This window comes from Papilio machaon, chromosome Z, assembly GCF_912999745.1.
Source record: "Papilio machaon chromosome Z, ilPapMach1.1, whole genome shotgun sequence".
Classification (NCBI taxonomy): domain Eukaryota; kingdom Metazoa; phylum Arthropoda; class Insecta; order Lepidoptera; family Papilionidae; genus Papilio; species Papilio machaon.
The window spans coordinates 10,412,773-10,484,861 of record NC_060016.1 but is presented as its reverse complement, the minus strand read 5'-3'; the positions used below and the strand labels follow the sequence as shown (position 1 = coordinate 10,484,861).

The 72,089-nt window shown below is 35.1% G+C and overlaps 3 protein-coding genes across 15 annotated transcripts in view; 2 read left to right on the top strand and 1 right to left on the bottom strand.

Annotated features, from left to right (window-relative positions):
• Positions 1–11,966: 11,966 nt before the first annotated feature.
• On the bottom strand, positions 11,967–65,821 carry LOC106717261 (tetratricopeptide repeat protein 39B). Of its 13 annotated transcripts, none has more exons than XM_014511042.2 (15): positions 65,677–65,821; positions 55,417–55,476; positions 22,292–22,465; positions 21,274–21,311; positions 21,012–21,113; positions 19,908–20,091; positions 17,957–18,114; positions 17,351–17,537; positions 16,894–17,055; positions 16,646–16,809; positions 14,358–14,519; positions 13,852–14,041; positions 13,398–13,558; positions 13,115–13,234; positions 11,967–12,849 (listed from the first exon to the last, which is right to left on the bottom strand). In XM_014511042.2, the coding sequence occupies exons 3-15, from the start codon at positions 22,376–22,378 to the stop codon at positions 12,693–12,695; spliced, it is 1,872 nt and encodes a 623-aa protein (XP_014366528.2). In that variant the 5' UTR covers positions 22,379–22,465; positions 55,417–55,476; positions 65,677–65,821; the 3' UTR covers positions 11,967–12,692. The 13 variants fall into 13 exon arrangements, with proteins under 13 accessions (XP_014366528.2, XP_045542221.1, XP_045542220.1 ...); XM_045686265.1 differs by having other exon boundaries at positions 17,351–17,516; XM_045686264.1 differs by having other exon boundaries at positions 19,908–20,085.
• LOC106717028 lies at positions 58,057–58,848 on the top strand. The gene has a single exon (XM_014510714.2). The coding sequence runs from the start codon at positions 58,057–58,059 to the stop codon at positions 58,846–58,848; it is 792 nt and encodes a 263-aa protein (XP_014366200.2).
• Positions 65,822–69,547: 3,726 nt separating the features above from the next.
• The window catches only part of LOC106717027 (zinc finger protein 271), a 7,769-nt gene continuing 5,227 nt past the window's right edge, over positions 69,548–72,089 (top strand). Inside the window, exons 1-5 of the mRNA XM_045686155.1 lie at positions 69,548–69,586; positions 69,982–70,072; positions 70,613–70,714; positions 70,788–70,933; positions 71,429–71,558. Coding sequence (XP_045542111.1) covers positions 69,548–69,586; positions 69,982–70,072; positions 70,613–70,714; positions 70,788–70,933; positions 71,429–71,558 — 508 coding nt within the window. The remainder of the gene's footprint in view (positions 69,587–69,981; positions 70,073–70,612; positions 70,715–70,787; positions 70,934–71,428; positions 71,559–72,089) is intronic.

Below are 72,089 nucleotides of genomic sequence, written 5' to 3'. Positions count from 1 at the left end.
GCATGCGTCAGATAACGATCAATGCAGCTGCGCACTCCCGGGGATTGGAAAAACAAATGGCGACTAAACAACATTGTATTGCGAAAAGTCACCGACATCATTCCTAATTATTAATTAATAAGAGTGAATATTAAAAAATAACCTAAATTAATATTTGTGTCATAGCTTCTGCCCGTCAGGGTCCTGCTACATGTTCTGGCCGTCGCTCTGTGTGCATGTAATTCAGTTGTCTATCCGCTGCCGTCTTTATCCCCTTTCGTCGTTACTTCCCTCCGCCCCTTTGTGACTATCAAGCATTGGACGTGGCACGCATATCTATTTCTAACGAGAAAGATATGGATTTTGACCATTAAAGCAACGATTGACAGAAAGACAGATACCTAAGAAAGAATTGACTTACATATGCAACGCCCCACAACCACTTTGAGCAGGTTTAAACTTATTCCATGCTCGATATTTACGACACATGCTCGTTGTCCGACGCCACAACTAGCACTGATTGCACCACCCGACCGATTCACATGCGCCACAGCATCCCCCCCACTACCTCCCCCAACCCCTTTTACCCCACTCCTCCCCCTCCCGTACACTCCCGTATCCCTGCTAGTGTCCCGGGCAAAGTTAGTGCAAGCCAGGGCCGTTGCACATGCGCTACAGCGTCATCCCACCCTATCAGTGATCCAGACAGAGCTCTAAGCGCAGTCCCCCCACCCCTACCCTTAATCTAGGTGTGGCAGCGTCTAGGTCCAAGTATTGATTTGATGGCCCGAGCACCCTAACCTATACATTTATTATCTACCAATCCCAACCCTAAAGTAATGCATTTGCGTTTTTTAACCGATTAATAAACCTATAAATTTACGGTTATGTTCTATATTGCGTTAGTTTGCATTTACATACTTATTCATTATAAAGTAAATGAACACCGCTTGTATAATGCTCGTTCACAGGAGGGTAGAATAGTGAGACAGAAAATCCGACAGTGCAGTACTGCAATTGTCTGAACGAACGTATTGATTTAAGGGAAGGGAAGGGAAAATATTCTCTTTATATGCGTCTCCTACTCCGTTGATGAAAGGAAAACAACGTATCTGCGGTTGCGGATGTTTATGGGCCGCGGTCGCGAGCCATTTCGGCGATTTCAGGACAAAATTTCAATATAAAAAAATCTTGTATTTGTTTCGGGACTAAGTCCGCGAATACCGGATTAGACGAAACTATGTGTACTGTTTTGATAACCTCCTTCTTTTTGAAGTCGGCTAAAAACTAAGTTCGCTTTAAAACGAAAGCAGCTCTGCATTGTCATACTGCTCTGCGTCACTGTTCTGCCCTCACACTCCATACTTCCCCACCTTCCCTCGCCGCCCACATTTAATATTGTGCAATACTGCGCATGCGTCAGATGGCGATCAATACATCTGCGCACTCCCGTGCAAATGGCGACTGAAGCTTACGAAAATATACCGTCATTATTTTTTTCTAAATATTTTTCTAGTATTCATTAATTAACTAATTAAGTGAAATGTAGCGACGCTACTTCAAAAAAAAAAACACACGAACGGCATGTTAAATCACTAATTTACGTATCGTCAAAAAATTAACATGAATTAACCTTTACAGTGCTGGCTGTCCAGGTAAGTCAGGTCTCCAGCGACTAACTACACTACAGCGACCAAAACTTGCTCACATCCCGATGGCGCAACTAGTACTGATTATTACTATTACCTCGCAGCGCATACGCCCACCACCTCTCCCCCTCTTTCCCGGGCAGAGCTCTGGGCGTAACTCTTAGTGAGACAAAGCAAACCCCACTCTCTCCCCTGCCCACTGCCCTCACTAAGACTCGGCCCGAGCTCAGAGCATTCTCTTATTCACAAAAAATGGAGAATACCATAGAGAATCGTAAAAATGTAACATTAAAATTTTAAATTTTTATAGCTGCAAAGAGAAAACTTAAAAAACTACTTTTCAGTGTATGACTAATAATTTTGAACCAAATATTAATAAAAATTCCCTTTGGAACAAAGAACTACTTGCCTCCTTCCCCTTTATCATCGACTGGTGACGCCCTTTAGCAGATTTTAGAAAAGACCCGAAAATCTTAAACTTACTTTCACCGATTTACTTCTAGTGGAGATTTACCGCAAAATTAATGAAACATTAAAGCATCGATTGACATAACTACATATAATAAGAATAAACTTACGTAAACTGTGCCACACAACCACTTTGAGCAGGTTTTAATTTATTCCATGCTCCGATAAACCACGACACATGCTCGCTGCCCGCCGGCGCAACTAGCACTGACTGATTCCTCCGAGTGCTGCAGATATACTTCAGCATCCCCCCCCTACGACACCCGTCCCCTAGCTACACCCCGCTACCGCTACACCCCTTCACCCACTACACCACTCCACCCACTAGGCCCCTCCTCACACTACACCCCCTCCCACACTACATTTCCCACCTGCCCTTCCCCACCCAACCCCTCCCATACTCCATCCCAACCGTACCCGTGCTAAGGTCCCGGCCGCAGCTCCAGGCAGCTTTAGCTGCGGCGTAGGTCTCAGTACAAGCCAGGGCCGTTGCACATGCGCCATAGCGTCCCCCACCCTGTCGGTAACCCGGCCAGAGCGTTAACGTAGTTTCCCCAACTCCCTTGATCTAGGTGTGGCAGCGTCTAGGTATCCTATATTTTTACCTCCTTCCAATCGCCTCCCTACAGTATTGCACTTGCGTACTTTGACCGATCAATTTAACGGTACGGGCGGTACTGCAATGCGGTACTTGAATTGCACATGCGCCGACCTACGCTGGGACCAAGCCCAGCCACACCCTAGGCGTGGCCAAGTCTAGATAGAATATTCGTTAGAGTATCGAGCCAAATCTATAGCTACATGATGAGTCAGTCGTAGGAGCGCCATCTTTTGTCATCTTACCTACTCGTATTATTGCCAACAGCGGGCTGTTACCTCGAAATTTCGTTAGATGGCGTTCTAAAATTTTAAACCGAAGAATAATACACTAATACAACAATATATTTATAAGGTACGGATTTCATTACACCTACTGAACGTCTTTAAAAATTCATGGTGATTATATTTATATGATGATTAACTAGATGTTTCCCGCGGCTGCGTCCGCATGGAGTTTTAAAGTATAAAAGAAGCTATCGCCCTTCATTTTCATTGACTCTATATAAACTTTGATCACGCACTTTAGACTTTTAGGTGATGAATTTAGTAAAATCTTTTGGAAAAATTGCAAAAAGCGAGCAAACATCGAATATAAAATGTGGTGTGATCATTTTGAATACGACGCATTTGGCAGCGCGATACATAAATTTTCCATCGTAACGACGTAGAAAGAGCCTTTTTTTTAAGGTTACGTTTAAAAAACGGATTAATATTTAACAGTCCTTTGACAAAAATAACAACGAATCGGGACATCGATGTCGGCAGATTATGAATATAAACCAATGTTTACGTGACGATATCGATTCTAAATTCATATATGCCTCATTATTCTTGTTTCATGCAGACAGAGATTGACAGCGGACCGCATAATCCAAGGTCGTCGCGAAATAATCAAACGTTTAGTACTTTGTCACCGATGTTTTCAATCTACCTGTAAGTCGCAAAGTGTACTGCGTAATAAGATTATTTCTAGCTGATATCTGATTAGATTTAAATATTAAAAATAAAATATAAGTTGAGATTCAATTGCTATATGGTCGTACCGTATGTACACATGTATGTACACATTCGTATTATTTACTCTAATCTTTGCGAATTTTGTCACCCACTCTATGCGACTGCGCCGGTAGACATCGCTCGTGTTAATGAGGTGAAAAACTAACTTTTGCTAACTATAGATGTCAGTATGATCGAGAGTGACAGTGGCATTAAATATACCACAGATTATATAAAGTACAAAAGACTCTGTGGACTGTAGTTAATAAAAATCCTACCATTCTTCATGTCCTTCATCGATTTTTTTTTAATATCATTATCATAATTTTATTAAACAAATGAATTCGTTAAGCGTAAAGTATAACATTAACATGAAAATTAACTAACGACGTATTCATTACCTAAATAAATTATTACAATATTTTTTTAATAAGAGAAGTGGGCAAACGAGCAGCGGGAACACCAAGGTGTTCATCGACGCCCATGGACATCTGCAATACCAGAGGAATCGCAGATGCGTTGCCGGCCTTTGAGATGGTGATACGATCGCTTCTTGTAGGACCCTAAGTGGACAGACCATTCCACAACTCGGCGGTACAATTGGAGACGTTTATAAAAAAAAAAGTTTTAAAATGATACGAAGTCCTCCCTTACCAACACTAACAATATTTTTGCAACATATTGTATTAGAATATTATGTTTTAAATCCATCTAAAGTAGTTAATGTACATTTTTACAGTTAAGAAGTCAATAAAATTATAATTTAATTTTGCATTTTATCGTTTTGTAATACAACTTTTTTACATAGTTAACTTAAATTCGCGTCATTATCTAATAATGTGGTATTTTAAATAAAAATCTTTTTAATTTAATATGACGCCATAGCACAGCAAAAAATCAAATGCAACAGCAACAAAAAAACGCTTTTAGCTCCTTTTTATAGCAAAAATTCAGCTATTAGACAAAATGAAATTTAGAAAAGGTAAAGGAAATTGAATTAATTTTTTTCATTTAAAAAATAAAACAGAAGTTAATAAAAACAGTATGAAATAAAATCATCGCACAGCAAGTCGCGTTAGGTAGTTTAAAAAATGAACTTAATCAAACAACACTAAATACATAATAGAAGAGAGAACAAAGTAATTTTTTTAAATAGACGCTACAGATTACAGCAAAGAAAAACATTCGCAAAATCACGCGCAAATAGTATATAATGGGACAAACTTAACTGGCTCGTGGGCAAAAGTGGAATTAAGGCTGTTGCCTCGTTAAACCTTTACTTGTATGACATTTTTTATTAATCTATTTTGTAACAGAACTTAATTTCATAATACTAATGTTTACATCATGTGATACTAGATAACAAAAATAAATATGATACGAAACAATCAGTTGCATACAAAGTAATGAATCCACATTTATTTATAATCGACACCACATTTATTGACTAGCGTTCGCTTTCTTTCACTTCGAGTTCGCTTTCGCATATATGTTATAAATCTAATTTGCTAGTGCAATATCGCTTTGCTTTATATCTCTAGAATAGCAGGTATATTAACATTCAAACTTTATAACCGCTCACAAGTTCGCACGACATGCACACAACATAACTTATATTTGGGCGGAACTTCCGCGAGCAATAATTTCTATATTCTGTACAGGCTACAAGCCGTGGTATTTAATTTTCCCAATTTTGGGTAATGAAATTAGTTATTGATACTCTTTCTTGGCTAATGACAATTTTTCACTATCGCTCAGCTATATACTCTTTAAATATTTTTTATTTAATTATAGAACAGTATGCATATTGCAAAAATATATAATTTATATTATTAAATATATATTTATATTTATATTGCAAAGATGTCATTTTTGACAGCACATCATATTAATTATAATTCGTTAATTCGCATGTAAATATTGAAAATAACATAAAAAACAATGAATTCTTTATTAGATTGTACGATAATTATTTGTTACAGAGTGTTTTGGTTTGATTTCTTTGTACATAAAGTTAATGGACAAAAAAAATTCCAATTGTATGTTAGATTAATTAAGCCCGCTGCACACGTTCAGTTTTAAATGAAGAATTGAACTGTACAAGTAATACTTACATGGGTAGGCAAAACTGAGAACTGCGAGGTTCAACTGACAGTTAAAAATATACACCAAAGTTATACCAAGTTGTAAGTCAACATGTGTAGCGGACTTTAGGTAAGTTTATAAGGTGACAATTAAAAAAAAATGTCAATCATTCTTTAAAATCAAATGTATTAAAAAAATTGCATACATTCGATTTTTTATTACAATTTTATTGCTTATTACAAAACGATGTATTGGTACTGATTAAAAAAAATCATCGTCACCATTTTTATGTTTATTTTTATTTGTGAAAGAACTACTTAGCTACCGTTAAATATGTTGCAAAAATTATTGACAGTGTTAGTAACTTATTCTCCTAACCGTAGGTTTCTAAGACCGAAATCCCTGTTTAAAACAGAAATTTTCTCATGTGTTAAAAATGACAGGCATGACGATACACATGTTTGAAATATATATTTTGGTCTTAATAAAATTGGAGTGTCTGTAGGTAATTTCAAAAAATGTATATATTTCGTACATGTCATATATTTGCGTAACTGACAAAGAAAAACGATTTTTTTAAATTTTTGTCTGTTAGTCTGTATGTCTTTCCACAAGGCCGTGTTTGTTCCAGATAATCTCCGGGGCAACTGGACTGATTTTGACGAAACTTTGACGGGAAGATAGCTGATACACCCGGGCATATTATAGGCTACTCTTTTTTTACGCTGAGGACTTACTACCGCTAGTATCCAAATAAATTGAATATCACAAAAGGGGACTGATCTAATATTTAAAAAAATGTTAATTAATTAAATATTAATTATTAATTTAAAAACGGCATCAGCTATTAATCGTATATAATTATAGTATAGATATAAAGGTTTTCAAATCAATTTGTTGATTTAATCTTGGTGGAACTTCGGACAGCTTTAGGTGTGGCACGGGGTAAAGGGATGGGGGCGGAGGCGTACTGCGTCGCGCGCAGTTGACTTTGAGACGACAAAGACAAGGCCTATTTCCTCACACGTTATAGTAATTGTTTTAATTAAACATCTTGTTAATATTGGGAAGTAGTTTTTTTTTAATTTTGCTTTGTGCAAACGTATAAAGAAGGCGCATCATATTCGATCTTTTAATATTTAATAAATGTAAAAACAATTTTTTTTTTTATATATTACCAATTTGCTTCCACAATGGTCAAGCAATTTGGTAACTTATGTAAAAGTATCCCTTCGATATAAAAGTCCTAACAAAGAAAAACGAACAAAGAGTTCCGATACGACGTAACCTTTTCTCGAATGTTGATACGGTATTTAAAATTGTGATTTAATCTGTACAATCTTAATATTATCACTAACCTGGTTGTAGATTTTCAAGCACCAACCGCTGCGAGGCCCCCTTGTCTCGAATCTGGTCAGAGTCCCGCATCGCACCATCCGCCTCTTTCGCCGCCGAAATCGAAGTGGACGAGGCGTAGTCACAAACGCAGAATCCCCAGATCACATCTCACATAGCGCATGCGTCAATTTATTGAATCCGTCTCGAAACCTAGGCAACGCCTAAATATATCTAGATATGACTACGACCTAGGGCGTGGCTCAAGCTCCTAGAAAGCTCTGGAATTCCACAGATTATGAACAGTATACGGCAAAAGTTGCCAGTAAAATTTATAGTCTATCCACGATAGCAATACTAAAAAATTGCGTCGTATTTAAAGTGGTTTTTAATTGTCACATCTCAAAAGCGACTCCTATACGATGTTTAAGTCTGTGTAAAAAATCTTGATAAATTACAATATGTTCTAGCACTGGTATTAAAATTGCCATGTGCAAATTTTAATTACTCCTATCAGTAATCCATCATCATGATCCTGGTATTTCCCCCAAGGTGTGTCTCCGCAGTATATCTATCGGCCCGTAGTCAAACCATTACTGTTCTCGTGTTTCGTATATATGTGGCGCTCCAAGATGTTTTAAGAATGACGACAGAATAAGTGGTCTCCAGCTTATTCATATTAATTTTCAAAAGAAATACGATTTCAGATACTTTAAGCTTATTAATTTCTTAAATGACACCTGTATTTCGAGAGTTAAGTAGATAAGCGTTATGTCTTACATTAGAAGAACGTCTATTAGAAGAATTTCTATACTCAATAAGAACACAAAGCGAGTTAATAGTTGTCTGCCATTTATAATTTTTTTTTTTTATAGAAAAAGGAGGGCAAACGAGCAGAGGGAACACCAAGATGATCATCTACGACCATAGACATCCGCAACACTAGATGAACTGCAATTACAAATTTCCTGTCAATTGTGGCTTGAATAGTAATTTCATAAACGTTTGTATCACTTGAATTCTCGCTCTCGTTCAATTGAATATTTGTTGTGAATAATGTTCTAATAATGGATATTGTTAGTTGTACCGAAGTCTGAACTGCAGACACAGAAACAGAGAAATTTCTCTAAGCTTTCTAAATACCTTAGAATGTTTTGTTGACCACAATTTTAATGCGCGGATACTGCAATAACTCGTCGTCGTAGCAGACTACGATTGCTACGAAATAGTGCTACGATTCTAGTTATATTCGTCATATAATTTTATTTAATGTTATAAATGCGAAAGTTTAGATGGATGGATGTTTGTTTGAATGTATCTCCAGAATGACTAAACAGATCTTGATGAAATTTGACACAGATATAGAACATAGTCTGGATGAACACATAGACTATTTGTTACTTTTTTTATCAATTCCACTCGGACGGAGTGGCGTGATACAGCTAGTGTTTATAATAACAGTTCATTGGACAATGTATTTTATTATATTGAGTTGAAATCATATTGAGGTAAACTAATGATATTGGTATAAATAAAACATCTTTCATATTTTTTTCCACGTACATTTATTACACAAAATACCCAGTAGTCGAAACTTTAGATACAGAATCAATAGTATTGTAGGACGAGTTTCAAAACGTTTACAACAGTGGTCTGAAAATAAATCATAAATAAATATGTTTTTTTTTTAAATCTTTTTCTTCTCTTTTTCAGTAATTCTCATAGAATGACGAAAGAAAAGAAAGTAAAGCACCAGAAAGAAAGCTCGTTGACTAATGGGTATACATACATTTATCACATTAATATAGTGATTAAATAGTCGGCCATCCTTCACGACTCATCAAAATATCACTGCCACGCTTTCAAGCGACCCCAAGGGTTGCGACCAGTCTTCCAAAGTTACCCTAGCACTCAGTCAGTCGTTGCCAGACGGCCGGACACAGAGATATATCTACGAAGTATATGCGTGATGTTAGCTCTGCACTCTTTACAATGTTTTTACACGCCTAAATTCGATAAATTTTACCAAAATATAGTAATCCATTGAACCTTGTTTACCGTTTCCCATAACTTGTTCCAAGTGCAGAGCTGCGCCTCGTCCGTCAGACGATCGACGCGCAAGATCTTACGATCACACATTGAAATAACTACCACAACATTGTATAATGAATACATCCAATTATAACTATGACAAAGTCGCGCAATACGAGTCGGGCAAAATCCAAACTTGCGCACGAAATATGCCCGCCTCCTGCCAAAAAGATCGTGTGTCCGTTGCCCAAATATTCATATAAAGACATATTTTTATCTCTCTTATTGTCATCGAAAAAGGAAATAACGATATATGTGTTTTATGAACATCTCGGCAATGGAAATCCACGCTAATTTAAACACATAGGAACATTAAAAACAGAATTCCAATATAATGTAATAAATATTATAGAAATAGAGGCCTTTTCAAGGTCATAGTCAGTTCGCTGCCTTCCAAGGCCTTGAATGACGTAACACAAATTCTCATCTAGAGAGAGAATATATGGCTGTTAGCCAAAATTGAGCGATATCGTCAGTCAGGGCCTAATCTTAAAATTACATTTTTTTTGGTGCCCCGAAGTTTTTTGGTCTTTTTTTAAGACCGGGTCGGGGACATTTTTTTAGCTTACGCCTTTTATAACACCAATACTAGAACTACAAAGATTAATTAGGCCGTAGGCCAATGCAATAGATATCCTTAATTTAGCAGTGTTATCTCGATTGGAAACAAAAATTAAAATTGCATTTCCAATTAAATATAATATACCTTTGGTATTTTCAATTTAAATATATTTTAAATAGAACAGTTGGCCGACAAAATCACATCTTGTAAAATTTTGGCACATCGTTTACATTTAATTCAATCAAATCAGTTAATATAATGTAAATATTTAAATAATAATTATTTCATAACAATTTTATAATATTAAAACGCGAAAGTTTAAATTGGTTGAATAATACTTATTACGTATCTTCAGAACAGTTAAACGGATATCGTTGAAATTTGGCACAGATGTAGAAAATAATCTGAAAGAGCACATAATTTACTAAGTTTTTTTTTAAATTCCGCGCGGCAAGACTCACAGGAAAAAGGTTTTATAGTATAAAAAACAAATGACAAGTTCACACTGCCAAATTAAGGTTTAAAATGTAAGCTTACATTCTACACATCAAATTGTAATCTAAACATCGAGATGTCAAAATATCTTATATATATGTTAATACTATGTAAAGCCATACTAATTACTGTAAATAAACGATAGACCATTCAGTGTTCTAAAATTGATAGCTGAGATTGTAACGGTAGGAGCTTGAAAATATAAATATAAATAAATAATTATTAACAAATTAAAATATAATAAATAAATAATACACTCAATTTGTTGAATATTTTTCAAATGTATTCACTTATTTTCAAATTACGTTTAAGTTCGGCTTAGCGGTGAACGCCCTTGTCTGAATTTCTTCAGACAAGTATATATATAATTTAACAAATTCGATACAATCGACTAACAAAGTACGAACGTTTAATTAGAAAGTAATAAACTTTTGTACTCTGTAAGCCGAAAGTACCGACATTTATTAACAAATCCTATAGAACAAGGATTATATATAGAAGCTATTATTTATTAATATACATATATAAATTTATAACAACAGCAAAATTATTGTTGTCTATGGAAATTATAGAAATTATAGAAAAAATAAATGCAGCTGAAATACAGATAAAATATTGAAGGTGTAGAAATAAAAAGATATAAAAAAGGGAATGGAAATTAGTTTTTAAATAGAGAAAAAAGAAACATTAATTAAGTTATAATGTTTTAAATAAATTAACTAATTAAAAAACATTGGAAATTAATAGTTAACTAAAGAAATGTTAAGTGGAAGCTTAAAGTCATTTAATATGACAAAGTTATAAATATTATATATTATTAAGAGCTCGTATTCAAATATCGTGTTTTATATAAAAAAAATAAGAACAATTGTATTTAATTTCTTAAATTTTGAATATCATATAAATTTTTAAATAATAATAAATAAATATAAGCCGTCAAAGCCAGGTCAATGAATGGTCCATACAAAAATTTAATACTTTAAAAGTATACATATATATATATAAATATACATAAATAATTTTTGAAATTAGATAAAATAAAATAAAATGAATCAAATTCATTTAGTTAAATAGTAACGATTTTAAAATACAAGCCGTGTTGTGAATCAGAAATGAATGGAAGGAATATATAGGTAGTTTCACAACACTTATATCAACAACGGCTAATTTAGCCTCCATAGAATTTGAAAATTCAAATATTGAAAGAGTCTTTAGAAAGAGCATCGTCAACAATATCACACGGATTGGGGCACGAATTATTAATATAGGAATATTAAAAATTTCATTAATTGTATGGAAATGGAGGGATCAGGACAGATTTGTTTGAAACTTATAACTAAAAAAAGTAATAATCCATACCCCAAGCTGTGCGTTTTATCACCCCTTATGATGGTACAAGGGGATGATCCAACCGTATAACTAACCTATTTATATAGTGCTCGTGAAAATCATATTTCCAAATATACCAAATATCTGAATCAAGAAATAACCATAAAATTATATGATCAAATTATAAAGATATATCTGAAAAATATATATGAATTAATCCATATATTTATATGAAAAATATATGTTAAATAAAACTAATATTAATAATATTTAATCTTAAGAATTGACAATAAAATAACATCAGAACAATCTCAGAGATTGAAGTTTCTTTTATTAATTTAGATCCAATTTTCCAATAAAGATGAATTTTAGGTCTATTGATTCAAATAAATTGTAAGTGAAATTGATAATTAGTTGGCTTTTTACTTCTTCCTTATAATACTAGAATGAGTAAATATGCCTTAAATACTACGATTGTAATCTAAGCAACCCGAATATAATGGTCGCAAAACATTTAATACATGCAATATGCCAAATTACGGCGCAGTAGACAAGATTTAAAACTATTTCCACACAAGGACATAACAGTAATCCAATGCAGTACAACAGTGTAATACTGCTATTATTTAAACGCGCACTCACTGTTAACGTTAACGCGCATTTGTCCACTTCTCGTGGCACCGCTCGTCTCGCAAAAGACGCGGGGTTACCTAACCACCGCAGATTAAACGGGATATTTTTTTTTACCAAAATTATAAATTTGTTAGTAAAACGATACGTTATTCTCGCTTGTTAAAATCGCCCGCCACCAACCTGTGCAAGCGTCAACGTCTTTACTAAAAAAAAATTATAATTTTATCCCGCTAAATTGGCGGTGTCGAGACTGCGGTGGCGAGTGAACACCGCGTGGATAACTAGGCGGAGCGGTGCCACGCGGGGAGGACGAATGCGCGTTAACCTTTGCAGTTCTCTACTGTATCAAACAATAGCAGTACTGCACTTTATACTGCTCTGCCTCACTGTTGTACCTCGTGTAAAACTGACTCCACCCTGTTTATTAACAGGGTGGTGTGACCTAATTACTAGGCCAAGTTTTGTCGTATTTAGCGTTTGCTAGCGAGTTTAAGTGAACTTGAGGTACGAGACATTGCGGATAGACTCATGTCTGCTTGACCTTGTGCGTTACTCTGTGCCATCTCCAGCTTGGAATGCAAGCGGAATTGTAGTCGAGATTCCAGCGAATAATTGGAATAGCCCTTCCTGAAAGAATTTATTTTTAATCCAACTAATATTGATTCTTGGCTATCACAAATGTTTTACGTCCCCTAATTTCAGAATTATTTCAGCATCAACTTAAGTGAAGCGTTAAAACCTAGAAACTGGCATTACTGGAAAAAAAATATTCAAATTTCTTTTATGTGCCGAGACTTGTGTTCATATTTTTAGAAGACGACATTCTCAATTTTTGAATACTAGAGTGTATTATTATATTGTTATAAGTTAGTGTATCTTAGAGTTATAATACCTAGCATCCTGCCACATTCTAACAGCGCGATCGACCTCGCCAAGGTTGTAATGGCAAGTGGCCGCTTCATACATGGCGTACGGCACTAGAAAGGTGTCCGATTTGATAGTATTCTTCAGACTGTGAAATACCATCAAAATTAATTCTGTATCCGTACTAAATATTATCACATTCATCAATTTAAAAGTTTCATAGTACATTTAATATGGGTGGACCTTTATTATTAGTGATTAAAAATTTCTAAATTAACATACCATAACATTAGACAAGAAATTTATCTTACCCAACGACCTTATCGAACTGTTGTATTGCCAAGAGTTGCATTCCAAGTGCAGACAAGCAGCAGCCGCGTAGATAGAAGATTAACGCACGATTATCTGCTAGCAGGGCAGACGGCCAAAGTCTCTCCTCTCTGTCCAATAACTCGCTCGCGATGTCTATTTTCTGTACGTGAGAGATCAAGTTAAAACGGTTTATCAAAACCAAACAGAGCGATTTTTCTTTAAAGTGATTTCACTAATGTAAGGTGATCACCGCCGCCCATGGACCTTCGAAACACAAAAGGTACTGATGGAGATTGATCTCCCTGAAGCTTTGCAAGACTTTTATCTATGAATGTAATTTAAGTGGTGGGTACGAAGAAATAGGAAACACTACAAACAACCAATGACAGTCTCCGCTGCGCGTTGATCTGTATAACCTGTGAGTTAATAATGGTATTTTGTAAAGTAGTATACCTTAAGAAGGGATTGAAGCGTGGGGACGTCGGCGGCGAGGGCTGACATCATGTTCCACAGGCAGAGCAGCTCCATGGCCGGCATCATCAGCCGGCCCCCCTGCGCCGAATACCTCGCGCATCTCTTCGTTACCCACTTCTCCATCGGAAGGGACTTCCCCGCTATCTTCTGACGATACAGGGGAGCAGCACTGGAAAACAAACTACGTTAGCCAAAGAAACAAATACTTCTTCCCGACGGCCACTCGTTGAACTGCAGATCGTAAACCGAACGCCAGTACGTAAACTAAAATTTAAAAGATATCGCATAAAGAAGCAATAATCAAACAAATACGTAAGTTCCTCGCAATAACATCTCTGCATTCCGCAATATTGGGGAATAAAATTATGCGCATAGATAGCCAAGCTTTTACAACACCAAATAAGTATAAATGACATGCAGCTTGGTTCGTTTGATTCGCACGGACTCTGTCGTGCCAAATGGTAAAAGAACGACCGCCCCCTTACTTGAGCAAATCGGTGACGTGATTTCGTTCTGCAGACGTACAATCCTCCCCCAATTGCAGAAGCAACGCTGCTTTTGCATAGCAGTACATCGTGCGAGACCAAGAACTCTCTTCAATCAGACGTCCTGCGAACTCAGCCGCCGTGCGCCAATCCATCATCATACTACACAAAACGGTTACAAATTAAGTACATGCAAGAAGGAAAATAATAAAATAAATAAATATATATATTACAGAATATTAAATAATAATAAAACATATATATATTGTATAGTTAAAATAAAATCATAAATATTTTGATTGTATTATATTTGTAAAGAATTTTTAAATATTTTTTAAAATTGAAATGTAACAATAGTTTACGTTAAATTGTGGAGAATGATAGTAAGGATAGAGCCGAATTACTCGATGTAAAATTTTTAATATTTAAAAGAAATATATTTTAACATTAAGTTAACCACAAACTGGTATTATGTAGTCAGTCTTACATTGGTAAACATTTATTAAAATCAAAAAATGTCAATTGTTCCATCAGTCATTTAAAACATTAGATGTCACTCATCTCGACGTCAAGTATAACAATATTACTACGTTGAAGATGTAAAAAAATTCAATAATTAATTACAATAAATGTAGTCGATTTTATTTTTGATCAAAAACATCGTTCAATTATAGTATTTATATTACATGTTCGATTTTTTTTATTATTATCATAATACGACTCCACACCTTTTCTCTTCCCCCTATTTTCGATATAAAAATGATATATTAAAAACATAAAAAAAAAACTAATTATAACAACAGATTAAAATCATGCATCTTGTCTGTAACTAAAAATGTTACTCTACACATAATAAATCAGATATATTAAAAAAAATACCTAAAAAAAGACAATCTAAATTAAGCAACATCGTTACAATATGCAATGCCAAAGCCTAGATAGGAAATATTAAAAGCAGAGACGAGATGAATATAAGGTGCTTAGAATATTGCAAGGTGTAAGGCAAAGGGTTTCAGATGCAGCCAAGGAAGACAATGTAGCGTATTTAAGAGTAATTACTGCCTTCAACTGTTACGTCTGCACGAAACATATTATTCTTTCTGTTACAAAAATAACGAGACCTCTCATAGAATGAATGAATGAATAGAATGCATTATGTAAAGTCTATCAAGATCAGTTGCATATCTTATCTATCTTATATATATAAAAGAAAGTCGTGTTAGTTACACCATTTATAACTCAAGAACGGCTGAATCGATTTGACTGAAAATTGGTGGGCAGGTAGCTTAGAACCAGGAAACGGACATAGGATAATTTTTACCCCGTTTTCTATTTTTTTTTCCGCGCGGACGGAGTCGCGGGAAAAAGCTAGTTAATGATAAAAGCATGTTGGAAGAATGCAATATGTTACGTTTAGTAAATGAATGTTTGATATAGAATTGAAACTCTACAGTATAGAACTTTAAAGATTTTAAACTTCTTTTTTTTAATTACATAAACATATGTTTTTTTATCTGGTTTAAAAAATTGGGTTTCAATTATACATCATAGTACTTAGACGATGAAATATATAGGGAACATGAACATTGCTAGAAAGGTATGCACATAATTTTACACTTCCGTGATACCCTTGTGCTGCGATATCATTAAGAGATATAGCATGGTACTCGTAATATAAGTTTTAGTTTAACCATTGTTAATTGTTATCGCGTTGTGTATTTTTACTTTTGAATTAAGTCTAAAAGTGGAACATGATTTATGTACAATTACATGTCGTAATGGTAAAATAAAGCAGATTATCTTTAAATTGTATAGCCATATTTCTATACCTAAGGGAACTACATGATCTTGAATCAGATGTGCATTATGGTTGTTTAATGTTACTAAAATACAGTAGACATGTATCAATGTAAGTTATTGCTACATGCCCTGCGCTCGATTGCTACCTCTAAAATACCGTCAACGCTACCTTATCGTACGTCTTTCACTTCTCTGAAAGTTTAACGGACCTGTGTTACACTATAACTTATTCTAATTTATTACTCAAGCAGAATTAGCAATAAAATGTAGAATGTGCCAGCTGTTTTCAATTATAGAGCATACTGCAATTCTGTAAAGAGGCTCCAGTTCATGTAGGCAATAGTAGATCCTTAAACCATTGCGTATGCACGTCATTGATGGTCAGGGCACTCTGAAAGCGAATACGTAGATATTTTGTTATGGTATTGTAACTGCTTCTTGAGTCGGCGACCTAAAAAATAAGCAATAATAAATTTTGACCAACTTACGCGCTCGCCCACATCAGCTCCCAGTAGCAGAGATGGCGAAGCTGGGGCCACAGATGGCGAGTTTCCGCGACTCGGCGGTAGGTCGCCGCTGCCAAGGCGCAGCGACCGCGGAGCAATTCCAAACGACCCTCGAAGAGGAGGAACCATACACCCTCGGGGTACACCTAACCAAGACCGAAAGAGTTACCACCAAACTTACAAATGCTAATAAACGTCCACACAGGTCATAAAGTAACTATTGGTCTTACTTTCAGCTGAGCGTCTATTATTTCTCGACACTGATGGAAGTTCGGTGTTGCTCCAGCAAAATGGCTCACCACGAGTTGGATACCCAGCGAGACTATCTCGCAGAGAACGCCACGCAGGCCCGGCTCCCGGGCCCCGGTTTGAAGCTCGGCCAACCCAGCCTCCTGCATTTGCGACTCATTTAAAGGCTTGCTTAACTTAGCAAAGTAAAAGTCTCCTAATAGTGGCGTGTTTTTATAGAAAGTTGTAGGTACACGTCATTTGAAGTGGAATAACCGTGGGTTTCTGAGACCAAAACCTTTATATAAAACATATCGTCATCCAACAGAGATGACAATATGATTTACACGGACATTTTGGTCTCAGAAGCCCACGGTAAATAGTATAAATAAAATACATAAAGAAAAATGAACCACGTTGAAGTAGCAGAAGATTTTATTGTTTGCTCATTTGCCTTACCTTGTCGCCAGAATAACCGACGTATTCGAGCAGGGTTATAATTCTCGCCGGTAATAAAGCTATCATGATATTGAAGGTTGCTAGTCCGAGGCGAACGCCGCTGTGGAAATGTTGGCGCGACTCTAGACTTTCCCACGTCTTTTTCTCGAGAATTCGCGAGCACTCCCTGCGGACGAGCAGTGTTACACTACTTAAATTAATCGTTAGTCCATTCAGCAGTTAGTAGCAAGTCTGATTTAATGTGTGAAATAATGTTTAGAGTATAATATAATGTAAGCTGTTTCGTGTCCCACGGCCATTGTCTAGTTATTCACGTATCGTGTAGTCTTCCAACAGATTTTCATATGCAATGGCTTTCCAAGGATGACTAAAGCATAATATATTTACTATTTAAAAGTTATGCTGAGCTCCGATTTGAAGTCGCGTCCTGTTTTGTCTTAAAGTCGCTTTTACGTTACACCAAGTTATGGCGAATACATCAAAAATGAACAGTGCCAAGTATCACAGAGACCTTACGTAAATAGATTGAAAACTCTCTCTTTTCCCGTTAATGATGAACGAAGTGATGAAAATGAAGCGACTATGATGCTTTAGCGGATAAATTACTTGTAGGTGTTGTAGGAGTTCTTGATTTTCATGGTGGCCCGGAGAAAGGCCGCGATGTCCTCTCCCTCTATGACGGATAGGGCCGCCTGCAGCAGCATCGACTCGGCGAAGCAGAGTTCTGCGTGAGCCTCCAAGTCGGTCATTGTCGAGTAGTTCGGCTGGTATTGGCAAACAAGGAACTTAACAGTGGTACAGACGGCTGCTATACTAATATGCCTGTTCTTCGGGGAAGTATTAAATAAAAACACACTTGTAAGTTTGCCGTTTCGTGTGATGCATGAGGATGAAAACATTCATCACATGCTTGTCCTTTCATCACCTCCCTCCTACCTATTATTTAATGCTGAATGATTATTAACTAATGTTTTGAGTGATGTGGCAACTAATCCATCCAAACTTGTGCATCACTTCTTCTGTTTCGTCTATTTACTATGTTTTTGAATGTGTAGCAGTTTTGAGTGTGCATTTACAAAGCATTTGTTCCTCCTATTGATACTCTCTCATATCGTTTTCTAATTATTGATAATGTGTCTTCTGTGATCAGTATCAGATTTATTTAACATCCCAAGATTAAAACGTGACGCTATCGAGATAATATATTTAAATCTATTTTATACTTAAATTTGATTTTGGGTTAATGGTGTAAGTACATTTTATAAGTTCATTTATTATTGAAATAAAAATTAATACTTTGAAATTTGTGGCGCCATAAATATAATTATTATTGCGTCATCATATTTGGTTTTAGTCGATGGTCAACCATAAATATAGTGGTTTTCAAATAGTGGATCGTGATTGCGGATTCTTGGTTTGGTTGATTGTAAAACACTGAATTTTAATAATTTTACATTGTGGTTCTGGGTCTGAATTTATTCCAAACTAACACCCGGTTTCTGAAATGTTAATCAATTTTCCGAATGATTAACATTTGTAGTTAATAGATCTCTACTAAATCGTTGGTTAAATAAAAAATTTGTATTTCTATAAGACATGTTTGTAATTATAAATTGACAGAAATGTTAGTAGCGTAATAGTTTAAAATGTGTGTTCAGAAACCTGGCTTAAATTTCCCACAGCGACATATAAAATTGGACAAATCACATGCAATACATTGTACAAAATTAAAATCAACATCTCTATAAGAAATGTAATATACTTTAAAAAAAATAAGACAATGGCAAGAAATCATTTAAAAAAAATTAAAACAAAAAATAAACTTTTATAGATCAGATATTGTTATTGTTAAAGAAATTTCGACCTCCAAATACAATAAGGGATTTAGAAAATCAATTTAAATGAAATAGGTATGAAAACTCCCGAATTTATTTCACATATTACTGATTTATAAAAGTCTTTTTTAAAAAGAATTTAAAAATTAAAAACTTATTCTGTAAAATAAAAACATTTAGTAAAAAAAGTTCACAACTACTGAGCAAGCGACTTAAGTTGTTTGGCTTTCATAGAGTACAATATGTTTATGTGCGAATATTTCAGGATTGCAACTCAACAAAACGAAACTACACTTCATTACAAAAAAAGCAAGTACAGCAAGTCTTTTGGAATAGTTGGGACTTAACATTATACTACTCAATTAAGGTTTTTTTAAATCTGGTTGGACTTCAATCGTCAAGTTTGGTTCAAAATGCATTCACAAGCATGTACGAACATAATACATGCAGCAAACGCCAAACACGCATTACGGACTTTTAGTAACAACATTAATGAAATCTCTCCAAATATAACTTCGAAACTGCTGGACCGATTAAGACGGAACGGATTGCAATCGGATGAAGTCACGGGCAGCAGCTAGTTAAACAAAATCTCCGTAACGGGAGTCTGTGTGTGTGTTAATTGACATTTTAATTTCGTAGAGGTTCATCATCAATGTTGTGATTTCTATGGTGCGTAAAGTTAGTAATGCGCGTCTGACTCGTACGTTGTTGTCAGTTACCTTCGTTATCATCGTCCCTATCGTCTGCATTATCGTGTAGCTCCTCCGGTGTTGGTTGCACAGCTGTACTGTTGTCTTCAGGCTCTGGATCGCTCGGCCTACCTGAGCCGAATCCAGGGTTAAAACCGCAGGAATGAACTCGAATATTGAAACACCCAGGCTGTGGTATATAGACGAGCTGCTCCTGGTAGAAAGTCCAAAGTCATTGAGGTGGCGATGTGGACTTTTAGATCCACGTCGCCAATATAACCCAGCGCGTTCATCTGGGATGTGATGCTACCCTAACAAAGTCTTCTAATAGACGTATCGAGCTTCAAACATCTAAACCTACAACCTGTTGAGCATTTCAATAGTATCGGGCTGTATATCGTGAAGTAACCTCCTAACTTCTACTATAAATAGTAATAAAAAATTCTCATAACTACAAAATTACATGAATTGTAAAATATCGCTTTGATTTCAATTTAATAGTATTAACTAATTGAATTAAAACTCTTTTACAACTCTGGTAGAAGAAAAATATTAACTTGAGTGTTATGAGGATTTTTTAAGGCTTAAGTTATACATGGATAACACAAGAATATTAACTTGTCACTTAGAGGTTTGACTTTCTGTTTTGTCATTTTAAAAGTTCTTGTCATATCTATATATATAAAAGAAAGTCGTGTTAGTTACACTATTTATAACTCAAGAACGGCTGAATTGATTTGACTGAAAATTGATGGGCAGGTAGCTTAGAACCAGGAAATGGACATAGGATAATTTTTACCCCGTTTTCTATTTTTTTTTATTTCGCGCGGACGGAGTCGCGGGAAAAAGCTAGTCTGTTATAAAACACCCTCGACTAAGCCTTTTCCGTGCTAAGTAGTCCAGTAGAATTATTATCTTGCATGTCGAAGGATCAACAATTAAATTTAAGTGCCATAAATGTATAACATAAGCCACTGATTTCAATACATGCACAAATAGTATTTGTGTTTGTACAACAGTGTGTTTCCACTGCCGAAGCAACTGTACAAAATATTTTTAAGAAAAATAAGTGAGTAAATGTTTCAGCTGTGGAAATCCACCTTAAGAATATTAATAATGAGAAAGGGTACTGACCGAGACTTCATGATACCCATCGCCGATTCCAAATCATTGTTGAAAAAGCGTTTGATCGCCATCTCACAATCGGCGAGGGCCATTTGCAGGTCCATGTTCTCACTACAAAGAAAAATACATTCAAATTCCTTTACCTAATGTGCGTGGCCACAAAACGACAAATTTGCATGTTATTTCAGTCGTCACGTCCTTTTTCACTAACCGATTTAAAAAAAAACTTATAAACTTATAATTATTAGAAAAATACTATAAATATACTTACTCAGGTACATCGCCCGAAGCGTCCTGGAAGTTGTCCTGCTGCAATAAAAATCAATTGATTACAATCTAATAAACATTATTATTGAAAAACATTTTTAGCCGACTTCAAAAAGAAGGAAGGTTATCAATTCGACTCATTTTTTTTTCTATGTGTGTTACCGCGAAACTCCGCCCCTGGTGGTCCGATTTTGATAAAAATTATTTTAATCGAAAGGAAGTGCTTGCAGATGGGTCCTATTTTTTTTTTAAATAACTAGAAGACTAGTAGATTTTGAATTTAGCTTCAAATTTTTTTAAGTCAATTCCTTCCTTCAGTTAACAAACTTTATCACGTTGTTCTTTTAATCAAATGACAATTTTGCAGGGATAGCAAAAATATATATACGGACATTTTGTAATGGCGGCCATCTTTAATTTGTACAGGGGTACAGCCCGCGAGAAGAAATATTTGTTGCAAGAATATCTCATCTCCTCTGTCGATTTAAGGTAGGCGACGCATCCGCAAATGCAGATGTCTATGGGCAGCAGTCACTTCGTTATAATGACGAGTTCAAGTGACCACTTGCTTGTTTGCCACTTTATAAAAGAATATTGTTGCCATTATAAGTTTATCGTACTTTACTAGTCAAGCCCTTCCATTTGGTACCCATTTGGGGCTAGTTGTACAAAGATTTGTCGTTTGCCATTTTGTTGCGGCTGCCATCTTGTATTTACCATGACATTGAACGTAACAAAATTTCATTATCACCATGAGTTAAGGTGTGTAACTAATATCAGATTGTCAACGAGAAGTGGGGTCTTATTTGAGTAATTTAATAGATGGTTGAGTTTAACCGTGTGAATAAAGATTTTCTTTTTTTCATTTCTCTTCGTTCAAGTTCTTTCAATCTTCTACCAATTCGGATAAAAAAACTATTACTATTCATAAAACCGTATCGTTTTTTTAAAAAAACAACATCCCTCTTATGACTTCTGTCCATTTATTATCTGATTATTTCTAATATATAAACAATACTTACTTCCTCATCCGATTCCTCCATTTCGAGATGTTCTCTCAGGTCTCGCGGTAGTGTGTCTAGAGGTTCTGGACGTTCTTCCTGGGACATCCGAGTGGAAGAGTGCTTACACCCTTCTCTCTTCTGTTTGTGGTCGACGGCTGGTATCGTAGGGTAGGTAGTAATTGTAAACTAAAACTATAACAAAAGAAAACACAACTTTAGTAATTGTGTTCTATCTTACGTTCAACATTGTTTACACATACTAAACATCGTTTAAAACTTTAATATTAAATGATTTATTATAAACTTGCTTTAGGCCGCGACTCCGTTCGACCGAAATAAAAAAACGTAATTAGTAGTCTATGTGTTCTTCCAGACTATGTTCTACAGCCATGCCAATTTTTTTTTTAATCCGTTAAGACGTCCTGGTAATACCATCTCACAAACATCCATCCGTCCATCCATCCATACTCACATCTAAACTTTCGCATTTATAAGATTCAAAATATTCAGATACTAAGATTCAAATAATTTGCATCTTGTTCGGATGATCTTCGCATATAATACAATGGGAGAAAATTACAGGAAAACAGTGGAACAAAAATGGGAGACGATTACTAAAAACACTGTATATTTACAGCAGGCATAAATCAAAACTTTCGAGAAATAACTGGTTTCAAAAAAATACATCCATATTAAAAATAAAAAAATTAATTATGGTGTTTATTTGCCGTGTATTAAATTTATTTATCAGATTATTTTAATGAAATGATTTTAATAATGTGATTACAAAATAATTATCGATTGAGAAATATTATTGGCCAACACTACTCCTGAAAGCTAAAACTAAAAAATGATGATGCCTGATATATGAACATCTTGTATCATAAACAATCTAAATTACCTCAATACAACGCCCATTGTTTAAGCTTCGTAAACGAAAGAAATCGCCATATCTTTACGTATTATAGTTTGGCTCTCGAGTAGGAGACGGTGAACACACATTTTCCACAGGTAAAAAGTAATCAATAAAATCACAAAGAAAATCAAGCGAAGTACAAAGCGCGGAATCATAATGTCGATCTAATAGAACTAACAGGGGTAAACCCCCCTTCGCTTAAACCCCCTTCCACTTACACCCCCATAGCTCCCACATCACTTGACCCCATCCAACCAATCATCTAGCCAACCACTGCACTTGCGTCGACAAATCCATTGAAATAGTTCCACAAAAATCTAACACTTCACAATTATAGTGATAATTCTTAACAAAGTCTTCTTCTTAACAAAAATCTTTAATCAATACACACTTTCATTTTATTACCTATAAATCAGGAGAAGACACGTCTTATTCGATACACGATGCAACTAGAACTGCCTCGGCCCGGACGAACCGTCTCCTTTTATACGATACCTGCCCCCCTTTCCCATACTCTCCCCCACCCCCTTTCCGCCCCACTCCCCAACCGAATCCCGGGACGAGCTTCGCCTATCCTAGCCGCTGCGCATTTCGCTGACCTCTACTCTTGACATGCGCCAAATTGTCGATTTTATGTTGTTAACGGACAAAGAAACTATTAAAATATTATTTTAACAAAGAAAAATTCACTAATGATACAGTTAACAGAAAGCACAAAATAGGTTTTATACATGAATTTTCATCTCAGCAACTACCGATTAATAATTAAAGTGAAAACAAGAGAACAAACAATCAAGTCCGTTACAAGTGATCTCTCCTGGGTAAGTAGCTAAGTAGGTGTAACATTATATTAAAGAATATTTCAAACAAAACCCTCACCTCTTAAATTATCGAGGTATTCTTCAGCTTTTCGAAGATACACAATCAATGTTAATATAACTAGTAAATAAATGAAATGGGAGAAGAAATTATGCGGCATGACGCCGACACAGCCGCGCATAAACTGAAGGTGACGTAGGACGCGCCGGGCACGTGCGCAGTGCAGTTGTCCGGCGCCGCCCCGGGAAAACGCCCCGGTGTTCCCGGGAACTCAACTATAGCCCCGGGAACCACCTAATAAAACGTGGAGCCCCGGGAGCTTAGGGTGACCATCAATATAGAGCATTCCTATCCCAAGCATATACTTGAAGTGTCGCCTGACAAAGTCATTTCGCAATTAATTAGCATTTTTAAAAGCTAATGCAACTTTCTAGAAATCTATCTACAAAGACAATTTTTAAATGTACTTGACTTAGTAAAAATTAATGACGTAGGTACAATTTAAAATTCAAATTTAATATGAAATTTTCAAAATAAATTTTGTTTTATATGAAATTCTTACCTGAAGATAAAAATACGACTTGTTGAAAACAATTACATAGTCGTAAAATCAACGATGTAGTAAGTCGCTAAGATCAATTCAGTATGCACTACAATACGGCTTTTCACTCTCACGGGCCGGGTCCGAGGGCGCGTCATTTTTGTAAGCTAGTCCATCTACTAATGCAGTATTTATAACGCGGTGCCCACCCCCAACCCAATGGGGAGGGAGGCTGCCATCGCCACCCCCAACCCCTTGCGTCCTTCAAGGGATGAAATTACATTGCACATGCGTGTAGCGATCGATCGCAAGTTGCAGCGCACCGTTCCCCGACCATGCCCGGGGATCGAAGGTCAGATAAAAGTTGCAGATTTTTATTAAATGTGAACTTACTGTGAATTTTCACTGTCGAACACCTGCACATAAACATGTTGTAACAACTGTTTTTATACAAGTGTAACGGCAGTGTAAATCCACGGTTAGCATGTGTCGATTTATTCAGATATATGCTCTCAATTTTTCAAGGATTATGGAGGATTACTTGCTGCGCCCGCGACTTCGTCCGCGTTAAATAATGTTTTCGGGCAGCGTTTTAATTATTTAGGCGCTAATTATTTTACTTATAAAACATTACAACAAAACATATCTAACTTATAAATATTCGTATAAATCTCACATGTTCGCATACAAACTTTCATCCCCTATTCCCTAGTGTGGTTTTATACCATTTAGAGAACTTGAGAACTATTGCAAAACTTTAATGTCATCAAATTAACTGGTTTGGGTTGACAGCGCGACTGACAGACATACTTTCGCATTTATAATATTTGTAAGGATTGCGTACTAGCTGTCGGTATATTCCGCTCACTATTTCAATATTGTAATAACCATAAAAATAATATACTGTATTACTCCAAAAATATTGTTAAACTCTAGTTTTAACCATTTGACCGCTGATTGATATTATTAAACCCAACGTGGTGATATGTTTCACCATAATTATGTATTACCACAATGCTTACGAAATAAGTACTTCGTTATTTATTGGTAAAATAAAAAAATAACAATGTTTCAATAACCATGATTTGTCAAAAAGACCCCACCGGGCTCTAGAGTCACGGTATCAAAGAGTTGATGGATGTTTAAGCTAAACTGTACTTGAAACATTGTCTAAGTTTAAAGTCCATAGACTTTAACTGATCCATATTTTTCTCAACTGTGAACCCTAAACAATTCAACTAAATTCATGACGTCATACAAAGCAAAAACCAGCTACGTATTAATCCCCCTATGCGCTCAGTGCATCCTTCCCTATTCAGAATCCTCGCATGCGCACTAACGTCATTCCCCGTGAGGTCTGGAAACGATGTTATTGCGCATGCGAGTAAATATTGATTACATGCAAATTTCAGCCCAGCTTCCAAGGCTATTTATAGAACGTCTAGAATCTTCTTTATGAAGACTATGGAAATTTATTCTGTATAATTTTCTACGTCGTGCGAAATATGACGTCATGCGTATATTTGATAGGATCTTTTTTTTTATTCCTGTGTAAAATGAGGAAAGACATTACAGAAACCAACCGGTAATCTACGACTTGTTACCACAACGTTGCAAGTCTTTTTTTTTCAGAGAGGAATGCTTTATGCATACTCTGTGTCTCGGGGTAGACACGGTGGTTATGTGAGATTCTCTCCCTGAATGGGAGCATACCCACTAAACACCTCTGTTCTCAAGGCCATTATGTGGGGCGCCACGGGATCACGTTAGTTTGCAACCACGACGCCCCACTGACCGCACCGGGAAGGGGCCCTCACTGTGCCCTAAAGGGGTGCTGCGCCCTTAGGCGCTCCTCAATACGTTGCAAGTCTAGCTTATCATGCCTGCATCTAAGCATTTGTTTATTGAATTTTAGCTACTTAACTTCATTCAAAAGTAATAGGAAATCCGCTTAACAAGTGATATACTTGAATATCAATAGTAGCAAATGGTTTAAATAAATGACATTTTTAGGTTATTTTTGTCGTACTCAAAAGTGACGCACTGGGAAGTGTAAAATTGAAAAAAGGAAAAGATTTCAAATCTTACCGTATTTGTCAATCTGATGAAAGGAAAATATTTACTTCCTTTGACGCAATAGCCACAATGTCCTAACATCTTTATGAAAAACATTTTTGTTCATTCAAAATATTCTATCCTATATAACGGGTCGAAATGCGATCATTATTTACGCGAGCATAATTTGAATTCGTAAAGAGTCTTATTTTAAGAATTCTCCACAAATAATATGAAATTATTAATAATATTACAATATCCATTCAAATGTCTTTCGTTACAAACGTTATTAAATAATCTATTATTAAGAATATGAGGAAACATTTGAATATATAATTATGAAGGAATCATACGCGTTGATTTGTTCTTAATTGAATTGATTCTAATATGAAAGGTTTATTATTATTCAAAAACGTTTCGATTGATTTTGTTTGTTCCGAGCACGGAATTGGTAATGCATCAAGCTACATGTCCACTTTGATCTTCCTAGACAGTACGAGACTGTTTCACATGCGCACTAAAGACATCCTTTGTCAAGCAACATCCAACCTGTTGCACTTGCGCGCGGGTAATATTGATTTATTGCCTAGGTATTTGAATTGTACAGAATTGCCGTACAGTTTTTACCGTCTCTACAATTTAAAAAAAATATGTTTAATAGGATTTAAAGTATTCTTTAGAATTGTGAATCAAATACTAAGTTATATTGACTAAGCCAAATATTACAAAGATGCGTTTGTTCTTTTGAAATAAGTAAACTGATCCGTATCAATTTTTCTATCATTATTATTAATTACGATTGTAAGACGTGGATATAATTAAAACAAGATATATTGTTAAAAACCTTACCTGATTAAATGTTAACTAAATATCTTGGTCCATAACAACAGCCACTATTAAATAAAATCAACACTGAACTGAACTAAAATTATGTCATTGTCTTTATAGTTTGAGGGTTTGCAACAGGTTGTATTGAGGGTACAGACGAGTTGGATCGTTGTCTGAACCTTTTTATTCTTGAGTTACTCCTCAACGGCCTCAGAGGGAGGTCCTGCAACCGCCACTCTTCTATCAGGATTATCGCCCTGCCACATCTTCTTTATATATGCAACCAACATTTTATAGAACCCGAAGATTACCAGGTTGATGATGACCAAGAGCAATGTTCTCTGCCTGTGAGGCGGCAACATGTCGGCTTGGTTCCTCATTTTAAGGTCTCGAACTGAGTCTGCGCGTCAAACGATCGATCCTTTGCCACCCGGGACTCTGGTAATTTTTTTTTTATCACACTTAAACGCACCGATTACAGATAATTAATAATAATGTAATTAATTATAATAATAAAGATTGTTGACACGAAAAAAAATAGTGGACCAAACACGAAAATAAGAACGAAAAATTTAAAAAAATATTTTAGCATCTTTAAATTTCAAAATGAACATTAATAATTTTTATTTATGTTAAAGAGCGTAAATGGGCGCGAGAGAACGCGTCGGATTCTCGCAACGCCAGGAAGAACAATGCAGCGGGTGCAGAGGGCGCCGAGTCCTTTACGAACACTGCGCATGCGCCAACCCGCGTCCCCAGGGGACTTTCAGCACCCGCCACAATTTATTGATCCTTTACAATTTACAGCCTTCGAAAATTTTCCCTTAATTTATCCAGACATTTAATTAGACTTGATCATAAATTTTTTGTTGACCGTGTGATATTTTATCCCAATAATATAATTTTATATGCTGTATTTAAAAAAAATTACATTAAAAAAATCATCTTAAAACAAATCGAGTATAGTATTCGTCGTATAAAAATAAAATAAAAAAGTATTTCAAAAAATATCTTTTAAAAAATTAAAACTTTTTATAATAAATTATAACGAATTTAAATGGTTTTTAAGTTTAAAGATAACGACGTCAAAGGAATACTTTTTTCTACGTCACGTCAGCCACGGCTCCTCGTCGGTAGCGAGTTTAGAAACGCATTTTTAAATTGCTTTAACTTGTTAAGATCAAATAATAAAAAGAACTATTATTCTTATTTCTTTTGTATGGAATCTTGTGTATGATCTTTCGACTAACGACGAAAAAAATTCACTGGCACCGTCAATTACCAAACATAACCTAAGTAGCCGCGACAACGTCCGCGCGGAACTAAAAAACAACTTAGTAAGTAGTGTTCTTACAGACTATGTTCTACATTTATGCCAAACTTCAACAAGATCCGTTGAGCTGTTCCGGAGATACCTTCTAACAAAAATCTATCCATCTAAACTTTCGCAATTATAATACATATTACTAGGTGTCGCCCGTCAAAAAAAATCAATAAGTAACCTATGTGTTCTTCCACACTATGATCTACATTCGTGCCAAATTTCATAGAAATCCATTAAGCCGTTTTGGAGATACCTTCAAAAAACATTCGTCCATCCATCCAGCCAAACATTCGCATTTATAATATTAGTAAGCAGAGATAAGCTCGAATAATATGTAATTTAATTAATTCCAAACCCGAACCGCACGTTGTTAAATCGTGTAAGTGAAAATTACGTAGGTATCGTTTTGTAAGGAAACCATATTTCCCTCTTGCCCAATCGGTCACAGCGAGCCTACGCCGCACCGCGCCGACAGCGAGGCGGGGCCACTGTCGGGTTAGTAAACTGCTTTATATGCGTGGTAAACTTACAGTCACGTTTAGTTCAGACGCAATTATGAAAAATTCATAGATCCATATTGAGGTCTAAATTTCCTGCTATCTTTACAGAACGTCATACGACGCATTAAATGCAATTAGGTCGAATATTTTTCAGCAACGTAAATACATGTTAAATTATCGTTCTTATAGTTAGTGACAGTTTGTTGTAAAATATACGGTCCTAAGTTTTTAAGAAGCGAATTTAATTATTTGAGTAACCAGGAAGAAGTCTTGGCTTCGGAACATCAGGGAGTGGACCAACATTGCCAGCGTTGAAGACCTGTTTCGCTTGGCGCAAGATAGGAAGAAATTCGCTAAGCTGATGGCCAACCTCCAATAGTGAAGAGGCACAAGAAGAAGAAGAAGAAGAAGAGTAACCATGGCAACCAGTTAGGAATGGTTTAAGTGTTATGTACCATCCCATACAATTAGTTGTATGGGACATCACATTTAAATGTGACCTCGCTAAAACTGGCTATTTAACTAACTATATTTTGTTTCCAAATACGTGTAAGATTTTGCTACTGTCAAAATATCGTAAACGCATCGATGGTAATTATTTTCTTGCGACATTTTATATAGATAAAACTTAATGGGTTTGTCCCTAAACCACTGAATATTCTTGTAACTTGTGATAAAACATTCGTAGAATGTTCTACAGACGCCACAGATTTATTTAACGTGTAGCGCCATCTAGTATCAAACTCTAGAAACTATGGTATCGGACAATGGGGAGAAAAAGTGCCTTCTGCTGATTATAGATGTCAGCATGATCAATAGTGACAGTAGCACTTAATTAACCACTTTATTATTTTATATACAAAGTTTATATATACTTGTGTAAAGTTTGTATATAAGTTTTTATACTGTAGTCATATATAGCACCGACATCCATCAAATTTCACTCAAAAAATAAGGTTTTTATGAGGTTTCATAATATATTTTTATGGATTTTTCCATCTGTCGATACATTTCGACTTCGGAGCTTTTTTTTTATTAATTCCGGCACAGTTAATAATAAAAACATTTTAATTTAGAACTAATTATTTAAAAAAAAACAAAAAAATGGGACCCATCTGCAAGCACTTCCTTTCGATTAAAATATTTTTTATCAAAATCGGACCACCAGGGGCGGAGTTTCACGGTAACACACATAAAAAAAAATACAGTCGAATTGATAACCTCCTTCTTTTTGAAGTCGGCTAAAAAATCGCTCGAATGACGTATAAAATCTTTGAAGATGACAATCGACTCTTATAGCATGCGCTGACAAACTTTCAGCTTTTATAAAATAACGAAGGTCTGGGGTTCACGGGCTCTTGCTCTATTAGCGCTGGCGTCATCTACATAGAGCTTTTACTTTTTTTACTTTTTCTCCCCATTGATCAATGGTTAAATATTTAACAACGAAATATTGATACATTCAGCTACATGCTTCCAACCAGTTAATGATGGATTAAGTACATACACATTTTTAAAAAAGGAAGGCACATAAAAAAATTACTGTATCTTTGTAAATGTATACATATTTATGCAGCCGACTGTACATTGATACACGTAACGCCATCTATTAACTCCATAGTTAACCAATTAGTGTTCCTAAGGGCAAGGTCCAAGTAAGGTCGAAGTAAAGTACTGAATAACTAACTAAAACTTGAACTCCTCCGAAACGGCTTGACCGATTCTCATGAAATTTTGTGAGCATATTGGGTAGGTCTGAGAATCGGCCAACATCTATTTTTCATTCCCTTATTAAGTTTTTTTTTAAATGCGTGCGGACGGAGTCGCGGGCGACAGCTAGTAAGTAATAAATTAACTGATACATAATTCTTTCTGCCAAAATATTTTGCTTTTTACAGCTTATTTGAGAAACTTATTCGGGACTTATTTGTATATAAAATTAATTTCATGGCTTCAAAAATATACATCACGTATCTGGCAATACCATGAATTCATTGATGTTCAAATTTTAAAATTATGAAATGCTTACCTAATATAGTCCTTTTATGGTAAAGGGATATCCTTTAAAATATTTTTATTGTTGATTGTCATTTGTTTAACTTTTGTGACACTAATTAACTAAATATTACACCGGCGCAAAATATAATTTTAAATCAAACAAAAAATTTTAAAACAATATTTTACGTGAAAATTCTTTATTTGAAAATAAAGCTTATTATAAGTAGAAGCAATGTTGACAGCACATAAAACATAAAACTAATCAAACACAACTTTCCTAACGATAAAATAAAAATCGTCCATATCATATTGATGGTAAAAATGAATACTTGTCAAATAAGATATAAGTGTTACTTTCGTGTACAGCGCGCGACGACTTCGCTGTAGTGGGCTTAACTAAACTTGCACTGAATGCAGTAAAAACTAGAAGTGGAGGGAGGGGGAGGCCAAAACTAATGCCATGCACATGCGCGGTAATATTGATCGAGAGTCCCTACCCCAAGATGGCCGGCCGTTATTGCGTCATAAAATGTGACACCTTTGCCCTTTATTAATTCATTCTTAATAATTCATTACAGAATTTTTAATCACTTTTTTAGTAGCAGATTTTATGAAATCTACTGACTTATAACTTGTAACTATTTCTAGTAAGCTCTATTCATGTGCTAGGACTCCAAGACACGACAAATGTCAAATGACGGGATTCGAACCGACGACTACGTGATCGAATAACCGTACCCTTAACCCTTAGGCTATTGGCACTTCAACTGATGTCATCATTCTGTACTCTATCAGTCATCATCATTAGCTAACCCTACGTTCCCACTGAGGGGCTCGGAGCCTACGTTTAGGTAGGGGTGATTAGGCCAGCAGACGAGGCCGCGGAGGAGTGCGAAATCGTACAAATAGCCCCGTCACCATGCGTAGGAGGAACAGAGGTGGTTTACTGGGTATGCTCCCGTTTAGGGGAGAGAATCCCAAATAACTCCCATGTCCCTCCCGGAACACGGCGTATGCATAAAGCATACCCTCTTTAAAAAAAGGGGGGTGATTAGGCCATAGTCAATCACGCTAGCCCAATGAGGGTTGGTTGACTTCATACATATCTTTAAATTTCTTCACAGAAATGTGCGGGTTGCATCACGATGTTTTAATTCGTCATAAGAACGCCGGATATAAATAAAATAAAAAAAACATATAAATAAAAAATCGAAAAACACATTGGACAATGACGGATTCGAAACCAGATATATTGCCTGTAAAACTTTAGCCCGAATTTGCACGGGCGCTTTTTTTAGGTCGCGTTAAAGCTCGGCCTTTCTAGCCCTCAAGCGATGAAAGTTAAAAGCACTCTTGTTTACTTCGTCCAGTGTTCAAAATGCAAACGCGCGTTAAAAAAACGTCGCGTTGTAAAAGCGTTGCCGTATCAAAAGATACATAAAAATGCATTTGTTTTATTTGAACGCGTTTTAAGGCGGCGTAAAAAAAGCGCCCGTGTGAATGCGGCCTTAGTTTGGATTTGGTTCGAGTATTTTGAAGATAAACTAAAAGATTAATATATGACAATCGCCATCGTAAAGTTATCGACAAAATTAGTGCAACGCACCCTATCGGCCTTAAAATGAACCAAAAATCTCATACTAATTTTGACAGAATTGGCGATAACGATACGAAGGCGATTGTCACAATTATTCACGAATATTAGGCCTACATTTTCAGAAAAACTTTTTCGATCCGAGTGTTTGTATGTACTATTGTACAAAAGTGACAAAGATGTATGTATACATATAAGACTAGCTGTCGCCCGCTTCTGCTTCCACACGGAATTAAAAAAATAAACGTAATAAGTAGCCTATATGTTTTTCCAGACTATGTTCTAAATCTTTGCCAAATTTCATCAAGATCCGTTGAACCTTCAATACCATCAAACATACATCCATCCATCTAAACATTCGCATTTATAATATTAGTACGTATGAATAGAGGTAGATGTTTTCTTTAATCGCGCCATATGGAAATCCGACATGTTTACTTAGCTTTCTCTGGCTAGTCTTTCCGTTTGCATAGTCTATTGTTGTATTGTTGGGACTTGTGATTCAAATCGTATTTTTCCGGGGTTCGAATTATTTTTTAATTATTTCCTATTTAAAAAACATCTAACATCTAATACTTACCTTGTACACAAAAGTTGTCTTAGTAGCCAAGTAACATTCGAAATCCTTTCAAAATTAAGAAATACAAAATGTTTGCTATAACTAAAACCAATGTCAAACGGCGCCGCGGCGTCATTTCAAACCGGAAGCCCGCGCGACGCATGCGTAAGCCTGAGTTCCCGGGATCCCGGGACCAACAACGAGAACTCTGCGCGACTCTATTGATTTGCGCGGTACGCGACCCAATCGGGACCTCGAATTAATTCACAATAAAATCAATTTAACACTAATTCAGAACATAATAAAAAATGAAACATTAAATTCAAAGACTACTTATAAAAATTTATGAAACAGTAAAAAAGGAAATTTCGTAAGCAATTAAAAGCGCGTCTGCCTCCTGCGGCGTCGAAAGCAACAATGCAGACTGCAGGAAAGGACTGCCTGAAGTGCTGCACGAGATTCGGGGATGAAAACACCCCACGCGCTTCAACCCCTATCCCGCCATGTACAGTAGAGTCGCATCTGCGCATTATTATCGACATAATGGCATTGATTAGTATCCGAATTAATGTCTGTTTTACCTTTCTGTTGTCATATACGAAAAGTAAGTGATAATACTAAAATGAAATTCTTAAATTTAATATTAATTCATTTACTACTAATACAGCAACTTTACCCCATAAAGCAAAGGGTGTGGGCAAAGGGTATGGGTATGAGATTAAGGATCTCTGATTTTGGCTTGGTCATGTTTTTCTTTTCGAGAACATTCAAAACATTTAAAAAAAATCTAAAAAGTTAAAAAACATCGTCCATAATAATCCCGCGTGCATCCATCTGCTTCCTTCCCGTTAAAGTACAGTCAAAATCAGTACAGTTGTCCGATTGTGGTCGCTCGGGATTTTGACAGCGCGTCATCTTTATCATATCAATTGTGTTTAAATATTAATACATCTTACTAATGGAATGGGTCGATAGGCGGATAGGTGGATGGGTGGATGGGTGGATGGATGGATGGAGGGATGTTTGTTAGAAGGTATCGCCAGAATTAAGCTTGATAAATTTGCCACAGACGCTACATATTCAGTTTTTTTTTAATTCCGCGCAGGCGGAGTCGCGGGCGATAGCTAGTGTAGTATATTATTTGTTTTTCTCGATGAAAAGCGCATGCGCGACTTGCTACCCACGCGCATCAGTCTCATGTCACCCTACGCAAGTACAGTCGACGCAACAAGTTGTTGCTTTACGTAAAAAAATACCTAACACCAACAATTTTTTAAATTTATTAAACATTTTAATAAACTAAGACAGTAAGTGTAAAAAAAATAAATCTTACCTAATTGTAAATACGCATACAGCAAGCGAGTAGCCCAAATTCTTGCCAAACGTACTGGACAGTAAAGTTCAATAAGTCCATTATGTTTTGAACAGCACAGATTTGTACATTATAGTCCATGGTAACCGGGACAGTTTAGACTGGGACGATTGCAGACAATCATAAAAAGAAACTAATGCATCGTTGAATCAATGACGAAACAAAACGATAAAACTCGTAAAACAATTGTAACGATTACAATAAAAAAATATAGTACCAAGAAATATAGTACGAAAATAATTAGAAATACAATAAAATATAAATTGCCCGTAGTCATTATTTATTTTTCACTTCAGACGCGGTGTAATACATGAAGCGATATAGGCAATATACATAAAGAATATATATAATAACAAGGAACACTCTCAATTTTGGATTCAAACGATGAGGCATTATGATAACTGACGAAATTAAGGATGTAAATAATATAGTATATAGGAAAATGCACGCCAAACACGAACAACAGTTCAACGGCCACTGCAGCAGTTGCTGCATTTAGCTTTCGTGTCGACACCCCCCGCGCATGCTCACAACGTCCTAACACAGCAACAGATATTTCCATAACTCAGAGACAAAGGGCAAACAATGGTCAAACGATGGGGAGATTTTGAAAACACGCATCGTAACGCGATATACTTGTTTACCAACAGCACGGGATCTTTCTCAAATCGGTTTTTTAAGAAAAAAGTGTAAAAATGTAATGCACTTCTATAACAAAAACATCAAATTAATAAAGTTATGGTAATTCTATAACCCTACACAAATTCAAAATAAAATTGTTATGTATAGAACGTGTATTACATAAATATTATAATTAAGTTAATAATTAATTATATTTTATTATTATTATTTTTTTTTATTATTTAATGAATTATTTAATTATAATATTATTAAATAAGCAACAAACTCATTTACTACAATTTTTTAAAACTCATACTTCATACTAATATTACAAATGCGAATGTTTAGATGGATGTTTTTTTGAAGGTATCTCCAAAACAGCTTAATGGATCTTGACAAAATTGTTGTTTGTTGTTGTTTTAGTTTAGTTGTTTTTTTAATTCCGCGGACGCAGTCGCGGGCGGAAATGTATAGCGCCAAAAGCTTAATAATCAAGGATATGGAATACCGATCTAGCTTTCTTGAATTCCAATCTCGTCCAAGACAAGCTTCGAGTAAATATAAAATGGTTACAAGGAATATTGGTAAATTAACAAAATCTGCTTATTTTTTTTAATAAAAAGTTTATTTTCAGATTGTCATTTATTTAGATAAATCGTGACTAAGATGGAATACTACTAAATTTTCAATATGACCATTTTCCGAAACCCACTTTAGTACGGCTACAAAGAGCTGCGCTATAGCTCAAAGAAGTACGCAGAGAGTACAGATTACTATCAATTGGCGGACTAAGCTTTATTGTTTCGTATTTTATCCTTCTTTCCGATAGATTAAAGTTATGTGTGGAAATTATTTTACCAGAAATATTATGAAATAGCACCCGCCCGCGACTCCGTCCGCGCGTAATAAAAAAAACTTAAGCCTGTAACCTGTGTTCTTCCTGATTATGTTCTACGTCCATGCCAAATTTCAGCGAGATCCGTGCAGCCGTACTAGAGATACCTTCGAACAAACATCCATCCATCTATCCATCCATCCATCTAAACATTCGCATTTATAATATTAGTAAGAATTACGATTTTTACCATACTTTGTAAAAATTAAGTCAAAACATTAAGGTTCATAAAACCTCTTGCGCATAACTGAGATAAATCCAAGCAGATGATATTCTATAAAATTTTCGTACAAAATTGTAAAAATGTACCAAAATTGAAAGCGGTATAAGGTTCTGTTAGGGCTTACTAATTTGATTGTTATTGAAACCTGCGATGGACTCAATATATATTCTACCAATCAGTGCATGTGATTCCACGCATGCGCAGCAGTCGCCTGTCACCGAGTGACAGTTTGGATACGCAACTGTCATATTTAACCAACGAAGAAAAAACAAATACGAAAATTATTACTTACTAGCTGCCGCACACGACTCCGCCCGCGCGGTTTTTTTAAATAAAACTTTAATAAGTATCCTATGTGTTATTCCAGACTACGTTCTACATCTGTGCAAATTTCATAGAGATTCGTTGAGGCGTTTAAGATATACCTACAACAAACATTTATCCATCAATCTAAGCATTTGCATTTATAACATTAGTAAGATTAACAAAATCGATTTTGAATAATAGGTTACTATTTTTACAAGACTAATAGCAGAACGAATTGATGCCATTTAACGTGTTATCATGAATTTAAAATCATTATTCCGTAAAGGCTTTATAAATGTCACGTACATATCTTAATAATGGAATGAATTGATCTTACCCAATAGAAACTCGCTGCTACACGACCACGCCCTTTGTTGATTTCTCAGGAACCACAGATTAAAAAAGTAAGTTCATCACTCAAAATACCACCATTTATGATTTAATAAGTTCGTGATAACGTAGTATGAAAAATCTACAAATATTAATAGCTAACAATAGCAGCATGCACAAGGCGATGTAGAACTTCTGGCGGGGTGTCATGTTTTAAAATTATTATAATCAACGAATTGAAAGAATTGTATGCCCTTGTTGCCAAGTATTAGTTAAGGCGCAATACGCATGCGCGGAATCATCGAATATTGTAATGTTCATCAAAGCAATGGCGCCTCGGCTAATAGCTATATCTAGATAGATATAGGTATAGAAATACACTCGTTGTTTACGCACTAGTGATTATAAAAAAAACAAGATCGACAAAAAACGCGAACAATATTAAAAATACAAGACAAATTAAACCCAAAACTGTTACCCAAAATAATTGACGAAAAGACATTACGTACCACCACTAAAGTCTGTTTAAATATACTGTTTTATTATGCGCCGGTTTTTATAAGACTTAAAGTTTGGAGGCACGTCGATAACACGAGATGACTGACATAGCATTGTTTGCCGCGCGCACCCCGACCTCGTTTTACACATGCGCATCCCCTACCACAACCCTCCGACCCTAAACCCCTGGCCGGCACAGACTATCTCCGCATGCAACCACAACGAAGTATTGATCATATGCTACCATATTCATAGCAAGATTGTTCCCAAACTAACCACTTCAACTTGTAATAAATACAAAAGACCAGATTACGTCAGCGCCGTCCTTTCACAGAGACCGAATCTCGTAAGAACAATAGAATGTTGTTGCATGCGGAAAATGCAAGCTATGTCCAGGCTTTTGCTGGTATAGGTGTGATAGCGATGATACAAAAAACTGAAAAAGTTATAAAATAGCTAGCTATCGCCGCGATTCTGTCCGCGCGGAATTAAAAACCTTAATAAGTATGTGTCTTTCAGACTATGTTCTACATCTGTGCCAAATTTCATAAAAATCCGTGGAGCCGGTCCGGAGATACCTTCAAATCCATCCATCCATTCAAACTTTCGCATTTATAATATTAGTAAGAAGTAAGATGTACATACATAAGGCCCTTCTTACACAAGGCAATACACTAAGGCAATTTAAATCATTGAAAAGCGATTCGTACACAGGCCGAAACCAGTAGCTCGTAACAGAATAGTCGCTGCGATTTTCAAGATGGCGGAACCGAAAACTATACTGTTGACATGTATTCGTTATGACTGTAACCAAACAGATGAATCGCGTCAACGATTCAATGCTCTATGTGTACGGAGAGCGCGCTACTAAATACTGACGACGCAAGTATACAATATTGGTTTCTAAGATTTACGTTGCCTTCTGTACTATGGAGTAAACGGTGATAAAAAAACATCGTGATGCGCACATAATCGAGACTATAGTAACTAATCTTCACGGGGCCTGCATGGTTGACTACGTCACCCCTAACATAGAGTAGGCTCTGATCCTCTCTGTGGGTCGAATATACCTATGTATGCTATTAATTTGTATGATCTTTAAGAACCCATAAAAGACCTAATTTTAAGGTAATCAAGTTTGGGCATTGTTTTTACTTGATTGCAAAACGCATCGGTCGGCCAAATTCGGCCCGCCTCTGAGTATCAACAACAAGGTCTTGCTAGATTCAGTCCGCCTTTGATTGCTCGCGCATGCGCTTTAAATGTTAGTATTCAACTGGTCAGGCACTACACAAATACATTTTGTATTTAAAAAAGACATTGTTAATTAGAAACTTACGGTCAGACTGTCTTATGTTTAGCCAGTAACTAATTGTTGGCACATTGTGCCCATAATTTCCAAATTATTAAGCGGATACTTTCACAGATAGCCAAAGTAAATCTGTAAATGATTCCAAATAAAAAATATATATATATAACCGTTGAACTCCGCTGCTATGACAATGGTATTAATATATATTGCTGTCTGTCTTTTGTCCAAGAGGCTGAATGGGATGACAATATTTATCAATAGGAGTATGGCGGCCGAGGAGATCTACGTAAAGAGTACTTGTAATTCGTTGCATAAATGTAGAGGAAGCAAGAGACGCAAAGATGGGGAGGAGAGATACTAATCTGTGACTTCAAGAATATTCATATAAGCAGAGTATGTAATGTTAATAAGTGCTGGAATACGGTATGATTCGTTTTGTTCCGTCTATTGATACATATACGTTTAAAAAAGAATATTCTCACCTAATTACTGCCGCGATCTGAACAGAAGGTTGATGAGTTGCTTCCACAGGTAAAAGCTGATTACGAACAGTATGAACAAGTAGGAGAGGCGGACGACCACGTCAGGATTCATGGTCGCAGGCTCCAGAGGTTATCAGGAGGCTGTGCTGAGGTCCAGACTGAAAACCTCGCCTGTACTGGCTTAGTCAGCAATACCTGATGCACATGCGCGTTTGTATCGATTAACCCAAACTCATTGCTCGGAGAATATGTCTGGATATTTTTTATCTTTAATATGAGTTTCGAAGCTGATATGTTTGGAAGAAGTTCATAATACGACAACCTTCCATAGGGAAAAGGGTAGGAAGATGATGTGTTCAATGTCTTATCTGTCTATCAACAAAAAAAAAACCGTTTGTCCTGTATGCGATTCTTATCCCCTGGACAGATTGTGATGACTCTTTAGTAAGGTCGTCTGAGAAGATTTTAACCATTAAAAAATAGTAAAGTTTTTCACTTTGTTTATTTTAACTTTCGGATTGCTTCACACGGCTTCAGGTATATAAAATAAACTCCCGTATATTACTTTGTTTCCATAGTGTGGTGTAGTCCACCTCATCCTCATATGGATAAATAGGAATAAACTATATTATTAAGACGAGAATTACTAAGAGATCAGAGTAACAAAGATGTCCTTGCTTTTAAAATCCACGCGTAATGTTATCAAGATCAAAAACTTTAACACTACAAATATCCATTGACAAAGGAATTATTATTTGGTAAATAAATATTTTGGTAATACAATTCACAAGCGCTCGCATTTGCATGCAATCTTGATGGTGTCTACGTTCAAGATCTAACGCTATTGTGATATTTTGGTCGGCGCCTATTGTTGCAGTGAAGATATTCATCATACATGCCTCGTGCTATGTTTTTAAGACAGGCGCTTTATCATTTAAATTACATACAATAAACCCATTTTGCACAATACAGCTACATACGTTTTTCAGTAAATGAATAGAATGGTAGTAGTTTGCTTGAAGAAATCAAGGTTTAATAAAGAAATATACCTTAATTATAATTTCATCGAAACGATTTCGATAAACGCAATTCCTTTGTTCTCGTATATTCCATCGAACCAGGACAAATCTAGAGGTCGGATGTTAGGCGCATGTGCAATTCTCAACGAGCAATAAAACACGAGCGGATACGAACGGCTAAATTTTACCGTTCATCTGATCATGCGCTTTGCAACAATGTACGCAGTTAAGGTAATCAAATCGCCCACCTTTCTCGACTAGCGTCCTTTCATAGAGCGCATGTGCAAATACAGGGGCAATCGATACAGCAATAAACCGCCCTTATTAGTGCCGAGTTTGTTGTTGTTAATGTTTTCTGTCAGTTCCCACTGGAGAAACAATCGCACAAAAACATATTGTTATCTTTGTTTCTTCAAGAGAATAAGAGAGAGAGAGTGAGAAGAATAGATTTACTTCGGCAGTGGAAATTTACAGTGATAATCAAATCGCAATAAATATAGCACGCTTAAAAGATAATTAAATAGTCTTTAATTTAAAAACCTTATTTCCTTCTTGCGTTTCGAAAAAACTTTAAACCGGTTCATACAATTAAAAATAACAATATACTCGTAATTAATGGTTTATTTTGGATTTAAATTATAAATAAGTTTTAAGAAGTTGTAAGTACCTTTTTGGATCTGTTGGTTTGTGAATATAATTTGAATAGTCAAAGAATCTACTAATGTTATAAATGCGAATGATAAGATGTATGGATGTTTGTTTGAATGTATCTCCGGAACGACTCAACGAATCAAAATGAAATTTGACACTGATGTAGAACATAGTCTTGAAGAACACATTGGTTAATTATTAAGTTTTTTTTTAATTCCGCGCGGTCGTAGTCGCGGGCGACAGCTAGTGTTCCTTATAACAATAAAACTTTATTAATCTGTATTTCATAACATTTATAAGACATACATATGATTGAGGAAAATTCTAGTTGATAAATTATATATTTTTAGTCTGTATTAAACATTAACTTGTAATCGCAATTTATTTTTGTAAAAACTTCTTGATATAAATATAGACGTTATTCAGCTATACAATTAAGAAATAATTAAATGAAATACATTAAAATCTACTGATTTTAAATTTTATTTGGCTTTTAATTTTATTTTTCTTTAAAAATTTCGTCGATTCGGCTTGAGAACTATTTTGTTACAAATATCCAACCCACACCCGACATAGGTTTTCTATAGATTGCCACGATGACAACTAACGCCATCTCTCGACAGAACATCTTCCTTGTTTATCAACTAACTTAGTACACAAGTGAAAAGTAAGGAACGAACCCAAGGTAAAGATATAAAGACTCGACAAAGAATTAGATTTAAGAACGATCAGAGCGATCCGGTGGATAAAATCTACCGCGTACCTAGTTGAAATTGATAAATGATACCTAAACTCCACAAATTAGTACTAAGTAGTACTTAAAATGCAATTGATTCCAAGCGTGCAGGTAAAGACAGAATAAGCGGAAATGCAGACAACTACCATGATCATGTTGCTGACAGAGTTAACACGTTCAGTGCCGCCGACTACCGAGTTAACCTTAGCCTTACTTCTAGCATGCAGTGAATCTGAAGCGTGATCCACGCGAACGATCCGATCCGCTTTTGTTTCGACACAAATTCTGATACGAGATTATTTCGTGCCTTAAATCCGTTCACACAGGTACATTACGTTCAGTTCAGTTCCAGTTACTCCTCTAAACAGTATTAGCTAGTCCAGTGAAATGGATGTGGCGTACAAGAAGACGTCTTAAAAATGATAGTGGCACGAAACGTGTTAACATGCGACCTTAGGGTTGTCATTTTAAAGTGAAACTAACAATCCATGATATGTCATTTTCTGCACGTAACAACGTGATTAGTGATACTGGATGTTTTCAAGAATTTTCCAAGACAATAGTTTCGAGTTTCAGTTCAATGCCAAATATCTTTAGAAGAAAGAAGAAAAATACCTTTGCCTGAGAAATTAAAAATAATACATTTAAGGATATATTAATGAAGTGTAGTTATGTAAATAAATATTAAATTTAAAAACTTCTCTTCATATATTACGCAACGCGGAGCAGAATGGCGAAAGGAATATTGAACGTTGCGAAGTCAATTCCTAAATGCACAACTAGTCTTACAAGTATGGCGACCTAAATTTATTAAAACGTTTTAACTAACGAGAATTTGTTCGCTAATAAATACAATACAAAAGGACATTCCTTAGTGTGGGTTAGTATGTAATATCTACACTAAGGGTCTGAGAGTGTGGTAGATAAATTCGAAAAAATTCGCATTATTGAAAATTAAAAGGTACACCCACCGACTTATAAATGTTTAGTACCGACTCAGGAACCAGGACTAACAATTCAACGATTGTAACGGTATTTAAGTCGCTACTAAAACCTAAAATAAAAATGAATGAAGACAATAATGGAGGCTGAGGTTAATCAGCGGTTTTTATCTAACCACATTATATTGGAATTGATATTTATTAATATATTTACAATTATTATTTACTATTAAAGATTTTCTATCATTATTATTCCATCATGTTCCATCCCTGAATGTTTTACAGCTAGTCTTTTTATATTTAAATATAAAATGTATATGAGTATCTTTTTATGTAGTGCCTGGCCAGTTAGACAATAACATTTAATGCGCATGCCCGAGAAGTCAAAGGCGGACTGAATCTAGCAGGATCGTTTTGTTGATATTCAGAGGCGGGCCGAATTTGGAAGACCGATGCATTTCGCAAATAAATAAAAACAATACCCTAAATTTAATTACGTATACTAATGAAACACTTGTAACTATGTATTAATGTAATTTTAAGTAATTATATTTATTCCTTTAAAAATATAGGACTTTGAAGAATTCTTAAAGATCATAGAAAATCATCATCATCAGCATAAATATGTCCCAACAGAGAGGTTCGGAGCCTACCTTATGTTAGGGGCGACTAGATCATAGACAACCAAGCCCAGTGCGACCAGAGGTTACAACACAATGTTTTCCTTTATCGCTGTGGATTGCGACTCCAGTGACACTTGTATTGATAATAAATTGTTGTCTCTGGTTTGTGGAGGCAAGGAAATGAAAAGGAGGAAGGACAATATGCTACATTATCTATTGAACTATATTTTAAGGGTTGCAAAATTTTATGACATTTATAAGTCATACTCATTACAGTAGAATCCCTACAACTCGAACTCGAAAGTTTCTTAAGAAGTTTCGAGTTATAGGGATTCCAATACTCAGTAAGTCGAAAAACAATGATTTTCCCTTCCTTCGTTGAGGGTTCAGGGGCCCAACGGATATGAAATGTGACATAGATATAGAACATAGTCTGTAAAAGCTAGTAGGTACTTTATATCTTGAACTCTTGTTAAGTCAAAGACTCAACAAGTCCAAATAAACGTTAGAAATCTTTATTCTACTGTACTACAGCTAAATAAAACGTTGGGACCTCAGATATTTCTAACGTTGTGTAAAAGTTATTTTTTTGTCTAGTATAAAATATTTACATAGGGTGACGTGGAAGGAATTTCTGGAACAAGCCAAGGCCAACAAATAGCTCTAGAGCTAAATAAAGAAGAATACATTTTTTGTGTATTGAGAATTACATAATACAAACATTTAAAGCGCATGCCCGAGGACTCAGAGGCGGACCGAATCTAGCATGTGCGTGATATTGTGACGATCAAAGCGCATGCGTGCAACCAAAGGCGGACCGAAACTGGCATGAGCAATGAATTATTATGTATTTTATAGTCAGAAATGGTCAATACGTCTTTCTAGGGGATTATTTTTTGATTAAACATGGTTTTCAGTATGACTGCATTATTTTCTAATAAAAATTAACTATAACCGTATCAAATTCACGTTCATTTGTTACCACAAATGTCTTAAAAAGGGTACAAAGTTTTTGCTTATAGTAATTTATTGTGCAAGAAAGCATCTTATATTTATTGATAATATTAAGAAAAATTAAATAAAATTGAAACTTAATTCGTAGAAACATAACGAATAATAAATACTACAAATACTAATGTTGTAAATATGACATTTTTCTATCATCCGACAGCAGATTTTAGTTTTATAAAATGAATCCTTTGTTTGTTTTTACCCTTACTTTATACCCTTTTGTTTGTTATTACCCTTTCAATTAGACCAAAACGAGAGGCGGGACGAATCTCGCTGTTTATCTCGCCGCTGTATTGATTGGCAATTCGCACATGCGCAATGCAACTAATATATTTATGTAGAAGGCTATTATTGTAATATCCTTGGTAACTGCGTACATTCGAAAATCACATGATCTGAGAGAGACGATAAATTTTCGCCGTCCTTGTCCGCAGGGATATTGATTGTTTGCATCTGCACATGCGCCTTGCAGCTATAGACTTCTCTAGAAGTCTTTGTCTATTTTAATATCCCTGATAAACTGCGTACGTCCGTAAAACGCATGATCAGAGAGACGGTAAAATTTGGCATAAAAGGATTCCATGTCTATTTTTAGTAAGCGAAGACGGTAAACTTTGGCCGGCCAGCTCTGAGGGTGTATCGATTGTACTTGTAATTTGCACATGCGTAAAGAGTCGACAGATAAACAATAGCCTAGCTTGATGTACTATTCGAGAACAAAGGAATATAACTAATTTCTTATTATATTTATTTTAATATCAGAATTAATAATTCCTTTATTTATTCCTTTGTATTTTATATCCCACTGCATAAAATGTGCTTTAATTTCTTGATAAACGTTGAAGTAGTAAAGAATAATCAGTTAATGCTACCTTGATATAAACAAAGACTTTATTAACCCTTTGGATAAAAATATTGTTCCTTTTTTTAATTAAAAAAAAAAGAAATAGAATAAAGTTAACATCCTATATTTAGTTAAACCATAATTTATATACTGTCAACATTGTATGCTTATAAAAGTTATAATTAGGTAAGAAAGTGAAGGAAGGTCGAGAGACTTCTAAAAAAAAAGGACAGGATGAGAGGATATACACCACAGATCAATTTATTGGGTACTAAAATAGTTTTTTCGCAACAGCAAGAGAATGCATTGATATCAAGAGAAGCAATCGCTAGACAATCTCATACAGCAGTATACTTCATAGCAAAATTAAGGAATAAAATTTCAAATTACGATTTTACTGTGGTAAAATTAGAATCCAATATTCACGTTGTGTACCTAATGTGGATTACATTAATTATCAATAGAGTATCCTTTTTGGAAGAATTGATTGTTTTCTATATTTGATAAGGCAAGCTATGGATGCGTTGCAAATTGAAAGAATAATACAGTTTCATTTTGCATATTATGTCTTCCTTATTTTTTTTATCACAAATCTTGTACAGTGGATAAAGGACGAGTGGTCACGTTTATGACATTAAAAACCTTAATACAAGCAAGTATTTCTTTAAAGATAGAGTAAAAAATAAGTGTTTATTAAATTGCAATTATTTATTATTCACATGTTACGCAGACAACCAGCCGTTTTAACTCGCAATGCATATATATTATACTTGTATGTGTATACTTTATTTACTAGAATCTAAAAAAAGATAGCATAAAGCATTGTACATAACTACTAGCAAATTAAGCACTGGAAATTAAGCTTAGCTTGTTTATCTACTAATCTTGGATTCTAACTAAATATTTTTAATCCATCAAATAAAATAAAGGAAGACGGAATCGAATGAGGTCTTTAATTGAGCATTAGGTATCTTATTTCGCAATAGCAAAACTCTTTCCTTACACCAGAGGGCGTTGTAGGATATAGCAACATTCAAGACATATCAGTATTCATTAATAGTAAATTCGCTATTATACAAAAGGTGAAAATGCGCCAGCCATTGTGTTACAGAATTCATTAGAAGTAGAAGAGAAGAGAAGAGGATACAGAAGGAGTAAACAACAAAAACTTTTAGCAAGCAACAATGTTGTAACAGTATTAAAATATCTGATTTTTTTAATTCTACACGGAACAGTTTCATTCAGATATGACGGCTGATAGAGATGTATATAGGAGTACATACTGTACCGACCCTTCATAGGGTATAAGGGCAGATAATAATAATGATTATGGAACCGTCTTCACTGCCGTAGCATGAGCATTTATTATTTATCTCTGTCTTTCCATAGATAATGAAAGAGGTGACAAAATATTGTATCGTATTTATACTAATATTTGCTTATTGACAAAGGAATAATGTTTTTCGGCATCAAGTATGTATTTTTATTGTTGTCATAGAACTGTGTAAAAACATTCTTTTTTTTTCGTTCGTCTTTCAGTTTGTTTGATATAAATTTGTTTATTCTATAAGGATATCTGGAATGTAATATGGCTAGAATATGATGGATAATAAGACATGTAAATCTTGGTCTTCAAATTAATGATGAAAACAAAATCTATTTATAACTGTATTATTGATAAATTGGAACTAATTTAAATGATTATTTCATTTATATTTAACAATGTATACACTACTGGCCAAAATTTTTGTCTACCCCAAAAAAATTAAACTTCGCTTATATATCTGTAAATTAAAGTCCATATATATTGGAAGATATTTATTACATATAATTTTCTTTGGTAAGTACATTTCACATTTATTATACATTAAGTGTATTCAGTAATGACACATACAACGAATGACCGTAGACTATCGAAAACATAATAATGATTGTTTCGTAAAGCACTAAATAGGAAGTAAATTCACGTTCTTTCACTTTGACTAAAGTGAAACGGACTAGGACAATAGCCACCGCGCCTAAAAATTCTAACACTTTCCGTGGGGGTTGAGTTAAAGATGATGAAAACCTAGCTATCGCCCGCGACTCTGACTGCGCGGAAATAAAAAAAAACTTAAGAAGTAACCTATATCTTCTTCCAGAGTGTGTACTACATCTGTTCCAAATTTCATCAAGATCCGTTGAGCCGTTCTAGAGATAACTTCAAACATACATCCATTTATAATATTACTAGCTGTCGCCGCGACTCCGTCCGCTCGGAATTAAAAAAAAACATAATAAGTGGTCTATGTGTTCTTTCAGACTACGATCTACATCTATGCCAAATTTCTTCGAGATCTGTTGAGTTGTTCTGGTGAAACCTTCAAAAAACATCCATCCATCCACCCAAACATTCTCATTTATAACATTAGTAAGACTAGCTGTCGCCTGCGAGTCCGTCCGCGCAGAATTAAAAAAAAACATAATAAGTGGTCTATGTGTTCTTTCAGACTACGATCTACATCTATGCCAAATTTCTTCGAGATCTGTTGAGTTGTTCTGGTGAAACCTTCAAAAAACATCCATCCATCCACCCAAACATTCGTATTTATAATATTAGTAAGACTAGCTGTCGCCCGCGAGTTCGTCCGCGCAGAATTAAAAAAAAAATTTTAAGTAGTCTATGTGTTCTTCCAAACTATATTCTATATCTCTGCCAAATTTCATCGAGATTCGTTGAGCCGTTCCGGAGATACCTTCAAACAAATATCCATCCATCCATCTAAACATTCGCATTTATTGACAGACAGTAAGATTTAAACGTCTTTATGAACGCATACTGATGCAAAAATTTACTCACTCATAAAATCACAGTCACACGAGCACGTAAGCAAACAATTTTATAACTTATTATTTCCTACGATTTGACAGAAAGCACATTTAAGAGGTCCTGTCTTTGAAAAGTCAAAGATATTTTCGCAGAATCAGTGTTTGAGAGAAATTTCACTGTACTGACATAACTTTGATGTGGTTTTTACACGATTGTACTTTTTAAACCACATTTTCTCAAATGCATGTAACGTATATGTAAAATTCATACGGAAGTAAACATTTTTAACTTTTTGTTTCCTTACCTCTATTGATATTCTTTGTTGGGGATGCAATGTGGTTCTTGAACTTTTGAATAAAATGCTTCTATGATGTGTAAGATGTATAATTTTCAATTACGTTTTTACAATGGTTGCAATAAGAAGGGAAAAAAAGTTGCGATTGCGTTACTTTTAAAATGTGCTAATGTCATCTGTCAGTTGTCGTATTATGTCATCTGTCAGTCACAAGTTTCGTTCAACATACCGCCCACCAAAAGGACAGATGGTCCTTTTCTAGCTGTCTAAGTTATACAAAACAAAATATGCAATCAACTAATAAAATGAAAGAACGTTAATACAATTAAAGATGTTAAAGAAAAAATAAACTAATAATTGATAGGCAATGGGCATAAATTGACTGCTGGTCTCTTGACGGTCGAACCATGAGATCCGCTGCTACTCCAAACACTGTAGACTCTGGTTATTCCGTCTCCTCCTGGATGTTTGGCTGTAATTCTACCAAGAGACCACTTTCCTGGCGGTAGAGTGAAATCTTTAATTAGTACAATGTCTCCAATCTTGAATTCTTTCTCTAGCTTCAGCCATTTGGGGCGTTGTTGTAGTCTTGACAGATATTCATTTTGCCAGCGCCGCCAAATATCTTGTACTAACTTCTGTGTGTGTTGCCAACGAGCTAAGGGTGAAATTTTGACGTCCTTGAGGTCTGGTGAAGGCACGACGATTGGAGCTTCACCTATTAAAAAGTGTCCAGGTGTAAGCGGAGTAAGGTTATCCGGATCAGTGTCATCTATTGGACATAATGGGCGTGAATTTAAGCAAGCTTCTACTTGGCATAAAACTGTTGTCATTTCTTCGTACGTAAGGTGAGTTGAAATTATTCTTTTTAAATGATATTTTATAGACTTGACACCAGCCTCCCACAATCCGCCAAAGTGAGGGCTGTGAGCTGGAATAAAATGCCATTGAGTGCCTTCTGTGGCTAGTTGTTGTGCGATATGACCAGAAAATTGTAGTTTAGCCTCGTTCCAGGCATCGGCCAGTTGCTTATCTGCACCAACGAAGTTTCTTCCTTGGTCGCTCCATAAATGACTGCATTTTCCTCTTCGTGAGACGAAACGTCGAAAAGCACCTATGAAGGCTTCGGAAGTGAGATCGCCCACTAATTCGATGTGGATAGCTTTGGTAGCTGTGCATATGAAAATTGCTATGTATGTTTTCGTCGTTCTGTTTCCTCGACCCTTGCACATCAGCGTTTGAAAAGGACCGGCAAAATCTACTCCTGAGTTCAGAAAAGGTCTGGATGGCAGCACTCTTTGCTTAGGTAAGTCTCCCATTAATTGCGTTCTTGATATTGCTTTTATTCTTGCACATATTAGACAACGGTGTACGTGTTGTTTAACTTGTGATTTTACTCTTAATATCCAGTATTTTGAACGTAAATAGCACAACATTAATTGTGCGCCGCCATGCAGCGTTTTGGCATGTGCATCTGCTATTAAATGTTGAACAAGAAAGTTTGTGTTTCCAATAACTATAGGATGCTTTCTGTTTTGAACTAGGTCTGCGTGTCTGAGACGACCGCCCACCCTGAGAATATTTTCTTCGTCTAAGAAAGGGCTAAGTGACTTTAATTTACTTTTCTTGCTTACTTGCTTTTTATTCTTTAGCTTACTAATATCTGCGTGAAATTCTTCTTCTTGTGCTTTTCTAATACAAAATTTTAATGCTTCTTCTACCTCTTTTACTGTGATTTCTTTTGCGTTTGCTTTAATATGTTTTTTAAAATTTAAAAATCTTTTGCAATATACAATTGTATTGAGTAATTCAATTAAGTTATCAAAATTTTCTAATTGTGATATTAATGTTGTTTCTTCTTTTACAGGTTCATCAGTAATCAGGTAAGTAATTTCAGGTTTGTTTTTATCCATTAATTTATTTTTCATTTCTAATTGTGTTGGTTCTATATCTTGTTTAATAATTTTAATATCTTTTTCAGATAACCAATTTGGACCATTCCACCACAAATCGCATGTCTTCAGAGCTGACAGCAGCATTCCTCGAGAAGCTGGATCTGCGGGATTGTCTTGTGATTGTACATGGTTCCAGTGGTTGTGGTTGATATTCTCTATGATTTCTATTACACGATTTGCTACAAAAGGTTTCCAGCGGTTGGGATCGCCAGAAAGCCAAGAAATGACAATTGACGAGTCTGACCATGCATACATCTGTGAGGTAGGTATTCTTAGTGCTTCACCAATTTGCTTCATAAGTTTGGATAGTAGCAAGGCTCCACAAAGTTCTAAGCGAGGTAAGGAAATTGTTTTGAGTGGTGCTACTCGTGTCCTTGCAGCAATTAAGTTTGTTTCTATTCTGCCATTTGTTTCAGTTCTAATGTAAACTACTGCAGCATATGCATGTGTTGAAGCATCGCTGAATCCGTGTAATTGTATTTTATCTTTGTTAGTAGTGGTTGTTCCAATCCATCTTTTCACTTTAATATTTTGGACTGTGGCAAAATCAATCTTAATTGTCGCCATTCTTGTTCTAGTTCTTCACTGACTGTTTCATCCCATGTTAGTTTCTGTAGCCATAGTTTTTGCATTAACATTTTTGCCAAAACAATACTTGGTGTAATCCAGCCAAGCGGATCGAAAAGTTTTTGTATGTCTGACAAGATGCTTCGTTTTGTAATAGACTTTCCGATTTGTGATAGGCTTAGTGAATATTCAAAGCTGTCTGTGTTTAAATTCCATGTTATACCTAATGCTTTTATTGTGCCGTCTAAATTCATATCAATTTTAACATTTGCAGATCTTTTGTTTTCTTCAATGGACTGTAAGAATTGAATGTTGTTGGATGACCATTTTCTTAGTTGGAAGCCTCCCTTTTCTAGAATAGTTGTAATTTCATGAGCTAAAGTTATTGCTTCTTCTAGTGTATCAGCACCCGAGAGAAGATCATCCATGTAGAAATCTTCTATAATTGTTTGTGAAGCAAGTGGATTATGTTTTTCTTCATCATGAGCAACTTGTAAAGTTTTGACAGCCAGATATGGTGCAGAGGCTGTTCCGAACGTTACTCTAAGAAGGCGATATTCTTGCAGGTCTTCGGCTTCATCTGATCTCCAAACAATGCGTTGGTAATCTGTATGCTCTTTGGTGACTAATATTTGTAAGTACATTTTTTGAATATCAGCCATAAAACAAACTTGCTTGGTACGCCATCTTATTAGAAGATATCTTAAGTCTTCTTGTAACTGAGGACCTATAAGCAGATCGTCATTTAATGATATATTGTTTGTGCCCTTACAGGAACCGTCGAATACGACTCGTGTGCGAGTAGTCTCTTTGTCACTACGGACTACTGCATGGTGAGGTAAGTACACTGAATTCTTTATATTCTTTTCTGTTTCAGAAACTTTTTCTAAGTATCCTTTTGTAATATATTCATTTATAACATTTGTGTAATCTGTTTTTAATTCTGGTAATTTATGAAACTTCTTTTCTAATTGCAGGAATCTTCTTATGGCAATATCTTTAGTGTTTCCTTCTGCAGATATAGGTTTGTTATTTTTAAAAGGTAAGTACACTGTATATCTTCCTTCTTTATTTCTTTTTGTAGTTTGTTGATATATTTGTTCACAGAGTTCTTCTTCTTTAGTTAATGATCTTTTGATGTCCATTTCTACTTCCCACATTGTTTTCAGAATATCTTCAATGTCAACATGATGATGCATCACAAGGTAAGTATCTTGTGGATTTGTTTGAATCTCTCCAAAAAGTATCCAACCAAGGCTTGTTTTCTGTGCACATGGTGTGCCTGTTGGACCCTTGATGAATTCTTGTTGTAGTATTTGTGCATACTCTTTGACCCCGAGTAATAGGTCAATTGACCCTGGCATGAAATAGTTAGGATCAGCCAGGTTGAGGCCCTTGAGATGTGGCCACGGTTGAGTGTTGATTGTTTTTGCAGGTATCATTGTGGTCAGTTGCTTAGGCATCACATAGGCTTGTATCGGTAAACTAAAGTTGTTATCCCAGCGTGATTTTATTAATAACTGCACCACATGTTTAATTTCTGTTCTTGATGACCCCACACCAATGACGCTTCCCTTCATATGTGTTCTTTGAAGCTTCAATAATTGAGTTGCTTTTTCAGTAATAAATGTTGCTTGAGAGCCTTGATCAATGAGTACTCGCAGCGGTATGATTTGACCAAGCCCTTGTGCTTCTACCAATGCAGTGGCCAGAAGCGCAGTTCCTTGAGTAGTTGTGAGATGGGATGCAATAGTAGTGTCTATTTGTACCGGTTGTTCATCCTCTAGTTTGTGTTGTGAAGCCTGCGGTTGTGGTGAGTAGCTTGTTGAAGCCGCAGTCTCCTGTTCCTTGTTGTTGTGTAGAAGAGAATGATGTCGACGTTTGCAGATTCTACATGAGACGGCTAATGTACATCTTGATGCAGAATGTCCCGGTATAAGACAATTGTAACATAACTTCTTTGATAATACATATTGGCTTCTTTCACTTTGACTCATACTTGTAAATTTCTTGCAATGACACAATGTGTGATTTTCATAACACATTATGCATGTTTTGTTTGTTGTACTGGGTGCGGAAACATGATATACTCTCTGTTTGATGGGTTTCATGTCTTTTACAGAATTAGTAAGTTCTAATGTTCTGAATCTTGAATTTAAAAACCTTTGTAAATCCATCCATGATGGTAATAATGATGAATCCTCCTTGTATGAATATTCTTCCCAACCTTTGTGTGTGTCCGGGTCTAATTTTTGTATAACCAAATAAATTATAACTGGATCCCAAGAAGATGTTGATATTTGCATATTCTCCAAATTATTCAAACATTCTAGTGTAGTGTCTAATATGGATTTCAATTGACAAGCGGTAGGAGACATTATTCTTTTTTGGTTAAAAAGTTTCTTCATGATTGAATTTAATATAATTTTTTTATTTCCATATCTATTCTTCAGCATTTTCCATGCATGACCATAGTTATCATTGGTAATTTGTATGTGTGTTAATAGTGATTCAGCCTCAGCGGTGACACTTGACTTCAAGTAATGCAACTTTTCAACATCACTCAATGCTTCATTGTTGTGCACCAATGATACATATATATCATGGAATGAAGGCCAGGACTGATAGTCTCCGTTGAAAGTTGGTAATTTTATTTTTGGTAATTGTGCAAAGTCATTGCGTGCGTGTAACGCCATATTTGTTTTTTCGCTAGCTTCACTTGACAACTTATTTAATAAATCTTTTAATTCGCTGTCTATAGATATAAATAAATCTTCAACAAAAAAGTACTCGTCATTAGTAAAATACGGCAATGTTTCCTTTTGTTCTTTTGTCGTAATTTTAACAAGTTCGTGATGTGCGTTCTTGAATGTTTCCCAGTAATCACTTGTTAATTTTAATCGGGAACCAATATATCCAGGCGTTAATCGTGACTTTGGACATTTCTTGATGTTAGATTGTGTTTTTCTTATCAAACACGCCGTGTCTTCCAATATAGCTACGATTTGCGTCGCAGACGACATCTTGATTTTCACAAAAAAACTTCGTAATCAAAGTACTTATATCTTGCAATTTGCTGATATTCGGCTCGAGTTGGGACCAAATGTTGGGGATGCAATGTGGTTCTTGAACTTTTGAATAAAATGCTTCTATGATGTGTAAGATGTATAATTTTCAATTACGTTTTTACAATGGTTGCAATAAGAAGGGAAAAAAAGTTGCGATTGCGTTACTTTTAAAATGTGCTAATGTCATCTGTCAGTTGTCGTATTATGTCATCTGTCAGTCACAAGTTTCGTTCAACATTCTTCAAAAGACCTTTTCTCGTTTAAATTGTTTTTTCTTAAAAATTATGTCAGAAAAATCTACAAGTACATGTAGTACATCAACAATAGTTATATTTTCGACCTAAAAATCGCCCGCATATTAATGTCACTTCGGACAACTTATCTAGCCCCCTTTATTTTTATTCCTTTCTAATCTTCATCACCATGACCATATTAAGCTTCCTGATGGATAATAGCCATCTGGAATAGAAAAAAAAATTTATTAATGTATGTCAGATAGTCTAAGGCGTTTTAAAGCAATTTTAGTACAACACATAACATATACAACTTACCTTAGAATAAAATAAAAATATAATATTTTCTGCTGCATCATTTTCATTTTCACTAATTTAGTGAATTTACATCACTAGGTATTTCAAATTTATTAAAAAAAAACTTTATTCCAATTACGAGACCCTAATTTCTTGAATCTAAATCTAGTGAAAACGGATTGCGTCTGTCCCATTTTTATAAAATAAAAAATAAAAAACACACACAAAATGTCCCCGCTGCATGCATCTTCAAGCATGATATTTTGTATACAAATTCAATGTAATGATAATATAGCTTGCTATGACATATAATTTTGGCCAATAGTGTAACATTCATTAAAAATTTAAAAGCATCGCGCATCCATTCTGTATACAACAACAAATATACTTCGACATAAACTTTAAATAATTAAAATTTATAATTTAATAATTATTATTTTATAAATGTTGTTGGAGACTGAAATCTCGTATTATATTCATTCTTATCAAAGTTTTTTTACATTTTAAAATTATTAATAAAACACATTTTATTTAAAATATAAAAAATGAAGGTCGCACATGAATTTAAGTGCGCTTGCCAGACTTTTTGCGTAATCAGAGAGACAAATTGAATTATATTTCAATTTGAATATTATAATAAAATAAAGGTATATTAATTTAATTTTAGAGACAGTTCGCGCTTAGCTCTTATGTAATACATATATATAAACATAATTTATGCAATAAGGAAAATTAGCCAAAGTGAAAAATAACAGCAATACTGCAACATTTGATAAAATATTGGTCACCTACAATACTGTTCAGCACATAGACAGTAATCTGTGCTTTATAATTTAAACCACAAGCTGGTTACAAAAATTTACAAGATTATAAAAAAATGGATGCGCGATACCTTATAACAACCATATGAAATAAACTTACCGATATTGGTTGCGTTACTGCTAAGTCCCAGGTACGAAAGATTGCGAAGTTTTTGGCACACTGTGAACAAAGAACTAAATATAGACGAGGATATTATAAAGATGTTGGGGTTGCGGACGTGTCATGCGAGGGGCGCATGTCCAAACTGAGCTTGTCAAGGACTTCTGTATGGCACATGCGCTATTTTATCGATCGAATGCAATGCAAATGCATAACACCGACAAATTTATCTCATCCGGTGGATAATGAAGAAAGAACAATAGCTCAGTAGCGCCCTAAGTCGAAAGATAACCACAACGTCGTTTACAGTCTTTTTTGCCATTTAATTCCTACTATTACATATTAATATTATAAACTAGCTTTTACCCGCGACTCCGTCCGCGCGGAATAAAAAATAGAAAACGGGGTAAAAATTATCCTATGTCCGTTTCCTGGTTCTAACCTACCTGCCCATCAATTTTCAGTCAAATCGATTCAGCCGTTCTTGAGTTATAAATAGTGTAACTAACACGACTTCCTTTTATATATATACTAGCTTTTACCCGCGACTCCGTCCGCGAGGAATAAAAAAAAATAGAAAACGGGGTAAAAATTATCCTATGTCCGTTTCCTGGTTCTAAGCTACCCGCCCACCAATTTTCAGTCAAATCAATTCAGCCGTTCTTCAGTTATAAATGGTGTAACTAACACAACTTTCTTTTATATATATAGATAAGATAGATGTGAATATTTAAATGGATGTTTGTTTGTTTGAAGGTATCTCCGAAACGGCTGAACGGATTTTGATGAAATTTGGTACTGATGTAGAACATAGTCTGAAAGAAAACATAAGCTACTTATTAAGTTTTAAATCTGCGTGGACGGAGTCGCGGGCGACAGCTAGTCAACTATATTTGTTTATATATGTGTATATTATGTAAATATTTATTTGTGTATATATTTTGTACAAATCTTGTAATTTAAATTCGACTTATAAACTTAAAACACTTTAGTCCCGAAGACAATGCTATTTTTTATTATATTCAGATGGCCGCCGCCTCAAAATAACTGATGACATCATTTTGTACAATCTACCGACCATGGATATCAAATGAAAAGATTTGAATATTTCTTACTAATATTATAAACGCGAATATTTGGATGTAGCGTTGTCAGGAGTCCGGATAAAGCCGGACATAGGTAGGCGTAGGGTTTTTGATTGCGTGTCCGGCCAAAATAAACGGTTTTCCGGCTTTTGTTAGACTTTTTACATTTCCCAAACGAGAGTGTACCTATTAATACTGAGATAAAATCCTAAATAATATAGGGTCTCCGACCTTTCTACCCAGATGACCGGCCAAACTGGCTGACAACCCTATTTGGGTGTATGGATAGATTTTTGTTAGAAGGTATCTCCAGAACGGCTGCATGGATCTCGCTGAAATTTGACATTGATGTAGAACATAGCATAGAAAAACACATAGGATACTAATATGTTTTTTTTTTAAATACTCGCGCGCGGAGTCGCATCCGACAGCTGGTTCCGTCTGTGCGGAATTTAAAAAAAACATTATCTTCCATCCATCCATTCATCCAAACATTCACATTTATAATATTAGTAAGAAGTAAGATTGTTAGTAATATGTCATGGTAAAAATGAGAAATTACAGCACAGATAAGAAAAAAAAAATAAGAAAGACAAATGATCGTAAAAAGCATTGGAACATAGAGCCATCTAGATTCAATTAACGGGTATCGTGTAGCTGTTTCATTTTCAAGGCCACAAATGTTACTATTTAATACGCTAAAATAAAATTTTAGTTGTTTTACCTTGTTTACCTATACACTAAGTAGCAGTGTTTGACCTAGTATTTTAGTTACCTCGACCTACAGAACTGAAACATAGGTAGTGTCATAATAAGATCGGAGTGGAGCGGCCATTGTTGGCTATTTGTATTTTTGATGGCGCCCCTAATATTGAAATTCGACGAGGTATCCGTGTGTTCAATCTTGGATGACATAGTGGCACGTTTGTGGTTTGAACACATAAGCCAGACGGACCCGTGGCAGGGAGACTAAGAGAGTAACAAAATGGTGGCTTCTGGAAGGCAAGAGATGGATTGGCACACTAACAGCCATTTTCTCATGTCAAAGTCTGACTATGATAAAATCTTTCAGGGGATAATGCATTAAAGGGAGAAGTTTAAATAATGACTGCCGCGTTCCTACTTTATCTGTGGACATTTAATTATTACCCTTTTAGTATAATATATATATCCTTTATGTATAATTATTAAAAATTCAACTGTATCAATAGTTTGCTAAACACAATTTGTTAATATCAATTAAACAGAGATGTATAATAACAGTGAAAACTGCAATAGTCACAGTTAGAACCTGTCATTTCGAGATATGTACTGATATTGCGTCGACTTTAAAATAGACAGTGAGAGTAATAGCGAACGTGTCAAAGGTATGAAGAGGACGACCTGTGCCCGCCTCGGCTCCGCTGGCGATGAGGATCACTGAGCGGCGTGAGGCGGGCGAAGGGCGGCGGGCGAAAGGCGGCGGGCGCCAGGACGTCGCGGCAGACTCGTACCGCCACTGATATAGTGGACACGAGCTACAAGTGCGTGCATTGTTGACAGTTAAATCGCTGTGATGGCTTTGGGAAATCCGTACCTCGACTTCTATGACGACTTCATGGCCCGTATGGATGATTTGGAGGATAAAATGTTAATTCCCAATCCCATTAGGAGTGAACATCGGATGCAAGTGGATGACCCGGAAGACCAGGTGGAAGAGGTGGAAGAGGTGGAAGAGGTGGAAGAGGTGGAAGAGATGGAAGAGGTGGAAGAGGTGGAAGAGGTGGAAGAGGCGGAGGCCACAGCGAGATCCGAGCTTGATGCCGAAATCAGAGACAATTTCCAAAAACTCAAACGGGAACTTAATGATTGGGAGCAAGAGGAGATGCTACGCGACCTAGAAATCGGTCGCGTGCCCGAGAGAAGGGGCGAAGATCTTGTTCAACTTCTGATGGTGATCGGTGAAAAACTTGGCGTGCCAATAAAAGAGCGCAACATTGTGTACATCATACGCTCGGGCATCCGCTGGGGACGCAACTATCAGGCGGCGGGACGTGTGCGGCGCATCACGGTGCGGCTGGCGAGCCGTAAGCTGCGCGATGCGTTGCTGCACGCGGCCCACAAGAGGCGCCAGCTAACCACTACCGACGTCGGCCTGCCGGGCCACCCGCAGCGTATCTACTTCAACGAGCGCCTCACTCAGATCAATCGCCGCCTTTACCGCTTGGCCCGCGCTGGATGCCGAAATAACGGTTGGCGCTACTTGTGGGTCAAACAGGGCCGTATCTACGTGCGCAAAGATAACGTATCAAACGTTTACGCCATCCGCAACGATGATAACATTAAACGAGCCTTTGAAGTTGAATAAATCTCCATCTTATCTCGATCCGTACATCTTTATATCTTCTACTTTAATCTACATGATCTATAAAATAGCCACAAAATCTGTGTGCGTATTATTATTAAATATTAAATGAATGTCATTACTTACTCGTATTATTAAATATGACTTGAAAGAAGTGAATGGTGGACAATCATCGACGGTGTATTGAGTGATATTAACCAAACGGTTATCACTGTGTCGATTACTGTAAACTTCTAAGTCAATAATCTTTTAGTACGTAAGATAACTGGAACTACTTTCGACTTCATATTCGCCTATTCTTCGAGCTTTCAAGATAATTTACAACTACAGTTCGTCTCACTTCAAACTTATTTACGGAAGAATTTACTATTTTGTTACTTACCTCTATGTCAATTGTCTAACAAAAAAAATACTGATACGTTTGTTTATTTATAACTACAACTTTGTGTTATATGTTTCACTACTATGTTACCTTAAAATTATATTAAAATGAGATATACGCTTGTCTGATTTTTATTACCCTAGACCTAGATAATAAAAGTAACACTACACACAAAACAAAAAAGAAGTAAAAAACTTTCTAACTGAAGATGTCAAATCTCAAAACAAAAACATGAAAAAAAAAGATAAAACAATAGAAACTAGATTCTACTTTAGTCAAAATTAACTATCATATATCAAACTATACCTATATTCTAAAAAACCATTGACAAACTACAATTTACGCTAATACTCGTATTCTGCAAAATAGTTCTGTTAAAACAATTTTTAACACAACTATATTAAATTAGCTTCCTTTATCTTACAATATCAATTCACTTTATCTCAAAATTTTCACAAAATGATTAGTCATATATAATAATAGCAAGCATGTATGAAATATGAAGTGGTTCTGTTTACTTAATTTACCGTTGGTTTCTGAGACAAATATCTCTGTATAAAACATATCATACTGATAAAGATAGGGAACCACTGCCATAGACCGTCTTTGACAAATAGATATGAATCGAAACGATCAGTTCTGATAAAACACTAGATAACAAGTCAAAGACGTTTATAAAGTATTCTTACAATCAATAAATTATATTCCATTCTCTTTAAAAACTATTAAACATCAGTGAGTCTAGTACGAATATTTGTAACTATCGTCATCGTATCGTTATCGACAAAATTTGTATTAAAATTGGTGCAGCGATTCTATCGGTCGTAAAGTACACCAAAAACTTCATATTAATTTTGACATAATTAACGATGACGATTCGTTCTTGCTAGGACCACAGTAGTATGAAATATCCTGAAGTATTATTCGTAACATGTTTTCGAACATATCGTCATTATATCGGGATAAAATTTGATTTAGAGTTTAACGTAAAGGTTATTTTTTTATTTTCTAACAATATAAACAAAATCAATGTTTTTGTGTTTGTCCTGTCCGCGTTCGTACATCACTGGACAGCTTTTGTTTTTAATAAATTAACCGGCGCTTGACCACGACCACCCGATGCTAAATGGTGATTTAACTAGGGTTACTACCCTAGTTAATACCGAAACCTGGCGAAGTATCGCCAGAGAAGGTTTCGGTCTGTTAATTTAAATAAAATAGTGATTAGATGTCCTGCTATTCTCCTGTGATAATTCTAACGGCCTTTGTAGTTTGTACAATCGCGCCGTTTAACCGAACATCATTGATTCTTTCTAAGTAACCGAAATGGAGAAGCTGTTGACAGAGCCCATGATGTTGGGCAGACATAAGTACACAGATTTCCGACAAGCAAAAAATGTAACCTCGTTATACTGGCTTCTTTGTTCTGTTGCTCCAAAATGGCGAACAGGGATAACGGGAGCCCCGGCAACAGCCACTATTGACGCAATACATGAACACCCTAACCTCCCAATACATCACCTACAAAACTTGCATTCAAATATGAACTTAAATACTATGCCCTAGGTATCCTAACTGCACTTTCTAAAGTACTCCAATATGACTCCACAACTCACACCATTATTCTTCCCCATTTACACCCAGGGACGGAGGGATATACATCGAACGTGGAATTTTCCAGAACCCCCCAAACACCCACCGAGGACGAAGCGAACAAATAATGTAGTTATACGGATTTTTCCAGAACCCCCCAAACCCCCACACAGGTCGGAGAAAACAAATAGTATATATGGAATTTTCCACAACACCCCAAACACCCACTCATTTCCCCCTGAGTAATGACGCACCTGCGCAAATCTATCAATTTGCAATCAATAAAATCGGGACGTAGCTGTGCAGAAACATTCGAATAATATTTTCATCTTTATATCAAACTTTTCGGATACTTTCAAATGAACCAAAATTTAGAATACGTGCTTGTATGACAACAGACGAGGTAAGGCCTTATTAAAAGGTACTTTCAACGTACCGGCTCTTGAAACTTTCTTCATATTATTACCAAACTACGTAAACGGCGCCTATTTAACATCTCTTAAAGAGAAATTAGTTTTTGAAGTACATACAAAGCGCAGATTCAATGTTATGGTTGCTTAGAACACAGCCTTGGCACATTTGGTAGTGACAGCCTTTCGTAGTGACAAGTTCCTTTTTCAAATACCCACAATTTTTATGAGAGTATCAACAGAGCCTTTGATTCAAATCACTCCCGAAAAAACTGTAACACATAATTGTGACTCTGTTTTATTTTAAGTTATAGATAAGTTATGTATGCAAACAAACCTTTTGATTGTTTGCATTGAGTAGGCTCCGAATATATTGAACTGATTTGAAACATTCTTTCACTGTTAGGAAGCTACACTATCTCCGGGTGATATAATCTGTACTTTTTAACAGATTTAATTCCGCGCGGACGAATTCGTGGACAACTGCTAGTAGCAAATAATAATGATGGCCATTATGTTATAATAAAACATTTAAAATAAAAACCCTAGGCGTGATGAACATTTATGTTATACGTAAGTGACACTTAAGTATTAAAGAGACTACCAGCAACGTGTGGTTTTTTCTTTTAAAATCGTGTTTCGAATTCTGAGTGTAAATTAAGTGGTATACAAAGAAGTTTTAAATTTCTTGATAATTCTAGTGATGATTATAGAACTTTCCCATTTTACTTAGAGAAAGTCATGTTGCAAGTTATCTTTACATGAAAATGTAATAAAATAAATAATATTCTTAAGTTTCATAATGTTTCGACACAAACTACGTCGTAAATCCCGCGCATGCTCAAACCACCCCGTGCTAGGTCTTAAAATAGACATGCCCTAGGGGTTGAAGGGAGATGAAATCAATAATTGCGAACTCGGCGGCCATTTTGAAACTGTTCATCTATCTACGAATAAAATATGTATACCTAGACTAACAGCCTCCCTTTGGTTTAAGTAGAATTCACATAAGTCAAATATCCACTAATCTTTCAATTTATATAAGCTTAATTAACTAAATGACTATGAGTGTGGCAGTATTGGACTCTTATAGTGGTCATAAAAAGATTCTGAGAACGGTACCTAATAAAGTGAACAGTATAAATGACTGGCAGGGTAATATACCAAGATCGAGCAGAAGACAGAGAAGTACAGATATTCCTGGTTGAGAGCACCTGTTGGCATATTCTATATTAAAATTATAAAGAAGAGAATTTTTTTGACCAATTTAAGAAGTTATTGTCACATTAGAAAGCTACATTACATACATTTGATGGTTTTTAAATATTTTGCGATCATATTCTATAAAAAAATAATAGAATTATATTACGTTCTCTTTTGTTCTAAAACTTAACATGTGTGGAACTTCGCCACTTTCCATTTCTTATAGATGTCACCGGAAAATCATGTACACCGCCAATATGTTATTCGTCTAAGCAAATCGTAAAGGCTCAATAAATTAATTGCATATCGAATTCGAATTAATTTCGTGCAATTTGTAAAAGTGACATTTAATTGGTAGTAACATCATCTGGGATTCTTTACTGGCTGCAAAGAAAATAACAGCCAATTAAATGCCTTCATAAATCTTAACATATATAAATCTCGTGTCACAATGTTTGTCCTCAATGGACTCCTAAACCACTTAACCGATTATAATAAAATTCGCACACCATGTGCAGTTCGATCCAACTTGAGAGATAGGATAGTTTAAATCTCAAATTATAGTCGCAATTTTAATTTATTGCTAATTATTTGTCTGTTATTATTTGACAGTCACAATTATCTGTTAACTCCAAATGATTCTAACAGATGTCGATACCTTTCGACTGGGTTGAGTAAGTAATCAATAGATGGCGCTGCTATGGTAAATCTACGAACCGCGCGGACGGAGTCGCGGGCGACAGCTAGTAAAGATATAAATTACTCGTATATGAATTCTTATGATAAGTTATTTTACAATTTGCCGGTAACATAGATACATTATAGACGGCATTACGGCATTACAGGTTGCCTCGGTGAAAGCGACGCGCCCATGCTTTCACTCGACTCTAAGATTGGGTCATACGTCTGCATACAGTGTACTGACCATACTTGCAAATCGACATACCTCACATCAACAAACAAACGACGCATCAACATCTTACTTACTAATATTATAAATAAAAAAACTTGAGAGGTGTCAAGGGACACCCGGATGGAACGAAGTTCATTTCGATTAATTAGTGAAGGAACCAATGTTTATTCTATGAATAAAAAACTTAAGTCTTCACAAGAAGTACATTTTATTTCTATGAATTTTCGTTATATATTGTCACGTCGTTGCCATGGTTAAGTAGCGCTCATTCGTCGTTAACATACTTACTATAGCAAAAAGTGTCGTGACAACTTTTCGTAAGAATTTTTTCCGTCTAGCCCCCTTTCACAACGCGCGATAAGGAACTTCGTTCCAATAACATTTTGGAAGTTTGTTAACACTTAACACCAGAACGACTGAAAGAATCAGGATGAAATTTAGAACTCATGTAAATTAGCCTTTAACGCTTAAGTTACTAATTCTGTCTTAATTCCATGTGAAGTGGTGGATGTTATGGTGAAAATTAAGTATTAAGTTAGTTGAGAAACTTAAACTCAAGTTGTTAGTACAGGGGGAATATTTAATTAAATATTCATTATTTCGAAAAAAAAACTTTTTAAGGGATAGAAAAAACTTTATTTCAATTCATCGTGCCTTATCCCAGTCACGTGGAGTCGGCGCACGAGGTTTTATAAAACTTAAAGATGTGGCTTCATTTTTTACGGCCTTCAGAACCCTTCAGAATAAACTTTACGAAAACTTTATTTCAATTGCCATGCTAATGTCGGAAACAAATATAAAATTCCAATGAAATAGATAAGGAACGAATCCGAGCGAAACCGCGAACAATAGTCAATAAGTATTACGATATCAGTGAACCTATATTTGTTTTGTAAAATAATATTAGCTAAATAAGTTGTGTAAAAAAGAGTTGTACTAGAAATCTTTAATGATTTAAGAGTACTAAAATAAAGAGCAGTTCGTCTATGGATTAGACAAAGATATTTTGATAGTCGAATCTCTTTGGAATGGGAACTAACTATAACTCATATTGTACGAGTACAATTTTAACACAATGCCATAGCGGGAACTATTTTCACCAATTAGGATCAATACATATTATTGTCACTGTTTTGTCATACAAAAAGGGTGACAATATCAGTAATGATAGATAAATGATGATAGATAACAAATGTCACTGCAGTGAAGTTCTACACTAAGTCAGATATCGTATCGTGTTATAATTGCATTTCCGTCTTTAGACAATGTGAACGCAATCATTTTATTATAGCTGTGTGGCGATAAATGGGATGATACATAATAACTACAACACTCAGTACCAGCGTTAGGGTAGGGCGCGATTGTGCGACCGCCCAAGGCGCTAGATAGAAAAAGGGCGCCATGACTCTCTCAATATAAATATTATAATAACTCCTAAGTCCTAACTAAATATAGTAACGTAAGTAATATGTTTGGAAAAACATTTTTGTTTTCGACGTAATATATATATATGGCATAGGGTAGGTATTCTTAGAAAAGAACTGATCATCGTGGCGATCTTAGGGAGGCTATGTATATGGGGCTATGCCCTGCAATGGGTGACGTGTGACTAAGATGATGATGTGGACGTCATCGAAAAATACTTATTTCAGATTTTCACGAATATAAATGTATGAAGTATATAATATGGTTTATACCTACGTCCTTTGAATAGGTACTCGTATTTGTTTATCTTCTATGTGTTCCTAAACCGCTGGATAGATTTTGTTGAAACTTTGTAATGTTGTTTGGAACTCAAGACTACAGTAATATTAATGATATATCTAATTACAATTAACATCAGCTAAGGAATGACGCGAGCAATTAGGACGTTGAGTTCGAACATAATAATGATGTAGTCATAAACATGATTGCCTTTACTATATTTGTTGCCTAATTAAATGTACGATGGAATTTTTATGTGCGATTATTTTACTTATTTGTTCATGAACTAGGAAAACTTAACGTTTTATTTTCACAAATGGATTTTGTGTTGTATTAATGTCTAATAAGCGCTCACTACAGTTTATTTTTTAATATGTGTGTTTTTATTTATTCAATGATAAATATTATGTATGTTAAAAATGTATTATTGTTATCTAATAAATGTTTCATTTAAATATCTTTAAAAAAAATTAATATTTGTTTCGATTTTGTTAAGAACATCTTAGTCTAGAGGTTGTATGCGCTTGCGCGTATTATGCGCGGCAGCTGATCTCAGTAAATTTTGATGTGCGCTTGCGAATGCGTAAAAATCAATTAAAATTATTGCTAGTTCATGAAATACTTACCGTACCCAAGCTTGCTACTGGCTCAGTTTCTCCGAACATAAATAGAGAGTAATAAATTAAATTATGAATAAAAGTTAATTATCACAGTTCTATAAGAAAAATCCATACGTAACACTCACACTCACACCTTAGCGCATCCGAAACATAATGCGGGTGTGCGAGAGAGATGCATAGTATTTGAAGTTATAATGAAAACAATGACGTGGGTTTCGACTGCTGTGACACTTGTTTTGACTTCTATTGTCATCCCTCTCATGTAGTTTAAAGAAAATAGAGACCACAATGTGTGTCAAGACAAGTATTACGGCAGTTGATGCCTACAGTTATGTTGACAGTTGTCATGTCAATGTTACCATGACCCTTCCACTGGTCACTGTTTCACGACTGCAATGAATTAAAACTTAAGAAAGACCATACACTACTACAGTAGTACGTACTACCTAGAAAGATAAGACAAGGTCAGAAAAGCATAATGTAGCAAGGAAGGATTACTCCATCTACAATGCTGTAAAATTAATGAATTTAGTTTTTGTCCATTATTACTCAATAAAAATGAAATCATCTTGGGAATATGTTTAAGTAATAATCGAGGTAAAAGCTATCGAAAAAAAATGTAAAATCTGCAATTATTAAACAACAACTATTTACAAAACACGCATAAAACGACAATATAGGGATCGAAAAATTAAATTAAACACACCTTTAAAAATGTTTAAAAAAAAAATTAAATCATATTATTACAGCGAAACAATTTTGTTGTATTACAGGTTGTCTTCATATATTATAGAAGTGTGGACCTGGGAAAAGAAAATCGATAAAAAATTTCAATAATTTCCAATATTTTCAGGAAAAGATTTGGGTTTTAAGAGGAATTAAGGTATTATAAGTTTGTAACTGGTAACACCGACCAGTTGTCTTGTCTATGGCGTCCAGGGCTGAATTTTCCAAAAAATTAATATTTTTTTGAAACAATAATCACCAGTAAAAATGATCGTAATGTTATACGATACTATATGCGACAACGATTTCCAAAATACGTCTACAAAAACTCTCTTTTTCATCATTTATATCACTAGCTATACTATTTTACCCATGATATACAATTAACATGAAAAATCGCACAATTTTAAAATAACATTCCCTATGAAAATAAGACTAACATAAACGAGTACACTCAATTGTGTGAAAAATTTGATGTTTAGATAAAGGCAATTGTCAGTTGCAGCCACACGGTCCTCGTTGAAAACAAGACGTTCGTACGGCAAGCCACCCGTGGTCCGGTGTGTATGCCTGGCCATTACGGAGTAAAGTTGGTGCCGTTGGTGCTACATTACCATTTAATCATAATTATAAATGAGCAATTTAAATCAGAAATAGTTTCGGAAGGTGAAGAATTATTGAATGCAGCCCTGGTACCTTCCCGCCTAGAGCAGCGGTGCTCTATGCTCTCTAGTCCTTACTTACGACTTGTATTTGTATTTTGTGTTGAAAACTTGGTCGTGTTATTCGTGTCGATTTTGTGTTTTATAAAAAAAGATCAATATCTATTTCACTATAATGGCTATGAAGTGTAAAGTGGATAAATATAGTTTATATTAAAAAAAACAAGTGATTTGTGTTTTCGTTTACATCATGAGTTCGTCAGAAGTTGATATAGAAGACATATGTCGAACATGTTTAGGAGCAGAACACGTATTGTATCCGATATTTGGGAAATGTTTGGAAACTACCCCATATGGAAATATCCCACTTGTGGAGGCAATAACGGCAATAACTGAATTGAAGGTGTGAGCGCATTATAATAATCTCATAACACAACTACAATGCATCATTCTTCTGCTTTCATTAGCATTTTAGGTACACTTGACACTAGCATCAGTAAAAGAATATAAAAAAATTATTAACACATATTAATAATGAAGAGTTTACTAATTAATAGGTATGTGAGTGAGTGAAGTTCTACAGCCAATACATTGATACATTACCACACAGTAGAGACACAAAACAAGACGTGGGCGAAGTGTGCTATCGCCTACTCCTTTAAAAGGTCTCAATTACAAATACATATTTTTAATCTATGCAAAGATTGAGAAAATTAATACTAAATGTTAATTTACACTATTATACAATAATTAACAAAAACCACACTTGAATTGCTTAAGCTGTATTTATGATTCACAACCACAAAAAGACAAACGGTCAAACATTGTCACGGTCTAACAATTGTTGCTTTGAGGTGTCACTAGAAACAGAGGCATTTGAAAACTGTTCTCTTCTGTTCTGTGCTCTTCTTCACTGTTCTATATAAACATAAACTAGATACATTTTGACTATGCATAAAATTTATGTTAAATGTCAATTTCAATGGACATATTTTATTTTTGCAACAATTGACATGAGACAAAGACAAAATTCTAAAAATTGTTTAGAAATTCATTGGAAACCCTGTAATAGTTTTTCTCCTATATTTTCCATGTACAATTCTGTTTACAAACTAAGAACTAACTAGGGTGATGCAGTGACCCAAAGTGGGCCTTGACCTCCGACAACAAAAGTCTCCACTTTCTCTGATCCCGCGCCGTCCCGACCCAGTCTCGGACCTGTAGGTCCCGAATATCCCTATCTACCTCTTACAACCAACTCTTTTTTTGGTTACAAACTATGAACAAAATGAAAATTAAACTAATAAATGGTTATCTGCCACTTGTGGGCCTCACGGCAGACAACATGCCAACATTAAAACTAGTTTTTGCCCACCATGTGTAATTATTATTTGCAGGACAGTGTAGAACTATTACATTTGTTGGATTATAGAGTACTCCAGAGCTGTCGCCTACGATTACATCCGAGCGAAATTAAAAAAGAACTTAATAAGTAGCCTATGTGTTCTTCCAGGCTATGTTCTAAATCTGTTTCAAATTACATCAACATATGTTGACTTTCCCATTAAAGCTAGCAAAAAATGATAACTTTGTTGTGTACAAACATATGCATTAAAATAATCAAAAACTATGCATAAAAATCACAATTTATGGGATCATGATAATGGATGTGTCAGATTAAAAGAGGCAACGGATAATCTGAGGACTGGGTTACGGCGCATCTATTATACATCACATTTTTATGTAACTTAACCAAGCTCATTCGAATTATTTATATTCACCATTACAGTATAGATTCCAATCAGATGCTATATAAGAGAAACAATAAATCTCCATAATTTTAATACAATAGTTAAATTAACCAAAATATACCTTATACAAAAATTAATCATTCTAATATTTAATTATAAAGATGAATGTTTAGATGGATGGATGGATGTTTGTTTGAAGATAGATGTAGAATTTAGTCTGGAAGAACATATAGGCTACAATTAAGATTTTTACTTCGGGTGCATGGAGTCGCTTGTGACAGCTAGTAAACCAACATACGAGTAATATGTATTTGTGTGAAAAACACATTTGACATGATCTTTGGCACATGATATATTAACCAATCAATTAAATAAATGAAACACATATTGGTTTTAGTTGGAGAGATATGAGGGATTTCCTGATAAAATATGTCAATACTGTAAGGATACTATTACGAAAGCATATAAATTTAGAAGAAAGACATGGGAAGCAGACTGTTATCTGAATGATTTATTAAAAAAAGAAGAACCAAAGATTAAGTGCGAAGAAAAGGTATGTAGAACTATGCCTTTATCTGTTTTTTATGTATTTGAGTGTTTCTATAGAAATTGTCTGCCCTTACACTAGTACCAACATATATTATAGTTTGTTTTGTCAATTGATACGGTTGACAACCTTTAAAGGTGGGTATAGACTAGATCATTTACTTGTAACAAAATAATTAGCCGCTCTATTATATGTTGTTGTGTATCACCCTTTCACGAACCTGGAAACTGGTACTTTGGAAACTATACTTTTACCTGTATCATATCATTCGTTAAAACGTTACATTACATAGAAATGCTTGAGAAAATGCTCTAGTGTATATTCACCTTAATAAATAAACTGTCAAAGCAGGAATTCTATGGTTAGCCCTCGTATTCTCAGCTTTTACAAGTCCCCGCAAATATAATTCCATGTTGATTCCTTTTAGTTTTCATTTGTTTCTGGTGTATTTTTTACAGTTATAATTATTATTACTGCCAGTTGCTTGCTTTCTTTAATTTGTTTACCATTTCAGAAGCTTTTGTACAGAAATATATTGAATTTTAGCAAAGGGAAAGGCGGTAACTGGTAAAAGATTCTGCATTACAAATTAAGCCATATTTTATAATGATTTTCCTCTTTTTAGGATAATGTTATTGTGAAGATAGAATTATCAGATTCAGATGATGACTTCAGTAATAGATTTGACGATACTAGCAGTGTTAATATTAAAACAGGTAAGATCATTTTTGTGCCTTGTATGTGTGTTTTTATATTTTTTGATTTTTGTAATTTTTTTTTGTCTTAATTTGGATAATAAGCACATTTTTTTTTTTTTACATATATCCGACCACATATATGTAACTTAGGTTTTTGTGAAACTTGTACACAATTTGTTATCTCTGTATGTTAAATGAGTATAAAAAGGGATGATAATATGTACCAATACAACAAACATAACCTATACGACAAGCAATAATAAACTGAAAATTGATGTGGCAAGTTTGTTGAACATCACACATGTCAGATTTAATTTTTTTTTTTTTACACTTACTAGCTGTCATCCGCGACTCCGTCCGCGCGGGATTGTAAACTAACTTTATTAGTAGCCTATGTGTTTTTCCAAACTATGTTCTATATATATGCCAAATTTTAGCGAAATCCTTTCAGCCATTTTGGAGATAACTGCAAACAAACATCCATCCATCTATTCATCCATCCAGCTATTCATTTAAACATTGTCATTTATATTGGTAAGATGTATATTTATTTTTCAGAAGATTTTGGTAGTGTGAATAATATAGAACCAATAGAGAGTTACAACGTTGAAATTACATCTGACAATTTACAGGAACCAGAAAATGATGGTTCCCATACAGGTAATAAGATAATCAAATTGTTTCTATAGATATTGTGTACAAACTCAAAGTAACAATGTAATTAACGTTACAGTGAAGAAAGACACATGCCAGGCATTTTGTCCGCTGTGTCGTGTGAGCTATAATGATGTAGAGGGTCTAACAAAACATATGTGGGAGAGGCACACTGAGATCATGGGCCCCAAGAAGAGAGGCAGACCAAAGAAGATTAGTACAGAAGTAAGTAGACATCCTTTTTCAACGGTTATCGATGAATTATGCTTTTGTTTGTTAAATTAATTTGTATATATGTAATTAGTTTAGTAAATACATTGAAATTAATATTTTATTTAAAAAAAAATATCATTAATATTATTATACTAGCTTTTGCCCGTAACTTCGTCTTCACAGAATAAAAAAAGTGTATCAATGTTTCTGGTCAGTATGTTCTATATCTGGGCAAAATTTCAATATGATGTGTTGAACCGTTGTTGAGTTATGTATGTATGCGAATTAAACTTACATATCCCATGGGAGCTGTGCACATTTCTGGGATCTTTGGTAGCCTATTTGTTCTTCCAGACTGTGCTCTATATTTATACCCAAATCTCAACGGAACCCATGCAGCCGTTCTGGAGATACTGTGTAACAAATATCCATCCGTCTAAACATTCATATGTAATATGAGTAAGATTAATAAAGTAGTTTTAAAGTAAAATTATTAATAATTTGTAGTTTATATTGAAGAATTTATTGGATAGAGGACTTTTGAAGCCCAAACAGGATAAGAGATTGAGCTGTTCCTTTTGCATGAAGAATTTTGTAACGGAAGAAGAATTGATAGAACATATTTCTGATCACAAAGGTAATTATTTTATGTTTATAGGTTACTGAGTCCCTTAGTGTACATTGTGAGATGGAAACCTAAGTGAAGAAATTATCTGTGAAATAATTGAGTGTGGATTTTTAACACCTTTATATATATATCAAATAATTATACATGAACCAATTATGACTAGGAATTTAAGAAAGGATGGGAAGTGGCAATAGATTTGATGGACGGGACGCATAGAAAGGGGAAATATTTTCTTTCTGCGCGTCCCCTCCTCTGTTGATTAAATGTAGGCAATGCATCTGCAATTGCTGGTGTCTATGAGCAGTGGTTACTTCGCTATTTCGGCGAATCAGGTGGCTACTTACTTGTTTGCCACCTTATATTAAAAATGAGTGATACTTGTTGGAGGAGAGAATCTTTCTTTCTTTCTTGAAACGGGCTTGATAGAAAAAAAAAATTAAAGTTGATACTTTATGGTTACTCATAAACAACAATATTTATTGGGTGCACAAATTGGCTTCGACCGGTGAAATACCACGACCACACAGAAGACAAGCGTCA

Coding starts and splice junctions, on each gene's coding strand:
- LOC106717261 (XM_014511042.2), bottom strand. CDS start 22,378: ATGTCCCAGGAAGAACGTCCAGAACCTCTAGACACACTACCGCGAGAC. Junction 18,115..19,907: donor TAGGGACGATGATAACGAAG/GTAACTGACAAC, acceptor TGCCAATACCAG/CCGAACTACTCGACAATGAC. Junction 14,520..16,645: donor GAGCTGATGTGGGCGAGCGC/GTAAGTTGGTCA, acceptor CGTTTTGTGTAG/TATGATGATGGATTGGCGCA.
- LOC106717028 (XM_014510714.2), top strand. CDS start 58,057: ATGGCTTTGGGAAATCCGTACCTCGACTTCTATGACGACTTCATGGCC.